This window comes from Chiloscyllium plagiosum, unplaced genomic scaffold (assembly GCF_037043375.1).
Source record: "Chiloscyllium plagiosum isolate Xiang-an unplaced genomic scaffold, Cpla_swu_hap1 HiC_scaffold_20, whole genome shotgun sequence".
NCBI lineage: Eukaryota > Metazoa > Chordata > Chondrichthyes > Orectolobiformes > Hemiscylliidae > Chiloscyllium > Chiloscyllium plagiosum.
This window is the reverse complement of record NW_028270158.1, coordinates 63,693,778-63,765,866: the sequence shown is the minus strand read 5'-3', so window position 1 is coordinate 63,765,866 and position 72,089 is coordinate 63,693,778. Positions and strand designations below refer to the sequence as shown.

At 42.7% G+C, this 72,089-nt stretch overlaps 1 protein-coding gene across 3 annotated transcripts; it reads right to left on the bottom strand.

The window, feature by feature from the left end:
- Nucleotides 1–13,611: 13,611 nt before the first annotated feature.
- On the bottom strand, nt 13,612–50,368 carry pla2g10 (phospholipase A2 group X). 3 transcript variants are annotated; one of them, XM_043711117.2, is made up of 5 exons: nt 50,298–50,368; nt 49,982–50,143; nt 33,231–33,393; nt 29,399–29,505; nt 13,612–20,484 (listed from the first exon to the last, which is right to left on the bottom strand). In XM_043711117.2, exons 2-5 carry the CDS (start codon nt 50,019–50,021, stop codon nt 20,336–20,338), a joined length of 459 nt encoding a protein of 152 aa, XP_043567052.1. In that variant the 5' UTR covers nt 50,022–50,143; nt 50,298–50,368; the 3' UTR covers nt 13,612–20,335. The 3 variants fall into 3 exon arrangements, 2 of the variants coding, with proteins under 2 accessions (XP_043567052.1, XP_087854154.1); XR_015760607.1 differs by lacking the exon at nt 50,298–50,368 and adding an exon at nt 24,495–24,667 and having other exon boundaries at nt 20,351–20,484; nt 49,982–50,280; XM_087998028.1 differs by lacking the exon at nt 50,298–50,368 and having other exon boundaries at nt 49,982–50,271.
- Nucleotides 50,369–72,089: the final 21,721 nt, after the last annotated feature.

The following is a 72,089-nucleotide window of genomic DNA, read 5'->3' as shown; positions in this document are numbered from 1 at the left end:
CCTTCATTAAATTACCCAGGATCTTGGTGAGGTATTGGTTCTCTGTTGCTTTCCCTGTTATGACAATACCTCAGCCGATTAGAGCTGACTTCCCAACCAATCAGAGCCCTTTCTCCTGTAGTAGAAATGGCTCTAACTGGCATTTGGCATTCTTGTGCTTCTCCTGAACTGTGTGAGATGAACATTTTTGGTAACATGACTCTCCTTTCGGTGATATTTACAGACCATGAAGATCCTACCTTTTCAACCTCTTCCCTCACCTGTGGCATGGTAACCCTCAGGTTAAAGCACCATCTAATGAGAGATCAGCCCTACGGTTGACCTCTATTTGTAACTCTGACTGGTGCCTCTTCAATGTCCAAAAGGGACTGAAATCTGACTGAAAATGAGACAACATGAGTTTGAGGGTATGAAGAATTTGGAGACACGATGTAGTTTGAAATGAAATGGGGAAAAGGTTTTTTTTTTAAATAGCAGGGTCATTAAAAGTGGTTATGAGAAAGCATTGCACAGTGTCCATTGGAGGCAGAACCATTTGCAATGTTGGTGAGCATGAGGGTCAGGAAATGGAGGACTTCATGTGATCTGGACACATCTGACAATATATTCTGAAACCAGATGTGCTCATATCTCTGCCCCTGTGGCTTGAAGAATTGCTTTGGCATATGGTAATGGGAAGAAACAGTCAGACTGGATAACTTCACTGACACTAACACAACTGAACCAGATTCAGAAACACTGATCCCAAGAAAGGCCTAGGCTTCTCATATTGTCGATACCAGTTTCAAGAATCAACAGGGGATTGTTAATAGTCCTCTACATCTAGTCACCAAGAGGTCAGTGAGAGCAGGTTAGAGTGATTGACCCCTTCACTGTCCTCCTGCTTCCTTATGGTGAGGTAGGTAGTTGCTGCTTAGCACGCCAGGAACTACTCTGGAAACATGTGAACTACATTCATTGTGATCTGGTGGTCCAGACTCCTGTAGTTTGGCAGCACAGTGTCCCTCTTCAGTCTTAGTCCCCTAGACGCTGACTTCACATCAGGCTTGGGCTGACAAAGTAGCAAGTAACATTCAAGCCACACAAATGTCAGTTTTTGTGACTATCTCCAATAAGAGACAATCCAACAATTTCAGGGGAGGCGATGAACTTGTGGTGTTATCATTGGATTATTAATCTAGGGACCCAGGTAATGTTCTGGGTTCGAATCCCACCATGATGGAATTTGAATTTTATAAAAACCTGGAATTAAGAGTTTAAATGATGATCATGAATTCACTGTTAATTGTTAGGAAAACCCATCTAGTTTTTAGGGAAGGAATATGCCATTCTTATCTGGTCTGGCGTACATTTGACTCCAGATCCACAGCAATGTGGCTGAACTTTTTTTGTTAGCTCTCAGAGTGAACAAAACCTGTGACACTCCTGTTTATTTTATTTTATTTTTTTCCTCCCCCACACTACCACCTGACAGCGGTGGTGCTTATGTTTTCCCCAGCACCCATGTCGAGAGAGTGCAGGTGTCAGACACAGTGAAGAACAACAAATGTGTAAGTCTTTATTTGGTGTACCACCACCAGGAAGAAAGGAAACACCCGAGTGGCCAGTGACAAGCAGTGCCCTTCTCAGAGGGCAAAGAGTGATCAAACGGTGAAGGGGAGGGCAGGGATTAAATCAAAATAGAGTTGGGGGGGGAAATAAAACACTCCACTCCCTGTGGTGCCCACCTCTCCCTGAAAACCATGAGGGTGCTGGTGGACACCGCGTGCTCCTTGTCCAGAGACACCTGGGCTCTGACATATCCGCGGAAGAGGGGCAGGCAATCGGCCCTAACAACCCCCTCCATGGCCCACTGCTTGGACCTGTTTAAGGCCAGTTTGGCCAGGCCCAAGAGCAGGCCCATGAAGAGATCCTCTGACCTACCCTCTCCACTCCGCACTGAGTGCCCAAAGTTCAGGCATGTGGGACTGAAGTGCAACCAAAAACAGAGGAGAAGGTTTTTAAGAAAATCAAAAAGGGGTGGCTGAATCTTAAGTGTCCCATGGGCAATTGCATGTTGGGAAATAAATGCTTGCCCAGCTGGTGACATCCTCATCCCATAACTGAATAAAGAAAAAGACTATCCCTTGACATTCAATCATGTTACCATCACTGAATCCCCCACTATCAACAACCTTGGGGTTACCATTGACCAGAAACTCAACTGGACTTGCCACGTAAACACAATGGCTACAAGAACAGATCAATGGCAGAGAATACTGTGGTGAATAACTCATCTCCCGTCTCCCCAAAGCCTGCCCACCATCCACAAGGCACAAGTCAGGAGTGTGATGGAATACACTCCACTGGAAGGGTGCAGCTCCAACAACACTCAAGCAGCCCACTTGATTAACACCACATCCACAAGCATCCACTCCCTCCACCACCGATGCTCAGTAGCAGCAGTGTGTACTAGCTACAAGATACACTGCAGAAATTCACCAAAGATCCTTCCAAACAAATGACCACTTACGTCTAGACGAACAAGGGCAACACATACATAGGAACATCTCCATCTGCAAGTTCCCCTCCAAGCCATGCACCATCCTGACTTGAAAATATATTGCTGTTCGTTCACTGGCACTGAATTAAAATCCTGGAATTCTCTCCCTAACAGCATTAATTCACCCCTACAGCAGGTGAACTGCAATGAATCAAGAAGGCAGCTCACCACCACCTTCTCAAGGATAATAAGGGATAGGCAATAAATGCCGGCCCAGCCAGCGATGCCCACATCCCTTGAATGAATAAAGGAAAAGTCTGTCCTGTCCAGTCTTTTGTTCCTCAATTTCTCAGCAGGGATTCAATGATTCACTTGCTACCTTTCAATTTACAGCCACCATACAAAGAGAAATGTCAATACTAATGACCAAATGGATTTCTCTTGTCCACAGTATCAGACAAGTCCAGAATTACAGATGTGTAACTTTTCTATAGACCAGAGTCAGATTTTTTTCATACACGTGACTGTGCCTAAAACAGCCTTTAAATGTGCCACTCGTGGACTTGGTATGAATAGAGTATTGATTAGAAGAACAGGCTATTCACTTAAAGGCCTTCTCGTGCTCCAATTTCTAATGTTCTTAAAATTAGATGATTTTTCTTTAGTTGTTTATCCCTGTGACCTTCCATCCCTTTGTTCTGTCAGATTCACCGTAATTATACGTTAATGATCGAAGCTTAGCAAAACCGCTTCAGAATGTGTTCATGGCTTTCATCAAAAGTACATAGAGGCTCCTGCGTCATTTTGTTTCAATAGCTTCAAATTACCTTCAATAAACTGTGTCTGTTATTGTCCTCTGATTTACATGCACCATACACGTGTGAGTGAGAGGTCTCCGAGTTCAGACCAGATCAATTCAAGCTGTGGTGTTCACTTTAAATGTAAGAATAGGTGTGTGTGGGCCAGCTGAAAGGTAAGACCTTTCAACTCTGATCCTGAAATGTCCACATCCAGTTTTAAGGTGAAATAGGTCACCATTCCACTGTCAGGACTTGTGTGGGGGTGGGAGGTGGTGGGGGGAGCAATGGTAACAATTAGTCTTTAAGAAGCCTGCAAAGCTTCTATTTTGACTTGTGCTTGCTATTGTGACAGGGTGGTACTGTTCCTACCTCTAAACCTGGAGGCTAGTGGTTCAAGTCCCACTTGCTCCTGAAATGTATACCAATACCACTGAACAGATTAATTAAAGAATATTCAACTTGGTTATGTATCTGCATGGAGATGGGCAGTCCTTCCTCCATATCTGTAATGGCTCCTGTCCCGAAAACTCATGCAAATGATGAAGTGTGGGACATATGAGAAATAGGATATGCAATTTTTTCCCACAGATATTGATTTTTATAGTTCATTATTTTTTGGTACAGATTGGTAAATTTGTCATTCATAACTTTGCAGATGCAGGAGGAGTTACTGTAGTAGGGTGGAGCCTACTTGTCACTGAATATTAATATGCCTTATTGAACATAACACATAAACATGGGATGGTAAGATGCCCAACAAAATCAGGTCACGTTATTTGATTAACTAGAATTTATTTCAAAGTGAATGGGCTAGAAATGTAGGGAGGGTTTGCGAAAACTGTGCAAGGCACCAGTCAGTCCACCATGAAAATACTGTGAACAGTTTTAGGCCTTCAGTTTCGGGGAGGTTGGTTCCCCTTATAGCAGGATCTAGGACCAGAGGGCATAGCCTCAGAATAAGCAGTTTCATATTTAAGACAGAGAAAAGGAGGAATTCCTTTTCCCTTCGGGTTGTGAATCTGGAATTCTTTATCGCAAGAGCGGGTAGAGGCTGGGTTGTTAAATACATTCAAGGCTGAGATAGATAGTTTTTCAATCAGAAAGAGAATAGTTATAGGGAAAAGGCAGGAAAGTGGAATTGAAGATGATCAGATCAGTCATGATCGCAGTGAATGGTGCAACAGACTTGATGGGATGAATGGCCTATTCTACTCCCACATCTTATGGTCTTATTACTGAGTGTAGGAGTTGGGATGTCATGCTGCTGCTGTACAGGATATTGGTGAGGCCACTCTGGAGTGCTGTGTACAGTTCTGGTGGGCCAGCTATAGGAAAGATATTATTAAATTGGAAAGAGTGCAGAAAAGATGGACAAGTATATTACCAAGACTGGATGGTTTGAGTTATATGGAGAACCTATAATTATTTTCTTTGGCGTGTCAGAGGCAAGGGGTAACCTTACAGAGATTTATAAAATCATGAGAGGAATAGATAAAGTGAATAGCCAAAGTATTTTCCCCAGGGTGGGGTAGTCCAAATGAGGGCATAGGATTAAAGCTGAGAGTGGAAAGATGTAGAAGGAACCTGAGGGTAACTTTTTCACACAGAGTGTGGTGTGTATTTGTAATGAGCTGCCAGAGGAAGTGGTAGAGGCGGGTACATTTACAACATTTAAAAAACATTTGGACAAGTACATGAATAAGAAAGGTTTAGAGGGAAGTGGGCCAGACACAGGCAAATGGGCCTAGTTTAGTTTGGGAAACCTGGTCAGTATGGATAAGTTGGGCCAAAGGGTCTGTTTCTGTACTGTTTGATTCTATCTCCATACTAGGGAGAATGGACACACACACACATCCCTTCCTGAGTTTGGCAGACAGCTTTCAGGAGTTCATTCACGAGCTTAGGGATGATTAGTCTCAAATGGATTTCTGGTGAGTCTAATTGCGTCCTGCCCCGAGTGAGTAGGTTTCCCATGTCAGCTCTCCTGCCCATCACTAAATCTGGTACAGTTTTCCCACAAGCTGGAATTACACACATGACCTCCCATGCAATTCTCCTGGCATCCGCACCATCATAGCTACTCCAGTTGTCTACCTAATGTCTTAAAGAAATAAAACACAGAATCAATTTGACTTCACCTGATAAAAGAGCAGTGCTCCGAAAGCTTGTGATTTCAAATAAACCTGTTGCACTATAACCTGGTGTGGTGTGACTTCTGACTTTGCCCCCCCCCCAGTCCAACACTTGCACCTCTCCATCAATTTGGTTAGGAATGAGAAACCATAGAGAGACCAATGCACTACTTGGGCTATTCTATATTAGGTGGCATCAGAAAACATAGAGGAACAAATTTACCAGTTAAGAGTTTTTGACTAGTTTTCAGGAAAGTGTTTTAGATCAATGTCTTTCCAACAAGTGAGGAAAGAGGCATTGCTAGATATAATTCTTGAGAATGAGGAGAACCATTTAAGGGGCAGTGACCACAACACACAGTGGCACAGTGGTTAGCACTGCTGTCTCACAGTGCCAGAGACCCGGGTTCAATTCCTGCCTCAAGCAACTGACTGCATGGAATTTGCACAGTCTCCCCGTGTCTGCATGGGTTTCCTCCGGGTGCTCCGGTTTCGTCCCACAGTCCAAAAATGTGTAGGTTAGGGGAATTGGCCATGCTAAATTGCCTGTAGTGTTGGGTGAAGGGGTAAATGTGGGGGAATGGGTCTGGGTGGGTGGCGCTTTGGCAGGTTGGTGTGGACTTGTTGGGCCAAAGGGCCTGTTTCCACACTGTAAGTAATTTAAACGTTGTAAGGCTGAATTTAGTTCTGGCAAAGAATAAGAAGCAATCTAGTGTGAGAATACTAAATTGCAGAATGGACAAATTTCAATGGGATGAGTGCAGATTTTCATATGAAACTAAAACAATCGACAGTCCATAAAGAGGAGAGGGTTTGGGAATAGTCAAGGGAAACATCCACAAGCAAAAAGGTTCAGACAGACATAGCCAATGGTCTGAGACGACAAAAGAGATGGAGTGAGTTTGAGCAGAAGGATGTGTACGCCAAAGTACAGATTGGTCATAGAAGTGACAGTGAGACTGAATCTAGAAAGTTTAAGCAGAGGAATTTAAAAAAAAAGTGAAGCAAAGAGACTGGCAGTTAACAAAAACATCTTCAATAGGCATGTAAGTAATAAAAGGATGGTCAAAGAAGGATTAGGACAATTTGGCATCAAAATAAGAGACTTCTGTGTGGAGGCAGGATGCCTTAGGAACTAAATCAGTATGTGTCGCTACCACAATGCTACTAGTCAAAGTGAAAGAAAAGGTAATTGAGATGATGGATGAACTTAAGGAGAGTTATTAGGGATGTTGGTTATAGAGTCATAGAGATGTACAGCATGGAAACAGACCCTTCGGTCCAACCCGTCAATGCTGACCAGATATCCCAACCCAATCTAGTCCCACCTGCCAGCACCCAGCCAATATCCCTCCAAACCCTTCCTATTCATATACCCATCCAAATGCCTTTTAAATGTTACAATTGTATCAGCCTCCACCACATCCTCTGGCAGCTCATTCCATACAAGTACCACCCTCAGTGTGAAAAAGTTGCTCCTTAGGTCTCTTTTGTATCTTGCCCCTCTCACCCTAAACCTATGCCCTCTAGTTCTGGACTCCCCCATTCAGGGAAAATACTTTTGTCTATTTATCTTATCCATGCCCCTCATAATTTTGTAAACTTCTGTAAGGTCACCACTCAGCCTCCGACGCTCCAGGGAAAACACCCCCAGCCTGTTCAACCTCTCCCTATAGCTCAAATCCTCCAACCCTGGCAACATCCTTGTAAATCTTTTCTGAACCCTTTCAAGTTTCACAACATCTTTCCAAAATGAAGGAGACCAGAATTGCATGCAATATTCCAACAGTGGCCTAACCAATGTCCTGTACAGCCACAACATAACCTCCCAACTCCTGTACTCAATACTCTCACCAATAAAGGAAAGCATACCAAACGCCTTCTTCACTATCCTAGCTACCTGCGATTCCACTTCCAAGGAGCTATAAACCTGCACTCCAAGGTCTCTTTGTTCAGCAACACTCCTTAGGACCTTACCATTAAGTGTATAAGTCCTGCTAAGATTTGTTTTCCCAAAATGCAGCTCCTCGCATTTATCTGAATTAAACTCCATCTACCACTTCTCAGCACATTGGCCCATCTGGTCCAGATCCTGTTGTAATCTGAGGTAACCCTCTTCGCTGTCCACTACACCTCCAATTTTGGTGTCATCTGCAAACTTACTAACTGTACCTCTTATGCTCGCATCCAAATCATTTATGTAAATGACAAAAAGTAGAGTACCCAGCACCGATCCTTGTGACATCCCACTGGTCACAGGCCTCAAATCTGAAAAACAACCCTCCACCACCACCCTCTATCTTCTACCTTTGAGCCAGTTCTGTATTCAGATGGCTTGTTCTCCCTGTATTCCGTGAGACCTAACCTTGCTAACCAGTCTCCCATGGGGAACCTTGTCTAACGGCTTACTGAAGTCTATATAGATCACATCTACCACTATGCTCTCATCAATCCTCTTTGTTACTTCTTCAAAAAACTCAATCAAGTTTGTGAGACATGATTTCCCATGCACAAAGCCATGTTGACTATCCCTAATCAGTCTTTGCCTTGTACATCCTGTCCCTCAGGATTCCCTCCAACAACTTGGCCACCACCGACGACAGACTCACTGGTCTATAGTTCCCTGGCTTGTCCTTACCACCCTTCTTAAACAGTGGCACCATGTTAGCCAACCTCCAGTCTTCCAGCACCTCACCTGTGACTATCGATGATACAAATATCTCAGCAAGAGGCCCAGCAATCACTTCTCTAGCTTCCCACAGAGTTGTAGGGTACACCTGATCAGGTCCTGGGGATTTATCCACTTTTATGCATTTCAAGACATCCAGCACTTCCTCCTCCATAATATGGACATTTTGCAAGATGTTCCTGATGAAGGGCTTTTGCGTGAAACGTCGATTGTACTGCTCCTCGGATGCTGCCTGAACTGCTGTGCTCTTCCAGTAATCCAGAATCTGGCTTCCAGCATCAGCAGTCATTGTTTTTACCCATTTTGCAAGATGTCACCAACAATTGGGTGGCACGGTGGCACAGTGGTTAGCACTGCTGCCTCATAGCGCCAGAGATCCAGGTTCAATTCCCGCCTTAGGCAACTGACTGTGTGGAGTTTGCACATTCTCCCAGTGTCTGCGTGGGTTTGCTCCAGATTCCTCCCACAGTCCCAAGATGCGTAGGTTAGGTGAATTGGCCATGCTAAATTGCCCGTAGTGTTAGGTGAAGGGGTAAATGTAGGAGAATAGGTCTGGGTGGGTGGCGGGTCAGTGTGGACTTGTTGTGCTGAAGGGCATGTTTCCACACTGTAAGTAATCTAATCTAACTTCCCTACAGTCTATAGCTTCCATATCTTTTTCCACAGTAAATACTGATGCAAAATACTCATTTAGCATCTACCCCATTTTCTGCAGCTCCACACAAAGGCCACCTTGCTGATCTTTGAGGGGCCCTATTCTCTTCCTAGTTATCCTTTTGGCCTTAATGTATTTGTAAAAAACTCTTTGGATTCTCCTTAACTATATTTGCCAAAGCTATTTCATGTCCCCTTTTTGCCCTCCTGATTTCCCTTTTAAGTATATTCCTACAGCCTTTATACTCTTCTAAGGATTCACTCGATCTATCCTGTCTATACCTTACATTTGCTTCCTTCGTTTTCTTAACCAAACCCTCAATTTCTTTAGTCATCCAGCATTCCCTATATCTACCAGCCTTACCTTTCACCCTGACAGGAATATACTTTCTCTGGATTCTCATTATCTCATTTCTGAAGGCTTCCCATTTTCCAGCCGTCTCTTTAGCTGCGAACTTCTGCCCCTAATCAGCTTTTGAAAGTTCTTGCCTAATACCGTCAAAATTGGCCTTTCTCCAATTTAGAACTTCAACTTTTAGATCTGGTCTATCCTTTTCCATCACTATTTTAAATCTAATGGAATTATGGTCGCTGGCCCCAAAGTGCTCCCCCACTGTCACCTCAGTCACCTGCCCTGCCTTATTTCCCAAGAGTAGGTCAAGTTTTGCACCTTCTCTAGTAGGCACCTCCACATACTGAATCAGAAAATTGTCTTCTACACACTTAACAAATTCCTCTCCATCTAAACCTTTATCACTATGGCAGTTCCAGTCGATGTTTGGAAAGTTAAAATCCTCTACCATAATCACCCTATTATTCTTACAGATAGCTGAGATCTCCTTACAAGTTTGTTTCTCAATTTCCCTCTATTAGGGGGTCTATAATATAATCCCAATAAGGTTATTATCCCTTTCTTATTTTGCAGTTTCATCCAAATAACTTCCCTGGATGTATTTCCAGGAATATCCTCCCTCAGCACAGCTGTAATGCTCTCCCTTATCAAAAATGCCACTTCCCCTCCTCTCTTGCCTCCATTTCTATCCTTCCGTAGCATTTGTATCCTGGAACATTAAGCTGCCAATCCTGCCCATCCCTGAGCCACGTCTTTGTAATTGCTATGATATTCCAATCCCATGTTCTTAACTATGCCCTGAGTACATCTGCCTTCCCTGTTAGGCCCCGTGCATTGAAATAAATGCAGTTTAATTTATTAGTCCTACCTAGTTCCTGCCATCCCTGACTGTTTGACTTTTTTCTGTTCTCAACTGTACCAGTCTCAGATTGATCTCTTTCCTCATTATCTCCCTCATTATTTAACCTGCATATCACTCTACTAAAGGCCATTTTTACTCCTTCACAATCTACTGACCCAGAAAATAACACCATCTTATTCCTCTACAAAACACTGCCCCAGGTTAAATTAATAGTTATGTCTTATATTTTAAGTTTAATCAAGAGACATATCTCAAAAAGCAGAAAATCAAGAAAAACCCACTCTACTCACTACTGCAGACTTTCTGTAGGTCCCACGTAAAAACAATACACTTATCTGTTTCTGTGCTGTGAACTTCACCCAAACAGTTCCTCCAAGATCAGTTGTGAATTTCACTGTTTGTTAATTTTCCCAGATGCACTACTAAGTCCAGCGATACATGAATTCAAACAGCAAAGGCAGTAACTGCAGGTTCACTGCTGCATCAGTTTCTTTCTCTCTCTCTCTCCTGCACTGACCTACCATGTGCTGCCTTTGTCTGTTCATTTCCCTGTTGTTTTAACTTTTTTTTCCAAAGTTCCAAAACAATGTAACAACATATAAAACAGTAATTGCTGCTCCTGGAATTCGAGGAAATCACCTCCAACACCTAAAATACCTCAAAAATAGGAGCAGCTGTTACAGCCAGAAATTTTTCCCGTCCTCCATCTTCACTTAAAAGTTGGTAAATCACCAAGTTTGGGTACGGCGCATCTGAGGTTGCTGTGGGAGTTAAGGGTGGAAATTGTAAAGTTAATCCTCCTTGCATAACAGATGACTGGAGAGTTGCAAATATAGTACCATTGTTAATCAAATAGTGGTGTGAAGCCAGTCAGTTTAACCTCAGTGGGTGGAAATGTTTTTCAAAATAATAATACAGGTCAAAATGAACAGTAACTTGGGAAGTGTGAAGTCATTACAGAGAGTAAAAAAAACTTGGATTTGAGTTGTTTGATAAAGTAAGCAAAGGATTGGTGAGGGTATTGTAGTTGAAGTGGAGCATCAGGACTTCCAAATGGCATTGAATAAAGTGCCAGACACCAGGCTTGTCAGCAAAGTTAAAGACCATGGAATAAATGTGATAGCAGCATGAGAGATACAACATTGGCAGAGTAATAGAAAACAGAGGATAATGGTGACCAGTTGTTCTTTGGACAAGAGGATGATATGGAGCAGGGTTCTCCAGTGATCAGTGTTTAGATCACTGTTTAGTTGACCTACATTAATTAGACCATAAGACTATAAAACATAGGAGTAGAATAAGGCCATTCAGCCCATTGAGTTCACTCTGCCATTCAATCATGGCTGATAGGCATTTCAACTCCATTTACCTGCACTCTCCCGTAGCCCTTAAGTCCTTGTGAAATCAAGAATTTATCAATCAAAGACGTTCAAAGTCCCGGGCTCCACTGCGCTCCGTGGCAATGAATTTCACAGGCCCACCACTCTCTGGTTGAAGAAATGTCTCCTCGTTTCCCTGAATTGACCCCTTATAATTCAATGGCTGTGCCCATGGGTCCTAGTATCCCCACCTAAAGGAAACAATTTCCCAGCTTCCACCCTTTCTAAGCCATGTATTATCTTATAAGTTTCTATTAGATCTCTCTTCACCCTTCTAAAATCTAATGAAGACAATCCCAGGATCCTCAGCCGTTCATCATATATTAGGCCTACCAGTATTGACCCAGACTAGAGTTTGCAGGGCTTAATTTCAAAATGACATAAGATTTGAAAGTATTGTGAACTGTGATGATAGACTTTGCAAGAACATAGGCTGGTGGAAGACCAATCAAACTTAATGTAGAGAAGTGCAAAGTAATTCACTTCAGTTGGAAGAATGAGAAGAGGTGATACAAAATGAAGGGTTCAGTAGTTCCAGGGAGAGTGCAAAGACAGAGGAACATGAGGGTACGTGTGTACGAATGAGTGGAAGTAGCAGCAGGTTCAGCATTCTGACACACAGGATTACAAATGAAAGCAGAATGCTAAAGCGATGATGGAATGGTGAGCCTGTATAAAACACTAGAGTAGCCTCAACTGCAACTTGGTGTCCAATTCCAGGCATCACACTCATGTCACATAGGAAGAGTTTGAAGGCATTATATGTACACAGTAAAGATTCATGAGACTACATTGGAGAAGGTTGGAACTGTGGTTTTTGCAGAACAGAAGTGCAGAGAAGTTAAGGTAGAGGTTTTCAACATCATGATTGGCTTGATGTGAGCAGAAAGGCAGATTCGTGATGAAAACAAAGTGACATGGGAATGCACTGCCTTTAATTGTGATGGAGGCAAATTCAACCATGGCTTTCAAAATGTAGGATTTGCAAGTATATCTGAATAATTATCCGAAGAGAAAAAATGTGAACTCTAAGTGCAAATTCAGATCTGTCTGGAGTTAGCATCATAAGGATAATTCTAAATGTAGTAAGTCAAAGAAAAGAAACACTTTTGAATAGTCAGCACAAATTTACATAGCGCAGACTTTGAGGAGTATATAGGATACAAACATGCACACGCTTGTGTTTGCTAAATTGTGACAGGGCAAAATGTCTGACTATTGTTTTAACTGCCATTGACTATGGGCCAAGTCCAGTAATGGGGGCATACAGTCATAGAGCTGTACAGCACGAAAACAGACCCTGCAGTCCAACTTGTCTGTGCTGACCTGATATCCAAAATTAATTTTGTGCTATTTGCCACATTTGGCCAATATTCCTCTCAACTCTTCCTATTCATATACCCATCCAGATGCATTTTAAATGTTGTAATTGTACCAGCCTCCACCACTTCCATACACGCACCACCCACTGCGTGAAAATGTTGCCCCTTTGGTCCCTTTTTTAGCTTTCCCCTCTCATCTTAAACCTGTGCCCTCTAGTTCTGGACTCTACTACCTGGGAAAAAAAGAAAGTGGCTATTTACCCTACCCATGCTCCTCATGATTTTATAAACCTCTATATGGTCACCACTCAGTCTCTGTCACTCGGGAATATAGCCTCAGCATATTTAGCCTCTCTCTTGAGCTCAAACCCATGTTTGTAGCTGCATATTTTACAAATACTAGAAAACTACACAGAGAACTCCTGAAAATACTGTAACTCTCAAGAGCTTATGGAAAATAAAAGAATTTTTTTTCAAAATTATTGCATGTAATGGAGTAATACCTGAATTTGAACACACTCCATTCGCAGAAGATGAGAATTACTGTGTTGAGTAGAACTAAAAATATCTCGACAAAGTGGTATTATGTGAAAGCTAACAGCACTCTCTCAAACAAAGAGCATTTCTATTTTCCAAACTCATTGCTTTTCAATTTAATCACAATGCTGCAAATTTTTTTCATTTGATGTTTGACATGGGCTCAGAAATAATCAAGGAGTACATGGGTTGATTGCCTTGTCTGTATTTCTGTGCCATTTAACTCAGAGTAAACATAGCAATCTAGGATTAACAAATTGGACAAAATATGACGCTCGTTATTTTTAAGTGGAGTTGGTAATGTGGCAATTTAACTGTACCGCAGTTCAGGGTTCCTTACAAACATGGAAACTGGTAGGGCTGCATATCTTATATAAAGAAAACCACAAGCAGAAACCCAACTCTTAATCACCAGCTGTGATCTTTTTAATTTGAATGAAATTATATTTTCATGCCGTGTAAATTGCATAATTGCATTTTTAATAATGATATACATAACATATGCAATAGGCAAGGGTGTTTAGCCTTGTGTGAAAAAGATGGCCTATTAGTGAATTGTTTTGACTGGTCACCTCCCTCAGTCACATTCAGGCTTTCAAAAATGTCCATCTTCCCCATGTTAAAGACCTGCTATTAGCAAATGTCCACAGCGTATTTCTTTTTCATCCTTTAGTATGGTAAAAACGACTTTCTACTGGCTACATATCGCATTTTCAGATTCATGGCTTGGGCTAAATATTCTGCAAACAGCAGTAATTAGCAGTAAAACACTATAATTTGCTGTAATTAAAGCAAATTACTATGGACACTGGCAATTTATAAGAAATAAAGAAAATGCTGGAAATCTTCAGGAGGTATGGCAGCATCTCTTAACAGAGTTAATGTTTCAGGTTGATGCCTTTCAGTGTTCATCAAATTTGTTGTTGTGTTAGTGGTCCCAATCTTTATTTGGGCTGAGTTTCCAAGACTGAGCAGTAGTACTGGTTGCTGTATACTGTATCTTTGTGTGGGTGCAGGGACTTTGGTAAAAGCCAGCGTGACTGCCAGGTTTGGCCTCATGTTACATGGGAAGTCTACTGAAGAGGCAACTATCGAGGAGCAGGTAGGTTTGTGCTGCTGGAGCAGAGATGGTGAGAAGTGGTTGGGCTTGGAGAAGCAGTGATGGGGGAAGGACTCAAAGGATCAGGTCATCAAGAAATGGCACAGTGGCTCAGTGGTTAGCACTGCTGCCTCACAGCGCCAGGGACCCGGGTTGGATTCCAACCTTGGGCAACTGTCCATGTAGAGTTTGTACATTCTTCCCCTGTGGGGTTCCTCCCACAGTCCAAAGATGTGCAAAGATTAACCATGAGAAATGCAGGGATACAGGAATAGGGTAGGGGGCTGAGTCTGGGCCGGATGCTCTTTGGAGGGTGAGTGTAGATTTGCTGGGGTAAGTGGTCTGCTTTCATATTATAGGGATTCTAGGAATCAGAGGCAGGGATGTGGGCTGATGATTGTTGGGGGAGCAATGATTCGTCCATCCAATCATGGGGAATGCAGCAGGTTAGCTTCAAGGCACTGGATGGAAACTTTCTCCTGCGTTCTCTTGGCTACAAACAGTACTGAAAAAGAGGTAACTCTTCCTCACAGAGGGTGTCATCTCCTTTGACCTGTTCAGATTCCTGAAGTCCATGATACTCAGCCTGGTTTAGCATAGAAAGGACATAGGACTAGATTTTCACCACCTGGAAACTAACTGATCCCTTATAAATGGCCGTGAAAGAGATTACTATTTTTGCTCTGGGGTGGTGGGATTATCGGGATTGAATCAGATCCACCAATTTCAGAAACAACTCAGATGGACAAGGAAGGCAGGTGAATGGTAAGGCGAACTGTGGGTTAGGAGACTCACCTCAGTTATCTGGGATTTTGTCCCAGTTGTATTAAAAGTTGTTAATCCCTCTAGCCCTTACTCCTCGCATACCCTCACACACCACCCACTCTCACTCACCCGGTATTTATTTATAACAATTTAGGAGTCTGCTTTCTGAAAAATGACCAGATTTTACAACCTAATAAAACAGCCACAGTTTTGAGAACAGAATCTTAATGCACTTCATACTCCTCAACCATGTTAAAATAAACATAGATGTTGAATGGAAAATCAAAGAGTTACTTATTATAACCTCATACAGCCATCAATAAACCTAGGTAAACACTCCATCTTAGCTTGTGAAAACAGACCTTGGCTAGACTCTCCATTAGTGAGCCTAGAATAGAACAAAATACAATATATTGTCACTTGCATTTTTAAAAAAAATAGTGAAAAGTGTTTAAGCCACAATAATCTGGCCCCATTTTAATAACAAAGTATGTATATGTGAGAAAAAAAAATACTAAGACAAAGTTCACCTTTAGTTCAATTCAGGGCTCCATGGGTTCTGAGGTCAAGGAAGCCTTACAATGAAACAGCTGCAATGAATCCTGGGTTGGTCTCAGCACAACGCCAAAGAAGCTCTTGGAATTCAGCCAGACATTCCCAATGATGCTATTTGTGAACTACAGAGCCAGATGTTCGATGTACTGAGGGAATGCAAAAAAAGACTTACCGGATTGATTCCTGGGATAGCAGGGCTGACACATGAAAATGGATTGGATTAGTTATGACTATAATCACTGGAATTTCAAGGAATAAGCGTTGGGGGAGGGGTGGGGGGAGTGGAACTCAAATAAACCTTTAAAATTCTAACAGAACTAGACAGGGTAAACACAGGAAGGATGCCCCAATGATCAGGGAATCCAGGACCAGGAATCACAATCTAAGAATAGGGGGTAGGTCATTAAGTACCGAGATGAGGAGAAATGTCTTCACCCAGAGTGGTGAGCCCATGGAATTCTCTGCCACAAAAAGCAGTTGAGGACAAAACATTGTATTTTTTCAAGGAGTGATATAGTACTCAGGCCTAAAAGGACTAAAGGGTATGTGGAGAAAGCCGGAACAGGAACTGAGTTGGATGATCAGCCATGATCCTATTGAACGGTGCAGCAGGCTTGAAGGGCTGAATGGGCTACTCCTGCTCCTATTTACTTTGTTTTTAAGAAACAGAAGAAGATAGGTCTGTTTTTTTCAGGTGGCTTGATTTGAGATTTCTTTAAAATTTTAGGTCATCCCTTGGTCTTCCCTTTCCTTGAGAACAGAGTTCCCACCCTGTTTGATCATATTTGATAAATAAAACCTCTCAGTTCTGTTATCATGCAGTAAATTTAGCATCTTATCCTGTGCTCTGTATCCAGCCTACGTATAGACAGTACAACCATTCACAACATTCCAAGGTTTATACAAACTGAACATAACCTCTCTGCTTTTGGATTCTACTTCGTTAGAAATGACCCCAGGCTTCTTTATTTTTTATCAACCTGTGTTGCTACTTTTGGTGATGGTGTTTCTATGTCCCCAGATTTCTCAGCTTTTCTGCCCCATTTTGACACTTATTTTCCAAACAGTGGAACAGATGTGACATCCTTCTTCTTTTGATTAAAATTAGTAACATTTGTACTTTATGCTTATCTATAGTAACATAGTATCTACTAATGCATTCTTGTATTATGCAAACGTGTCTTTCTTTCAATTCATTAACTGAATATGAGCATCGATAGCAAAGCTTTCATTTACTGCCCATCTCTAATCACTCTTGAAATGGTGTTGGTGTCTTCAGCCTTCTGCCCATTATAGATGAGTTCACCCACTCTATTATTATGATGGGATTTCCAGAATTTTGACTCAGTCATACCCAGGTACGTCATAAGGAGTAGATGGCCTGCAATTTCAATTTTCATACTTATAGATGGTGTATATATTATATAGTGACCACAATGCTTTCCATCAGTCCTGGTCGTTAATGCTAACCTTCACTCATTTACATTGATTTTAACTTCCGGTCTATGCTAATAAGATTATCAGGATTTCATAAACTGACATTGGCAAAGTGATTACATGAGTGGTCATACTTTTGAGTGGAACTGCTCAATTAAAACCCCACAGAATATTACAGACCCTAATTTTAAAGCATGCTTTGTGAGATTCCCTGGCTACTGCGAATGCTGTGCTAGTCTATCGTTGCTTAAACATCCCTACAGCGTGGAAGCAGGCCATTCGGCCCAGCAAGCCCACACCAACCATCCCACAAAGACCCACCCCGTACTCTATCACCTAACCTACACTACCCTGGACAATTTAGCATGGCCAATCCACCTAACCTGCACATCTTTGAGGAAACACAGGCAGATACTGGGAGAATGTGCTAACTCCACACTGACAGTCACCCAAGGCTAGAATCAAACCCAGGACCCTGGTGCTGTGAAGCTAACCACTGAGCCACCGTGCCACCCTCCCGTTATCTACCATTCTGTTTAATTTCTGTGTCTATAGGAAGTCAGAAATTCTGATTTTGCAGCTGAGGCCAGCAATGATTGGAATGCCCATTTAAATTAACAAATTAGTAATTCAGCAATGGAATGTTTATGAGCACAGTTCACATTTTAGTGTCAAGTGCTGTATCTAGAATTGGCTTAATGTGTAAATGCACTTATGCTGGCTATTCTGTTGAACCATAAAGATCCAAAAGAAAGAATGGGACTTTGTAAAGTATCTTTTACTATTTCAGGGATGTCTTAAAGTAGTCTGAAGCCAATATATCTTGAAGTGTGGTCACTGTCTTACTGTGGGGACACATTGCAGCTAATGTACGGCCAGCAAGTCTCCACACCATTGAGATCAATGATCAGATCATCTGATAAAGTGACACAAAGGTTTTGACAGAATTTCCCTGCTCTCTTTCGAAAAATGCTAGGAATTTTTCACGTCTCATCCAGACAGCATGCCCAACTTAGGAGGAGTCCTTCAGTAAGAAGCTCAATGGCTCTGGCAGCAGCTGTGGACAGAATTTGATTTGGGGCAGTGCAGCTGTCATATGCTAATGCAGGAGTTCAGGGGGATTTCATGTTGTCACTTGATGAAGGAGTGGCACTCCTAAAGCTAGTGCTTCCAATTAAACCTGTTAGACTATAACCCGGAATTGTGTGATTTTTAACTCTGTATGAAAGAGTCAGCCTTGTGCTCAGGTTTCTGAAGAGCAGCTTGTGACCCAGTGGGGCAAATTTCAATCTCTGGTCCATGAGGTCATACTGAAGCAGTGGGAAGGAAAGAAACTAGCCACGATTTGTTATCCTGATTATTATCACTAAATGCTGTGTGAAAATAAATGGCTGTGATTTCAGACAAAAAAAAACTGGGCTTAGCTATGGAACCCAATCTTGAGGTTACCTGGCCATCACTCTCTGTTGAAGTTCACAGATAATTAATTGCTAATTGGCTCAGTCTGGCCGACTCACATAAAGCACTTCCAAGCTGTAAACCCTACTTTAAACTGTCTCTTTAAATGGTCCTTCTTTGTCTTCTCCGCATTCACTTGCAACGATGAGTATGAGGAGCTTGTCATCTTCAATATCACCACAGACCATCTGATTATTTGCTGCTGCCCAATTCCCTTCATCCAACACATCTTCTAAGGGCCCACCCTCTGCCCCAGCCATAAATCTGTATCTTCCTCTATTTTATCTCTTATTGTTGCTCATCTTTGTCCACATCCTGGCCATTAGACAGACTTGCTGCTCCCTCAATTCTGTTCTTGCTAAATTGCTGACCATGTAACCTCTCTTTCTGGCTTTCATATCTGCTGACATTTTTCAGGCGCTGTCTGTCCATCCTTCAAATAACAGTTCCCCTAAAATTAACCCTTAACCACCCTGACCCTGAAAACTATTTCCCATCTCCAACTTCTCTTATGTCCAAAGTGCATGAACATCCTTTCATCTCCAAAATCCATTACCGCCTTTTCTGGAACTCCATCCAAAACAACTCTTATCAAAATCATGAATGAAACTGCACGTGACTGCTCTGTTGTAAATTTTCCCCCTTGTCCTCCTCAACCTGTCTGCAACCTTTGATACATTTGACTAGATCATTGTCTTGCACATCTCTCCACTGTTGTCGTGTTAGTGGGATCCATCTTCCCTGGTTTCATTCTTATCCAGCTCAAGATTCACCCACAAAGGCCTCTCTTCACATTCTTACATGGTAAGACCCAGTTTTCCCAAGGATCTATCTGTGGTTCCCACTCCTCTTTTCTCTCTATATGTTTCACCTTGGCAACATCATCTACATTCACAGAAGCAGTTTGCACATGCATGCAGGATGGGATTCAGCTCTACCTCACTGTCACTTTTCTCAATCCCTCCACTGCTTCTAATTTGTCATGTTTCTTGTCGGACAGCCTGTACTGTTCGGGAAGAAATTTTCTCCAATTAAACATTGGGAAGATTGAAGCTACCTGAGCCCTAATGTCTGGAAATCCCTCCTTACCCCTTTCCACCTCACTACCATTCCTTCCTCCTTTAATGGAGGAGTCGGTGTTGAACTGGGGAGGACAAAGTTAAAAATCACACACCACCAGGTTTACCTGGAAGTACAAGTGTTTGGAGTGCTGCTCCTTCATCAGATAGCTAGGAGCAGCGCTCCAAAGGCTTGTACATCCAAATCAACCTGTTGGACTATAACCTGGTGTTGGGTGATTTTAAACTCTTTTAAAGGCTTTCCTTAAAATGTTTCTCTTTAAGCAAGCTTTAGGCCATTTAACCTGAGCACCTTTTTATATGGTTATGTCCAATTGTGCTTGATAATTGTTCCTGGGCTATTTTACTACATTAAAGTCAAAATATCAATAGCTGTTGACTTTGTCCTCTTGTACATGAAAAGATTCATGAGCTTTATTCTGGTACTGCTGTTAAAATCCAATTTTAGTGGGATAGGTTTCCATTTCAGAATGAATCTTCAACCTGGCACTCCAGGTGGTAGTTATGCCCACAGGAAATATAACTCGGCTCTACAATCCGTGTCTTTCCAAACATTAATTTTACCGTGTGGGACATATTGAAAACAGCATGGTGATGAATTCCTACATTTCCCTCAGAAGAAAGAAAAACTGATACTTAGATAGAAATTTGTCAATCACTTATGAGTTGAGTCAACTCAAAGCTACATTCAACATTTCATCACAACCCACATTTCAGAATATACCCATGTTATTTAATATGAATAACATCGAGGCTTTGTCCTTCCGCAAAGGAAATTGGGCCACAGTGCATATTTCTTCCAGTATACATTCCTCCTCAAGCAGTTTGATAACTCCATGTCACATTCACAAATCATCCTTTCGCAATAGTCAAAGAAGTCCCCTGTAACAAAAGCAAATGTTTCTCTTTTAAAAGACTATTGATATTAAATGATTGGTATTAAACATTCAGTTGCTGGCATTCCTGCCTGAATCAGAGACTAGTATGTTCAAATCTCACTCCAGGATTTTAACACATTTTCAGAACTGATGCACTGATACAGGTTCTAGATTAGAGTGGTGCTGGAAAAGCACAGCAGTTCAGGCAGCATCCGAGGAGCAGGAAAATCAAAAGGATTCCTGATGAAGGGCTTTTGCCTGCAACGTCGATTTTTCTGCTCCTCGGATGCTGCCTGAACTGCTGCGCTTTTTCAGCACCACTCTAATCTAGAATCTGGTTTCCAGCATCTGCAGTCCTTGTTTTTACAACCCTGATGCACTGATACAGTCCACACGGAATGATGAGTTGCTGTACTTGGCACTGTTTCAGAGGAACAGTAAACTATCTGTGTGGTTCAATGAGTATAAAAAGGATTATTTCAAAGTCACAATGCTTATCGCAATGTCCTGACCAATGTCCTTCCATCTTCACTAGCAGAAATGTCAAACTGGTCATTTGTCTCAGTGCTCCAATAGAATCTTCCTAAGTACTACAAAATGTCATTATTGGCTTTGGCATCTCCTGATGATGTACAAGGAGGTCCGTAAAGGCTAATTTCTCAACAGACTAGACAACCTGTTCAGTTCTTCCTCTGTGGTTGTCTGCCACTTTGCTTTAATTCAAGCTTAGAACTTTGGGCTGCAGTTTACTGGCTAAGTTTCATTTTTGTTTGAGTTTCAGTCTGCGAGGACTTGTGTGATTTCTCATGCAATCGTTCCAAACTTGCCACAATAACTAAGCAGTACATCACTATGGTGTCCTGCTTGATGACATCAGCCTGATTCCTTCACATGCTGTGGGTGAAAGTGCTCATTGCTGTTGGACATCCAGGGATTCCAGGCACAGTGCTAGGTTCAAGGGGCTTTTGTGCACCCAGCCATGCACTGGTATTTCGGATCTGCCCCACTGGGTTTGTGACATTTGCCTCAGATATGGTAGTTAAGGAGACACTGGGGCCCTACTTTGCGGACAAGGATATGGAGGTCCTGGTAGAGAGGGGAGTACAGTGGATGGATGCCCTATTCCCCCAGTAGTGGCAGAGGAGGTCACGACACCAATCCTTGCCAGCCTCATCCTAGGTTGTCACCCAGGTTAATGGGGGTTCCAACCCGAAGGAACACCCAGCCTCAGGAAGGTCAATAGTAGAAGGTTTGCCAGGCTAAATGCCACCATCATTTTTTCTGTTACCTCAGACTCTCTCTCTCTGCTACTGCACCCACCTCCCACTATGGCTTATGCTCCAACACTCTTACTGTCGCACACAACATTTTCCTTGCTCGCTATTACCCACCAAATTCCGTCAGACCACTAACCCTGCATACCCTCTGCATCTTCTACAAGATTATGTATCTTCATTGACTGATGGTTGCTGACAACACAACAAGCTGCTTGGCGTTGTGTCTATGCTGAAAGGCAAAGCAAGACTGAAATGCTGTTAGCAACAAGGTAGGCACAAACTGAATGAGTTATAAGAGATCAAGTAAAGAACCCTGAGACGCAGGCTGGTTCAAACCATAAGCCAAGTGCCTGTCCCTGAGTGGAAAACGCCCATGTGGCATCATTTCAATGAGAGGTGCTGGTGTGCATCACTGAACTGCACAAGTGTACATTGTTTTATTATTCATTCACAGGATGTGGGCGTCCCTAGCAAGGCCAGCATTTATTGCCCATTCCTAATTGCCCAGAGGGCAGGTACGTATCAACCACATTGCTGTGGGTCTGGAGTCACAGGTAGGCCAGACCAGGTTAAGGAAAACAGTTTCTTTCCCTAACCTAGTGAACTAGATAGGGTTTTCCAACAAATGACAATGGATGTTTGGTCAATGTTAGATTGTGAATTCCAGATTTTTTTTTTAAGTGAATTTAAAATTCCACCATCTGCTGTGGCTGGAATTAATCCTGGGTCCTCAGAACATTACCTGGGTCTCTGGATTAACAGTCTAGTGATAATACCACAAGGCCATCACATCCCCAACTGTAAGTGCTGTGACTGATAATACAGATTAGATGTCATGTCCTGTGGATGTGGAGCACATGCAGTCCTTGCCCTGAGGTGTTGATGCCAAATGTCCAACAGGTATGGAAGAGCAATGTAACCCTATCTGACTTTCATGGATGGGGAATGTTTGGGGTCTAATTTGTATCCAGTGGATGGAAGTATTGGAGACTGCTTAGTAATAAGGCAAGAGTAAGTAAGAGTGAAGCTGTTAATGAGAGATAATCCATGAACGTAGACCTCTTATTGCTCACTAATGGGAACACTTAGTCAGAAAAAAGGTCGTTTTGCTCTCAAAGCTGAGAAGATCCTTGTTGGATCTCACCTGATTTTCTGAACTTTCTCGCCGTGACACATTTTGTTCGAGGGCTTGGAAGATTCCAACCTATGAAGCAAAACATTTCCTTTTATAAAGGAAGAGAAAGTGAGGACTGTAGATGCTGGAGATCAGAGTCTGGAGTGTGGTTCTGGAAAAGCACAGCAGGTCAGACAGCATCCGAGGAGCAGGAGAATCGATGTTTTGGGCATAAGCCCTTCGTCAGGACTTTTATAAAGAAAGCCAAAGGTGAAGTCCCACTCCCTCAGAGAGACAGTGAGTGTCACCACACCTCAGGTGAGTGAAGATGTTCAGTCCATTGTGGTAACGTTAGCTAGTGCAGAAACGGAACCAACACTGTCGGTGTTGCTCTACATTGCAAACAAGCTATCCAGCCGACTGAACTCACTGACTCACTAAGAAACAGATTATGAGAGAGAACAGTTCTGAATATTTAATGGATGCACTTAGATCAATACTAACATGCAGACAACAGCACAGGTCACTTCTTGGCTTTCTGTAGTGATGAGACAAATGCAAAAGCTCACTAACAACAAGTTACTGCTTCTAGCTCAAGATGACAAAATTTTGCAGTATCAGTTATTTTGATTATAACATCTTAAAATAAGATCAAAGTGAATGAATGTAAATATTAGCTTTAGATTTAAAATGCTCTGATTGAAATTTAACAGTCTTGTTAAATTTGATTTGCAGTGTGCTGTCATTTTTTTACGAGTGAACAGTTTTGAGGTATTTGATCAATGCATCAGCAGACGAACATGTAACTACACCACCCGATTGATATATCTGTCCATTCTTCAACCAACCATACTGTAATGCTGAGGCACTCTGGTCACTCAGAGATTAGGAAAGATGTAATTTAATCAGAAATTAAAAAGCATTACCATATGGAGCTGGGTCATCAGGAATATTAAAAACTCAGTGATGCTGTGGTTCACAGTTTGATTTGTTCAATTAAAGTAAAATGATGTTTCCATATTTATTTTGCAGGAAAGAAACCTAAAGGAAAAAGTGTTTGAATTCCAGTAGTCTTTTTTAAAAGCTAAATTGTTACGAATGAGGTACTGACTTTAAGGAATTGAACACTGGGTGTGATTTCCCCTCCCTAAAGTGGTGAGGCTAATTGTGAAAATAAAACAAAGAACTATGTGGATGCTGAAGATCTGGAAAAAAAAGCAGAAATTGCTGGAGAAACTCAGCAGGTCTGGTAACAAATGTGGAGAGAAAGCAGAGCTAATGTCTGGAGTCCAGTGGCCCTTCTTTACAAGTTCTGAAGAAGGGTTACTGGAATCAAAATGTTAATGCAGCTTTTCCTCCACAGGTTCTGCCAGACCTGCAGAGGATCATGGCAAATGTGATGATTTAATTGGGCGAGAGTCTAAAGTTAGATTCTTGCAGTGATGTTAAAATGTCACAATTAAGTCCTTCCTCTTTAGATGGTGAGATAATATTCTCATCATCAGGAGGGGAGAAGCTTATTTGCATGAATTTGTGATTTGTTAGTTCCATGACTTGCCCCAATAATTTTCACTTCCCAGTTAGTTTCTGCTGAATTGAGAAACTTGCATTTCAAATACTCACCGCAAACACCAGGCAGGTACCTGTCAAGTTGGGTTCGCAGCCTTGACTCTGGGTGAGTTCATGGCTGTCTGACCATCATTCTTCTCATCACTGGAGATGGACCCAATGCAACTGCAGCCATCGCCTCCATGTTCAGTGGGATCTGTGTTTCCCTGGATTCTTCATCCCCACAACTGGGTAATGATAATGTGTCAGCCTCAGAATAGTAGGGTGCTTATTGTTAGCCAGATAGCAATCTACAGCTGAGAGGGAAATCTTTAGCATCAAGAGACTCCACCTGCTTTGGGTTGAAGGGTCAATCATTGAGGAGGCTGAAGGGCCACAATCTGGTCTCCTTCCTACCGAAAAGATGTTGTGAAACTTAAAAGGGTTCAGAAAAGATTTACAAGGATGTTTGCCAGGGTTGGAGGATTTGAGTGATAGGAAGAGGCTGAATAGGCTGTGGCTGGCTTCCCTGGAGTGTCGGAGGCTGAGGGGTGACCTCATAGAGTTTTTTACAATCATGAGGGGCGTGGACAGGATAAACAGACAAGGACTTTTCCCTGGTGTGGGAGAGTCCAGAACTAGAGGGGATAGGTTTAGGGTGAGAGGGGAAAGATTTAAAAGGGGCAACTTTTTCACGCAGAGGGTGGTGCATGTATGGAATGAGCTGCCAGAGGAAGTGGTGGAGGCTGGTACAATTACAGTATTTAAAAGGCATCTAGCTGGATATATGAATAGGAAGGGTTTTGAGGGATATATGCCAAATGCTGACAAATGAGGCTAGATTAGTTCAGGATATCTGGTCAGCAGGACGAGTTAGACTGAAGGATCTATTTCCGTGCTGTACATCTCTATGACTCTCAGAGGCCACAGAGTTTACAACACAATTGCAAATCTGAAGATTGGGGGAGGGGGAGATTCTTATGTCAAAGTTGCTCATTCAAACACAAAGTTAGAAACTCGCCATATTAATCTGAAAATCAACTGTGCAATAGTCCCAATGAGGGTACCAGGACTCATAGGTGCTGCCCTCTTTCCAAGGCCTTGTGCCACACAAGGATGTTTTGCAGGCAACAAGGACAGTAAAGCTTATGCAAGCAATACATCAGGGTTGTTGCTCATCTGTAAAGCCAGCATCGTGTTTCTGGCTCTCTAAGCATGTGATTCACCAAGTAACTTGATTGGTCATGGCATACATTACACCACCCAACATATTTGCCATCATACTTTAACTTCAAAACTGAAATTTCTGCACTAACTCACAATAGTACATAATCCCCATTTGCTGAGTTCTCAATTTGAGCTGAGAGTCATGAAAGAGATATCAACATGTGCAGAGGCAGGGAAATAATAAACAATTATGTGCAGGTTAGATGGTTTGGCCATGCTAAATTGCCTATAGTGTCCACGGATGTGTAGGTTCGGTGGGTTAGCCATGGGAAATGTAGGGTTGAAGGGATAGGATAGGGGGTGAGTCTGGGTGGGATGCTCTTCAGAGATGCAGTGTGAACTTGTCGGGCTGAATGGCCTGCTTCCACACTGTAGGGATTCTATGATTCTGTGAATTAGTGTTCAATGCTCAGTGACCTTTCTGGTCAATAACTAATTGTCAGTAGTTGCAAATTCCTCTTTAAACTCCCTTCTTAAAGTTCCTGTTTCTCTGCAAAAGAGAAGTTTGGAGATAGGTAAGAATAACTTAGATGAGTTTTTTTGCTGAAACATCAGCTCTATGTTTAAAACAGGGGAACTTGGTCTTTCTTACAGTGACCCAGCTACAGGGGTGGGGCATGGACCCCACCCTTGGATGACTGTCTATATGGAGTTTGTACATTCTCTACCCGTGTCTGCATGGGCTTGCTTCGATTTCCTTCCGCAGTTCAAAGATGTGCAGATTAGTTGAATCGGCCATGCTAAATTGCCCATAGTGTTCGGTATGTGTAGGTTAAGTGGAATTCAGGGTGTTCGGGTGGGTTTGGGTGGAATGCTCTCTGGAGGGTCGGTGAGGACTTGATAGGCCAAATGGTCTGCTTCTACATTGTAGGGATTCTCTGCCCTTCTATACACTTTTAAATTCTGCAAAATATATTTTCAACTGTCAGTGTGAGGATCTAGCTGTGCAGCTGCTCTCTCAATAGTAAGTGGCTTTGCATGCTTTCTGTTAAAGAGCTACCAAAATTACATCTAGATCTTTCAACTTCCGATTCACATGAGAAATACAAGTGAGTTCTTTTGACATTATTGAGATCAGATTTAGACACTCCTTGTGCCCTGATCAATTTAATACATACAGTCAAAAGCAAAAGAACTGTGTGCTAGTCCCTGTAGCATTGCTATTAATTTCACTTTTTGACACAGTAACTTCTTAGCCAAATTCACTTGATATCATTAGCACCCGCTGTTCAACAATAATTGAAACTTCAGCAGTTGTAGATTAACAGTTGAAAAAAAAATCTTGAATTTGAAATTTTCACAATAGACAATGGTTATACCACTGCTTGGAAATTTAGCGGTTGGGAAGAACACGCCAAATTAGTGCTTTATTTTAAAATAAGTTCCAGTAGTTAAACAATGGGGAATTTTTAGCATTTACTTCCAAGTTTTATGTAATGCTCATTAGAATACAGGACCCTGGAGTACAATCTTGAACATGTTTATAGACATGATGTTTTCCCTGTGTACTGATTGCCTTTTGTAGCACTCATTTTGTTCTCCACAATAAACTCAATGAACCAAAACAAACACAAAGTATCTGCATTGTTTTATTTTGATATTCAAACTGTGCCTCTGAGCATCTCGAGATTAGCAGCTCACAAGCTGGTGAGATCACTCTCAAGGTCTGCTAAGAGAGTTGGTTACTATCTGGCTTTAGATGAAAAGGTTTTCATCATCCCATGCCTTCCCCTTCCCTTTCACATTATTGTTCCCCTTTAAGTCCAAACTCGAGTTTTCCTGACAACACTGATCTTACATCCGATAATTTTGAAACCTGGAGGAAAGTTTTAACTTGTCTCAATTTCTTAAAAGAAGATGCCAGTATTGGACTGGGAAAGTCAGAAGGCACACAACAGCAGATTATAATCTAACAGGTTTATTAAAAATCACAATCCTTCAGTGCGCTGCTCCATCCTCATCTGAGGAAGTTTGTGATTTTAAATAAATCTGTCGGACCATAGCCTGGTGTTGTGTGACTACCGAATTTGTCCACATTTCTGAGATATTAGATCTTGTTTGGATCGGTTTGATTGCAAACTATGACAATTTAGATGCTTATTACATGGGGAAAAATAAACTCTGATGTACTGTTGCATTGCAAACAATATGGCTGCAGTGTTCAGTTCATGTTTGAACATTCTGTAGGCCAGGACAGGCAATATTTCCACTTCTACCTGGAGTGAGATTTACCCAACTGATTATTTTACTTGGAGAAAAATGAGGATGACAGATGTTGGAGATCATAGTTGAAAAGTGTGGTGCTGGAAAAGCACAGTAGTTTGGGCAGCATTACAGGAGCAGGAGAATCAAAATTTTGGGCATAAGCTAGTTGGTATCCTGTCTCCCCAAAGTAGAGGAGACCACATCGAGAGCAAAGGATGTAATAGATTAGATGTTCAGATGTGCAGGTTTATTTTACTCATTAATCTAGTATCATGACGTATGACCTGCTAATGTGCTAAATCAAAATTCACTGTACAGATTTGTTCATAGTCACCTTCTGAAATTTATTTTAAAATTGAATCCAGTGAACCCATCAGAGTTTGACTGTAATATTAACAAGAGCCGGATGGTGGTGATATTATTACCAGGGCAAACCTGCTGGATTAAAGGCAGCCACAGGCTAAATCCAGTAAGCTTCTTTACAACGGGTGGCACGGTTGCCCCATTGTTCAGCACTGATGCCTCACAGCATCAGGCAGCCTCACACAACTGCACAACTGTCTGTGTGGAGTTTGCACATTCCCCCCGTGTCTGCGTGGGTTTCCTCCGGGTGCTTCAATTTCCTCCCACAATCCAAAGATGTGCAGGTCAGGTGGATTGGCCATGATTAAATTGGCCATAGTGTCCAGGGATGTATGGGTTAGGATTAGAGTGTTGCTGGAAAAGCACAGCAGGTCAAGCAGCATCCAAGGAGCTGGAAAATTGACGTTTCGGGCAAAAGTCCTTCATCAGGTTTTCCTGCTCCTCGAATGCTACCTGACCTGCTGTGCTTTTCCAGCACCACTCTAATCTTGACACTGATCTCCAGCATCTGCAGTCCTCACTTTCGCCTATGTGTAGGTTAGTTGCATGGGAAATGCATGCATAGGTTAGGGGAATGGATCTGGGTATAATGCTCTTCTGAGGGTTGGTGAAGACTTGTTGGGCCGAATGGTCTGTTTCCATACTGTTCTATGAGAACTAATTTCCTTGTGGTCTTCATCAGCCTGGCCTCTGACTCAGGTCCACCCTCTTGACCTGACCTATCTGTCCATCGTCCTTCCCACCTATCCGCTTCACCCTTCGCACCGGCCTCTCACTATCACCTCCTCCCTTCGCCCACCTATCGCCATCCCAACTACCTTTCCCCTAGCCTCAACCCGCTTCCATCTCTCAACCCCCTCCCCAGCCCTGAAGGGTCCTGCCTGAATCGTCAACTCTCTTGCTCCTTGGATGCTGCCTGACCTACTGTGCCTTTTCCAGAGCCATGCTTTATCAACTCCTTTTCTAACTCCAATCAATTTACCTTAGTATTGGGGGCCTGCTGTCTGAAATTTACTGGCCAAAGAGTGGTTTCAATTAGAAAGCTCACATGCTCTATTCAAATGAGGCCTGGGAATTTAAAAAAAGAGACCAGATCTCGCGTAGTTTCCAGTTGCTGAGTACAACTCTCATCTCAGTCTCATAAACCCATTCCAGTCTGCTTCTGAGAGTTACCTCCTACTTACCACATCTAGCAGTACCATATCTGCAATACCAGTTGTAACTCTCTGACTTGGGATGACAACCAGCTCTCTCTGCTTTCCCGTAACAGCAGTCATGAGTAAAACAGCACCTGGAGAAAGAAAGGAATAAGTGAATGAGTAAAAATAAATAACTGAGTTTTCATTCTAACTTGAGTGAGGGAAGGGGCTCAGCAAAGCTACCTCCTTCCACAGATACCAATGTTGCCCATCAGTGCCAGAAACAAATGAGAGAAGTGGCTATTTACAAAATGGGCACTGGATCTGAAATGTTAACTCTGCTTCCTCTTCACAGATGCTGCCAGATCTGCTCAGTTTTTTCCAGCAGTTTCTGCTTTTGCTACAAATGGTGCTCGGTATGGGTTCTCTTTATCGTTTTTCATTTGGAAGTTTCCACAGGGAAAACTTGAATGTAGTCAGTGGTGACAGTAATTTAAAAATACAACAGATTTCCTTACGTTGAATCTTTATGGGCTATGGAGATTAAAGTTTGTGGAAGCTTGTTCCTGTCTATTTCTCTAATGGAGAAAGGAGTCAGCAAAGGCAGAGTTTGGGTGGCACACTGTTGGAGCTGTTGGTTATTAATTATTTGAGCTCAGCCTCTTTTGGGCTTGGCGTGCTGCTTACAAATATTTAGTCATCCTTTGGAGGGGTAATTCAACCTGTGGGATGTTCTCCAGCTCTGAAGACTGTGCTAGCTTCTTGATGTGACAAACTGAGAAACACTGGCATCTCGTGATTAACTGCTTGGAATGAGCTACTACCCAGTGTTGATCCTTCTCAGAGGGCCTTTTAGTTTTAACAGCATACTGGTCCCAAGTGGCAACGCAGTCTTTTGAATGTGGTCTAACAAATTCTGATATCGCAATTCTTTCACTGTGGTTGAAGAATGACTAAAGTCCAGTTTCACAAGAACACTGTGGGCTGTGTATTTCATTTGTACATTCCTTTTTTAGGAGTATTTAGATGTGGATCCCTAACTAATGACATGTTTCAGTAACTTCAAGGAGGGAGACAGGCAGGGTGCAGTTGGGTATTGATAGATTGTTGGTGATTCATATCACGTTGCATTTCTGTATGTTGAAATTTTATTATTTCCATATCTTTCTTGATGCAAACTTTGTCTGCTATTTCACAAACAGCTTTGCATAACAGGCAGTCATCTGCAAAGAGTCTGATCTGGTTTGACATTGCATTTTGCATATCATTTCAAAACGGGAAAAACAAATGCAGGTCCAGGAAGGTACTGTCCCTTGGGACAGGCTGCTTAACTCTGATTTCCAAGTTTGAGGTCTTCCTTTCACTATGACTCATAGTCAGAGAGCCATACAGCACAGAAACAGACCCTTCAGTCCAACCAGTCCACACTGACCATGTTCCAAAATTAAGCTAGTCCCTACCTGCCTGTGTTTGACCCATATGTCTCCAAACATTTATTATTCATGCACTTATCTAAATGTCTTTTAAAGATTCTAACTTTATTTGCACCCACCACCTCCTCGGAAATCACTCTCTGTGTAAAAACATTGCACCCATTCTCCACTTACCTTAAAAATATGCCCCATGGTCTTGAAATCCTCCACCCTTGGGAAAAGACACCTACCATTCACCATATCTATGTCCCTCATGATTTTACAAACCACTGCAAGGTCACTCCCCAACCTCCTTCACGTCAATGAAGAGGTTCCAGCCCATCCAGCCTCTCCTTCTAACTCAAACCCTCCATTCCTGCAACATCCTGGTAAATCTCTTCTGAGTCCTCTCCAGCTTGGTAATATCCTTCCAATAACTGGGTGACAGAACTGCACACAGTACTCCAGAAGAGGCCTCACCAATATCCTGTACAACCTCAACATGACATCCCAACTCCTATACTCAAAAGATCTCAGCAATGAATGCAAGCGTGTTAAACACCTTCTTAACTACTCTATCTACACATGATGCAAACTTCAAAGAATTACCTATCTGAACCCCTAGGTCTCTGTTCTACAACACTACCCAAAGCTCTACAATTTATTGTATAAATCCTGTCTTTGTTTCTTTTACCAAAATGTAATACCTCGCATTTGTCCAAATTAAACTTCATCTGCCACTCATCAGTGCATGGACCCAACTGATCAAGATCTCTTTGTAATCTTAGATAACCTTCTTCACTGTCTACTATACCACCAATCTTGGTGTCATCCCCAAATTTACTAACCATGCCTTCTATATTCTCACCTAAATCATTTGTATAAATGACAAACAAAAGTGGACCCAGCACTAATCCCTATGGAACACCACTGGTCACAGGCCTCCTGTCTGAAAAATAACCCTCCTACATCATTTTCTGTCTCCTGCCATTAAACAAATTTTTTATCCAATTGGTAAGTTCACCCTGAATCCCATCTGATCTAACTTTACTAATCAGTCTACCATGGAGAACCTTGTCAAAGGTTTATTAAATTCCAAGTAAACAACTCTTGCAATGGACTCACTGAAACAGATAAAACAAGGGGCAAGACTAAATAGATATTTTTCAGGACAGCAGTAGTTTAGTGCCTTCCTGATGTCAAGCTAACTCTTTTCTTGAAATAGCAGGGTTATGTCCGCTACTTTCCAATCCACATGGATCATTCTAGAGTATGTGATTTTCTGAAAAATAAAACAAAACCAAGGCCTTCTCTGTTGATAGCTCTTTGAAAACCCATTTTGAAAACATCAGGACCATTAAAATTGTTGACTTTGACTCTCATTACTTTGTCTGACACAAATATTAATGCCTTATAGTTCCTTAAGCATTACAGAAATGGGGGAGAATTGGAGTTAACATAGAAATTCAACCCTAGTCACCATAAATGAGAGGCTCAAGGGAGCATATGACCCACTCCTGCACCTTCTTGGTAATTCAGCATTTCAGAACGCAGTTGTGATGAAAGGGAAGTTTTTAATTTTTTTATATTTAGGACACTTTGAAGGTTGGTTTTCAGTTGGGGGTAAATCCTTTTAAGTCACAGAATTAAGAAAAGTTCCGGTTCCTATGTTGAATTCTTTTTTTAAGTTATCGTCACCAGGAAGACAGATTATTCAGTCATGGTCACATAGCTGCTTGTGGATCATGCTATGCAGAAATTGGTTGTCATGTTTCCTATGTCATGGGAGTGATGATGGGTTCAAAGGTCTTTATTGGCTATAAGGTACATGATGACATCCTGTGGTCATAAATCACACTGTATACAGGTAACCAGTCTCAATTTCTTGAAGTAGATATTGATATAAGAAGGCATGGTAGATTTCAATAGTAGATTCTTTTTCTTCAAAGATCACTGCAGATCTCAGGTTAATTTTAATCCTTTCTCCCAGCAACAAAATTTAAAATGATCCCCAGATCTTTAAGGAACAACAAATCCCGGAGAACAGGAAGAAGAGGAAAATAATAAACAGGAAGATGTTAAGAAAGTTATTAAATTGCTAAATTATTACTGCTAGCTTTCAGTTATGATTCACACATGTCTTTCTAAACCAAAAAGATTTATAAGAGGAGAAACAATTTCATTCCTAGGAGTTGAAAGGTGAATAGAAGTTGAAACACTCTTGATCTTGGGGTCAGATAGCATTTGAGAGCAATTGCTGAAGCCAGGCATGTTACATGTCGAGTGGTCTAATGACTACAAGACTTATGCACCCATGTTAAATGGTATTTTTGTCAGATTGTTTCCACTGTCAGGACTTGGATTTGGGTTTGGCTTCACAATTAAATTTGATGACCATCAAAGACAAGTACTAGTAAACCAAACACCACCTGCAGGTAAGTGCAGGATACAGAAGCCTTCCTTACCAATCTGTGTCATCCCGTGGCCAGCCTTTTCCTCCAATTCCGCAGTAACAACCATACATCAGGTAAGAAATAGAATTCCCCGTGCTGCACTGAATCATTCCGATCAAGTCCAGAATACTTCTTGCTTGCCGTCTGTGGTGTTCTTTCACGGCTGTAATATGCACTGGAGTAAGACCACAAACATGATTAACACCCTGACATTAAAGTGCATAAATACACATGACAGTATGCTCAATTTCAGGAAAAATAATACAATTTTTTGAACATGTATCATATTCAATCATCCCCAATCCCTGCAGCCATTGGCAAACTAAATGGAGCTGAATTTGGATAAGGGCAATGGTGTAATAATGGAATCCCATTTGTTCCCATTTATAAAGTTATACAGATGTACAGCATGGAGACAGACCCTTCAGTCCAACTCATCCATGCCAACCAGATATCCTAAATAAGTCTAGTCCCATTTGCCAACACTTGGTCCATATCCCTCTAAACCCTTCCGATTCATATACCCACCCATTTGCCTTTTAAATGTGATTGCACCATCGTCCACCACTTCCTTTGGCAGTTCATTCCATACACGCACCACCCTCTGCGTGGAAAAGTTGCCCCTTTTAAATCTTTTCTCTCTCATCTCAAACTGAGGTACTCTAGTTTTCAACTCCCTCATCCTTGTATGTTTACCCTATCCATGCCCCTCATGATTCTATAAACATCTATAAGGTCACTCCCCCAGCCCCGACGGTCCAGGGAAAATAGCTCCAGACAATTCAGCTCTCCCTGTAGCTCAAACTCTCCAACCTTGGCAACATCCTTGGAAATCTTTTCTGAACCCTTTCAAGATTCATAACATCCTTCTTATAGCAGGGAGACCAGAACTGCATGCAGTACAATATCCTGTACAGCCGCAACATGCCATTCCAACTCCCAGACTCCATGCACTGACCAACAAAGGCAAGAACACCAAATGCCCTCCCCACCACCCCACCCACCTGCAATTCCACCCCCAATGGACCATGATCCCACACCCCAAGGCCGCCCTGCCCAGCAACACACCGCAGGACCCCACCACCAAGCGCACCTATCCCATCCTGATCCGCCCCTCCCGAAAATGCAGCACCCCACATCCATCCAAACCAGACTCCATCTGCCACCCTTGGCCCACCAGCTGAGACCCCACTGCACTCTGAGGCAATCCCCCACCCCCGCTGCTCACCATACCCCCAACCCCGGTGCCATATGCAAACCCACTAACTATACCCCCATGTTCACATCCAAATCATTTAAGGCATGGCTAGCAAACCTGCAGATGACACCAAAATAGGAGGTGACAAGCACCAGCCCAGTTACAAATTCTTAATCACAATAACATTTTTGGGAAAAGATTGCACCATGTCACCAAATAGAACCCCTTTCTCTAAGTTCCAGTCTCCAGATTCAAAACTCAGCTCCTTAGTCGACAAATTCAGCCTAAAACACACATATTTACAGTTGTGGGGAAAGCAGATGGTCCACTTTGATCTGAAGTAGCCTCCTCTGTTTCAACCTTAAGTGCAGGTACAGGTTCAATAATCGGTTTCATGCACACCTACAGTTGGCTCTCAACTAGAATGAGGTACATTTATAAATCAGAAAGTCATGTTTCCAGCACACTAATAGGATCAGGGTGAGTGGCACTGGTTAATCTTCAAACATGTATTTCTGCAGCATCAAACGAGTCAGGAACGTTAAAAGGCAAGGGGTGGCTACTATATCCAAATGAGTCTTCAGTTAAGATTTGGGAGAACAAACAGCCCAATGTAATTGTAATCGCCTGAGAAAATCTCACTCACAGGGTAAATTCACCCTCTGTAGGGGATTAATGATCTTCACTGGGGAGCTCAGTTGGTATCTCACCCAAGTAAAGGGGTGCCCAGTGCCCAATAGTCATTCATTTGTGCCATTCCCCCATGAAAGTAAACCTGGCCCCATTCAATCTACCATCACCAACAAAACATGGACAGCACAGCACAACAGAAACTGAAAAATGCACCACTGTTGGTTTCTAACAGAAGTACCCAGTTCCAGTGGGACATTAGATTTAAACAAAATGAAACAACCACAACATGAACAAAAACATAGTCTTTCACTAGGAATCAGTTCTCTTCAACATGTGGGACTTCTTCACATGATCCAACCCTGCGAGCACAATCGTCTCCGTGACTTCACTCCAAAATGCTCCAATGGGATGCCCCAGCTGAGGACAAGGCAGTTTCATGTCAGCTCAGGGTGAAGCTGTTGGAATGATTTGTTGGTCACTCTCAAACCTGGATTCCTTCCTTAAAATTGGTCCAAATGACCGAAAGCTAAACACTAGAAACACACAGCAGGAGCCCGAGATATTGGGATGGAGTTACACTGTCACCATCACATCAACACACAGCTGCTCAACTGTAATGAATGCAGGAGTGGTAATGTCCCTGAGAGACAGGGTTGATCTGAGCCCTGAGAGAATTAAAACCAGATAGCACAAAGTCTGGGTTTCTCCTTGAGTCTCACATCAGTAAGTTTACAGTGGGTAAACTTACTGATGTGAGACCCAAGGAGGAAATCAGACTTTGCACTATCTGGTTTTAATAACTCCATTCTATTTTAATAGGCACACCTTCTGCTTCTGGGCACTTTACAGAATGATATTTCAATATTCAATAAATGAGTTGCTCCCACCACATTAATGATGACAGACAGACAAAGCTCCCTCACAGAGGATCCAGTGATATACAGTAAGTTGCCACAAGGTATCTCACTCAGATACCAGCTCGAGACAGATGGCTGGGGGTAAAACTGTCTTTAATAGTTGGGCAGATCCCCCCCGCTTTTGGAATCTTTCTGTTCTAATTGTAACCACAGCTGAATTACAAGCGCAATTCCACAAAGTGGAACCAAACAGACCTGTTTGGTTCAGTTACAAAGACAGAATATGCAAGGTCAATTAATTACAGCAATGCACACATACAAAAAAATTATCCAAGTAATCAATAAACAGCAACAAAGCAAAGATTTCCCTTATTTCACTAAAGATCCTTGAAGATCATGTATATTAAGTATAATCTCAGTGCAGGCAAGAGACAGTCATTCAGTAAATGGATCATGTCAGCATCAAAATTAAATATCCCAGAGATTTAGGAATATATTGTACTCTGTACGTGTACAAACTAATAACCTCACACAGATAAGGGAACAGTCCAACAGTAAAGACTGCTACAGTAGAGATATGCCATTCACAATATTGTTCCTGAGAGCAATGATCATGTTACCACAGACTTTGATCAGGTTTTATTAAAAAATACTGGCCAAAGGGACTAGAAAATACTCATATCAACTTTCAGATAAGAAAGGACAGTGGAGACGGTTTGCAGTGATTGGACTATAATCCAGAATGTGAGATAATGAACAAATTAAGAACTAAATATCAAGTTGACCTTGATCAGTAGCATCTCCCAGTGTTAAACTCATTGTCATTCTCTATACTGAGCATGTTCTAGTCCCAGTGACACTGTGTCTCTGAACTGGATAAAAATAAAAAAAAATGTCTGTAATACTGAGATGTACTGAATCAACAGTTATCCAGAACTGAGCAATCTTGAATGAAGAGGCATAGACATATTAGAGAAATGAGCCTCAGGGAAGGGGGCACTGATGGGTTGGAAGGAAGGGAGGAGAATAGAGGGTGAAACTAGAGAAAATTCTCCCATTCCTTCCACTACCATTACCCAGCAGCCTCACAGACAGTAGAGAGATACCAGTGAAGATACAATAGGATAAGGCCAAATGGAACTCTATGCTGTCAGCTCGTGATTAGCAGTGATTTTGTTATAAATCACATGTAATACAATTATGCAAATCCACACTCAAATAAACAACAATCTGGGAGAGAATTAAATGTTTTTGGATAGTATTCATTAAAGAAATAGTTCATGAATGATCAACTTCTTTTGATTTGCATATTCTGACCACTTAAAATATTCCAAACATGTACCACTCGTGTCTTTAAGAATTCATGTTCAATTTCCTTTCTGTTCCCTTTCCATCTATCTTGTTCAAAGTGATTAGGTCAACGCAACTGAGTATTGGGTGCAGAGGAAACTGACTTCTCAACAGGGTAAGAAGTGAGTGTTTATCCCCAACTCCCTCTACAAAGTATTCTGGGTGCATTACATCATATGCATCATAAGAACAATACATCATGCAAATTATGAGTAGGCAATTCGGCCCACTGAAACTGGTCTGTGATTCATTCAGATCATGGTTGATCTGACTGTGGCCATAATGCCACTTTCCTGCCTGTCTCTGCTGACCTTTAACCTACCTGCTGATCAAAAATTGGTATAACCCAGTCTTGAATATACTCAATGACCTGCACCCCCTTCCCTGAGGCTGCCTAGGGAACAGAACTACAAAGATTAACTACCCTCAGAGAAAATAATTTACTCCTCATCTCCTCTCACATAGGAAACTTCTTATTTTTAAATTACATCCCCTAGTTCAAGGTTCACACACCAGAGGAAACATCTCAATATCTAGCCTGTCATGTCTCCTCAGAATCTTAAATGTTTCAATATGATCATCTTGCATTTTTCTAAACTCTATGTATAGGCCCAATCTTTCCACATCTTTCACCCTAGGAATCATCCCAGCGAACCTTCTCTGAACAGCTTCCAATTTAAGGCAATTTCTCCACAATAAGGAGACCAAAGCTGTACGTTGCATTCTGGGTGGATTCTCATTAATTCTCTATAGTGAGACTTCTCAACTTTTATCACAGAATCACTACAGTGTGGTAGCAGGCAATTCGGCCCATCAAGTCCACACCAACCCGCCGAAGAGCATCCCATCCAGATTCACCCCTATCCTATTCCCATAACACCACATTTCCTCACAGTATATTCCATCTGTCAATGTTTCTACCCACTAATCCTTTTTACCTTGACTTTTTGTATCCCCCTGACATCTTGCTTTTTGACTTATCTTTGTATAATCAGCAAATTTGACAATAATACAGTCCCCTCATCCATGAATGGTGAATTCATATGGCACTCTCTATTTACTCATAGTCATAGAGATGTACAGCATGGAAACAGACCCTTCAGTCCAACCCGTCCATGCCCACCAGATATCCCAATCCAATCTAGTCCCATCTGCCAGCACCCGGCCCATATCCCTCCAAACCCTTCCTATTCATATACCCATCCAAATGCCTCTTAAATGTTGCAATTGTACCAGCCTCCACCCCCACTTCTTCTGGCAGCTCATTCCATACAAGTACCACCCTCTGCGTGAAAAAGTTGCCCCTTAGGTCTCTTTTATACCTTTCCCCTCTCACCTTAAACCTATGCCCTCTACTTCTGGACTCTCTGACCCAGGGAAAAGACTTTGCCTATTTATCCTATCCATGCCCCTCATAATTTTGTAAACCTCCATAATGTCACCCTTCAGCCTCTGATACTCCAGGGAAAACAGCCCCAGCCTGTTAAGCCTCTCCCTATAACTCAAATCCTCCAAACCTTGTAAGTCTTTACTGAACCCTTTCAAGTTTCACAACATCTTTCTGATAGGAAGGAGACCAGAATTGCACGCAATATTTCAACAGTGGCCTAACCAATGTCCGCAACATGACCTCCCAACTCCTGTACTCAATACTCTCACCAATAAAGGAAAGCATATCAAACGCCTTCTTCAATATTTCATCTACCTGCGACTCCACTTTCAAGGAGCTATGAACTTGCACTCCAAGGTCTCTTTGTTCAGTAACACTCCCTAGGACCTTACCATTACGTGTATAAGTGCTGCTAAGATTTGCTTTCTCAAAATGCAGCACCTCACATTTATCTGAATTAAACTCCTCTGCCACTCCTCAGCCCATTGGCCCATCTGGTCAAGATCCTGTTGTAATCTAAGGTAACCCTCCTCGCTGTCCACTACACCTCCAATTTTGGTGTCATCTGCAAACTTACTAACTGTACCTCTTATGCTCGCATCCAAATCATTTATGTAAATGACAAAAAGTAGAGGGCCCAGCACCGAATCTTGTTGCACTCCACTGGTCACAGGCCTCCAGTCTGAAAAACAACCCTCCACCACCACCCTCTGTCTTCTACCTTTAAGCCAGTTCTGTATCCAAAATACCTCATTATCCTGGATCTTGTTGTTATCTAATCCTTTACTTTTGCTAATATATCACCATCAACATCATGAACACTTAAAAACCAAAAGAACTGCGGTTGTTGTACATGAGAAACAGAAATTGCTGGAAAAACTCAGCAGGTCTGGCAGCATCTGTACAGAGAAAGCAGAGTTAACGTTTCAGGTCCAGTGACACATCTGCAGACCTCCTGAGCTTTTCCTGCAATTTTTTTTGTGTTTCTGATCATGAACTGTTACCTCCTGCAGTGATCTCTTATGAGGCACTTTATTGAAAATTGAAATATACTCTACATCTGGTTCCCTCTTATTCACCTTGTTGGGTAGAAGAGAATGGCAGCTGATAATGTGTTGCTGGAAAAGCGCAGCAGGTCAGGCAGCATCCAAGGAGCAGGAGAATCGACGTTTCGGGCATGAGCCCTTCTTCAGGAATCCTGATGAAGGGCTCATGCCCAAAACCTCGATTCTCCTGCTCCTTGGATGCTGCCTGACCTGCTGCGCTTTTCCAGCAACACATTATCAGCTCTGATCTACAGCGTCTGCAGTCCTCACTTTCTCCTAGAAGAGAATGGCAATTTATTATCAGTTGAATTTATAAAAATTCAATGAGATATTGAAATGTGTATCAGTTGCCATAATTTGACACCATTTTGATTCAAGAAATTATAAGAAGAAATTATTTAACTAAAATAATTAAATAATGTAATTGAGGTTATTTCCTGAAAGAAGGCTAATGAACCTTGTCAAAGATAATTTCCCATTCACAAAACCATATTGATTTTTACCCAATTGTATCTTGATTTTCTAAATGATCGGGTATTGCCTCCTTAAAAATGGGTTCCAGCATTTTTGTAACGACACATCAGGTTATGATTTTCTGCTTGACTGCATCAATTGAAGAACAGGTTCACTATTGAAGGACATGTAAGGGGATGGGCAATAAAAGCTGGCCTTGCCCATGTTACTCACATCTCAAGAACCCCGAATAGGGGAGGTGATGGCCTTGTGCTATTAACCTAGGAAACTCAGCTAATGTTCCGGAGACCTGGAAAATCCTGCCAAGGCAGATAGTGAAATTTGAATTGGACAAAAGAATCTGAAATTAACAATCAAATTATGTCCACGAAACCACAGATGATTATCAGGAAAGCCCACCTAGTTCACACATGCCCGATAGGGAAGGAAATCTAGCCTACATGTGACTCCAGACCCACAGCAATGTGATTAATTCTTAACTGCCCTCTGGGCAATTGGGGATGGGCAATAAATGGTGGCCTGGCCAGACAACACCTACATTCTGTGAGTGAATTAAAAACATAAAAACAAATCGGTCCCAGCCACCCATATCTTCATCATCCACTTTTGCCAGTGACCAAATTCAGTCTCAGAATTGTTGCCTGTCTAAGCTAGCTCTTTCCATTTGTCCTGGATGGGCGGCTAGCTGCCAGGATGCATTTGAGATCCCCGAATTTAAAAATGCCAAGGTGACAAACTGATGATGGTGGATGACTTTCAACTCTATTTTTGACCAGGCCCGTGCAGCTGAAACCATCTCACAGTTAAAATTCTTCCCAAGAAGGATTCATGTTAAAGGCGAATTCTGATGAAGATTTGCAAAATGATTCAAACACATAACAAGGTGCTGGATGTCTCGTTATTTTGCCAGGTCTCCTGTCCATAGTCTTCCTCCCATGTTTACACATTGAGACTCATTCGCACTCAATCAGGCTTAGCCATTCTTTATCGTCAAATGTTTACTTTTCAACCAAATTGCAGATTTTTGAAATGAGTATCCACCCAACCCAAGGCTAGGATGCTCACTTAGCATAACATTCTGTCACGGATTCAGATTACTTTTCAGAGTTAGCAGACACAAGGGAATTAGGTTCAACAGAGTCTTTTTGTTTATAAACTTTTTTTAGCTTGAAGGATGTTATTTCTGGGAGTGGATTTTGTTTTACTTCAGTGTCTTCAACAAGAAACAAGCACTCTCAGACTAAGTTTCGCGAGCTGCCACACTGCATGGCTGGAAACCTAAAAACCAGTAGACAGAGAATACTTTCTTTTCACCAGGACTGACCAAATTTGAGCACAAGCTCAATAAGTAAATGGACAACACTCACTGCAACTTCCAGACCCATACCGCTCCTGTGGTCTCTGATCATTGAAGAATAGTATCACAACTTTATTCAGAATTTGATTAACATCTGTGCAGATCTTATATTTGAACACTTTATACTGAACGCAACGTGGGTGTGAAATCAACTTCCCTTGGAGAATGTGGAGGCAAATACTGTGGAAAAGTTGAAAACTGAGTAAATATTTGAAGAACTGTTTGCTTGCATTGGTGGGGGAGTCAATAACAAGATGCTTAATTCAGAGCCAGGCCATTCAGGAGAGAAGTTATGAAACACCCCTTCATACAAAAATTAGCAGAAGTATAGAACTGTGTCCTATCAAACGCAATAGATCGTTACGATGATGGGTTGAAATCTTGAAATACTGTAAGCTTTTTAACTTTTATTTCAAAACTATGTTCTTTTCAAAAGAGGACAGCTAGAGACAAAGTAACTACATATAAATTTAATGGCTAACTGGAATAATGTCTTCATGGCACTGATGTACTGTAACACCCAAAGAAGCTTCAAACAAAGAGAGTGTGACTTGAGATAATGAAGGGCTGACTATCACCACATCCCCTCCTTCACCTACCACCATCACCCCTTTAGCAGACAGCCACCCCTTGCAGACATTTGTGTGGTTTCCCCTTCCAGGAAAATATAAAGTAGGGGTTAAAATTGATCTTCAACACAGCTGCTGTGCTCTAGAGTGTGTCCAGTATGCTGTGGACGTTACAGATTGAGAACAGCCAATTAGCACCCTGCACTGCAGGTAAAATAAGAAGTTTGTTCTTTTCAGTCAAGTGCTGCAAATCAGTAGAAATCAGGACAGAGGAATTTCAATCAGCTTACAAAACTAAAAATCTACAAAACTGACTGCTTAACTACTGTTATCAACACTACCAGTGCAATTAAATAATGGCCAAAATGTCTCCTTCCCCGTTATTTAGGAACAATTCAGAGATTGATTCATTTAATTGCTTTTTTTTTTACATATATCTTTTAGGACTCAGCTCTTATTTCTAATCTGTGTTGGCATTTTTTCTTATGTGTCGTAATTAATAAACTCACTCTTCTCTGTTAACTCAAGAAAGCCTGGTTAAATTAGATCATAGAATCATATCATAGAATCCCTTGGCCCAACAAGTCCACACAGACCCATTCCCATATTACAGGTACTGTACACTTACACCTAAAATCTGGCTGTAAATCTCCTTGGAATGTCCTGAGACTGAAAAGCACCAAAAAAGTGCAAGTTTACCCACATCATTGAAAAAAGCAATTAAATTCAAAGGAATTTGCCCCTCAAGCCTATTCCATTGACTCCTTTTAAAACAGAAGTTTGTTTGAGTCTAGGAGAAAGGTAAAATCTCTGGCTGAAAGGCAAGGATCATTTTCACATTAACCTTGTTGCAAACAACTGAGGGTGGGGGGGGGGGGGGCGGGGTACAGAAATACAGGGAGCCAGTGCAGCCCTCCTCACCTGAGAGTTTAATGGTTTGGGATATCCCAACTGGAACTAATACAAATTGGGAAACATCACCCAGCATCTGGGAGTAACAAGATATTAATTCAATTAATAGTCTAAAACATAGGACTGATAGTATTTTGCTAGACAAGTATATAAAAAGAATAAAAGGCCGTTGGTTACAGTTATCTCAGCTTCAGGGCATTTCTGCAGGAGTTCCTCAGCACAATGTCCTAGCCCACCCACCATGTGATGCTTCATCAATGATAATGCCAGCAGGAAAGATGTTTGCCAATAACTATACAGTTTTCAGCACCATTCACAACTCTTCAGGCAATGAAGCAATCCAAGACTGCATTTCAAAAGACCCTGGACAACATTCACACTTAGGCTCATAAGTGCAAGCAACATTTGCACTCCGCAGGTAATGACCATTATCGAGACAGTCTAACCATCTCCAAATGTCACTTAATAGCATTTTCATCCTCAAATCTACCACTTCCAAATATCCTGTTGTTGGGCAGGCTACTAATGCTGGACAACATTGTGGTGCACATAAACAATGTCATCTTGCATAAGTTGAGGGATCATTTATTGAGGTTGTATTATCAAGTATAGAGTTTTGTCACAGTTCGAGATGAGAAAGGACCATTTGCAAGCAAATCAAAGATGAATAATGGGTGGGAAATGAGCATTGACAACCAATCTTTGTATTCCATGTCTCAATAATTTAAAGCTGTCATAATAGTATAAACCCAGATGAATGATCGTTCACTTTAGGGTCATTACTAATCCAAATGTAACTGAACCAGTCATTGCAATTGCTGGGTGGAATTTACTTTTCTTGAGTGGAGGCAGATCGAAAGGCAGGAGTTTCTTTGGGGCAAAGTTTCTCGAAGAATTATATTTTTTGCAGCCTATTATATGTGTACGTGTGGGTAAAATGCCAAAATTTACAGATAGGATGTTACTTACCCCACCAGGATCTCCTGGGTTCCAGTGCCAGGGTACCATATTTAATTCAGACCCTGACAGTATTTCACTCTCTGCAACTCAGAAACATTCCTCAACTAAAAGCAAAATACTGTGGATGCTATTCTTCAGATGTTTTAAGCCAGTTCCACAATTTCCAGTTGAAAAACCCGAACCAACTCCTCTTCAGCACGGATGTGCAATCCCTTCACAGGCCCACTCCCCATCAGGATGGCCTGAATGCTCTCTGCTTCTTCCTTGAAATCAGCAGACTTGCGCAGAATCCATCCACACCAGCCTCCTTCGCCCATCTCAGCTCATTCTCACTTTCAATACGTTTCGTTTAACTCATCTCATTTCCTCCATGTCAAAGATGCTGCCATGGATACCCACACAGGTTCCAGCTATGCCTGTCTTGTTTTGGGACATGTGGAACATTCCTTGTTCCAGTCCTACTTGGCTCACAGACACAACTCTTTCTCTGAAACATTGATGATGTCTTCAGTGCTGTTCCCTGTTCTTGTCTGGATTTGGAAAATTAATCCGTTTTGCTTCCAATTGCCACCCCTCTCTCACCTTCATTGCTAACTCTTCCTTTCTCTTCCTAATGGAGTCATAGAGTCAGACAGCATGGAAACAGACCCTTCAGTCCAACCAGTCCATGCTGAATATAATCCCAAACTAAACTTGTCCCACCTGCCTGCACTTGACCCATATCCCTCCAAACCTTTCCTATTCACGTACTTATCCAAATATCCTTTAAATGCTGTGATTATACCCACATACACCACTTCCTCAGGAAGTTCATTCCACATGATAACCACCCTCTGTGTAAAAGATTGGCCCCTCCTGTCTTAAAATCTCTCTCCTCTCACCTTAAAAAATGTTTACCCTAGTCTTGAAATCCCCCATCCTAAGCATAAGATCATGAACTCTACACCTCTCATTGACTTTATTCTTTTCATTTCTAAGATAGGCTGTCCACCAAGATCCATTACAAGCTCACTGGGACATTGGTTAGGCCATTTTTAGAATTCTGGTCACCCTTCTTTTGGAATGATGTTGTTAAACTTGAGAGGATGCAGAAAAGATTTACAAGGATGTTGCCAGAACTGCAGGAATTGAGTTACAGGGAGACCTCACCATCCCAGAACCACGATAGGGTTCCCCTTAATCTTAATTTCAACCATACGATTCTCCACATTCAAAGGGTCACCTTCGGCCATTTCTACCAGCTAAATAAGATCCTCCCATCCCTCTACTGTCAACACTTCACATGGACAGCTCCTTCATGATCCCTTGCTTCACTCTTCCATCACTCCTTACGGCATGTTTCCATATGATCGAAGAAGGTATGACGTTGCCCATTCACCTCCTCTCTCTTCACTATTCAAGGCTCTAAACACACCTCCCAGGTGAAGTAGCATTTTACTTGTACTTCTTTTAGTCTAGTCTACTGCTTTGGCTGCTCACTGGGGAGACCAAACATAGACTGGATGATTACCTTGCAGGACACCTCTGCTCAGTTCATAGGAATGTTCCGGTCTGCCCAGTTGCATGTCATTTTAATACCTTTCTACCCTGCAGACATGCTACCATTTTTGTCCTGAGCCACTGTAATCTTCCACAAAACAAACTGAAGAAACAAAACTCCATTTTCCACTTTGGCACTTTACAGCTTCTTGGACTCAATGCTGAATTCCATAACTTCAGAGCCTGACTGGAATGTGTCTGTTCTCCATTTTGTATACATTCACTCACACTTCCACCCCCAATAAGCCTTGTGGCCTTGTCTGGTTTGTGTTTTGTTTACTTTGCTCGTTGTTCCCAATGGAGATGATTCACACTCTCCCTTTCACATCTCTGTTCACATCTACTTTCATCTTAATGTCTCTTTCGCCACCATTAACAGCTCCTTTGGCACTGAGTCTCTATAGCATCTGAGCTCTTGCGCTTCCTCTCTCTAAAGTATAAAAGAACTCTTATCCAACCGCTATCAGTTCTGAAGAAGTTATTTTGGACTCAAAGTGTTAACCCTGTTTTTCTCCCTCCACATATGCCGTCAGATCTACTGAGTTTCTCCATCATTCCCTGTGTTCGTGAGCATCATTCACCTGTTATTCCTCAGCTGAACAGTCCCCTGGAGATGTTAGAGACTCAGGCAAAAAAGCAGCATCACCCTTTAGTGATGCCTCCCAAGAGAGGGTGTCCAAGAGAGAAGGGAAATCCTTTTCCTTGAATATGGCAGCATGATGTTAGTCCAACTGACAAAAGTCAGACTGGACAAAGGTTGCTGGGGAAGTTCCCACCCCTGGGAAGCTCAAGAGGACCTGGCACCAGTGCCACAAGAAGATAAATGATCGGTGTGTTTGGCCAAAATGCATACTTAATGCTTCATGTTCTTATGAATGTGGGTTAGCATTATAAGGCCACCACTGAAGGAGGTTGGGTGCCAAACATCTCCAACTAATACCTTGTGTACAATCAGTATCTGTCACTTCATTGCAGCCTTCAGTGTTGCACTACTGGCAGCACAGTGGTATTGCCTTTTATACATTTGTCAGGGCTGAAACATAAAAAGTGCTACAACATTTAGCAGCTCATGCTCCTTACAACTAGAACTGACCACTCCTCACAACTAGAACGTGTACAACGTATAGCTTCTTACCAAAGGCTTGCATGAAGCAAGAACACAACCACAAGATGGCCTATCTTGCAGGAGAGGCCAGCTGGAGATGTGCCTTATCAGCCTGGACGAGGAGGAGACCTTTGATAGGATATCATGCACCAACATGTGGGACACACTCTCCAAAAATGGGCTTTAGGGAGGGAATCCACAGTTGGATCTGACTGCTCTACACCAACATCAGTAGTGCAGTCTCAACCAATGGGTGGGAATCAGAAAGCTTGCCGATCAGATCTGGAGTCAGGCAGGGCTGCCCACTCTCTCCTGCCTTGCTTATGTGCTGTACAGAACCTTTTGCCAAGTCCATCAGGAAGGACCCAAGCCTGAGAGGGGTGACTGTTCTGTGCAGCGGACACCTGCAAGTCAAAACCTCCCTGTGCATGGATGATGTCACTATTTTCTGCTTGGATCCACTGTCAGTGCACAGACTCATGAGCATCTGTGACCAGTTTAAACTGGCCTTGGGAGCCAAGATAAATCAAGGCAAGAGAGAGGTCATGTTCTTTGGGAATTGGGCTGACTGATCCTTTCACTGTCAGGACAGAGTATCTGAAGGTACTGGGAATGTGGTTCAGAGGGCCTGGGACCTGCACAAAATCTTGGGAGGAGTGCATTGCCAAGGTGAGGCAGAAACTGGGCAGATGGGAATACTGCTCTCTCTTCATTACAGGTAAAAGACTGATCATCAGGTGTGAGGCACTCTTGATGTCACTGGTCCATTCCCTGAACCTGCACCATTGCAGTCACACAAGCCGTCTGCCACTTCATCTGGAGCTCAAAGATGGACTGTGTCCACAGGGACACCACATACAAAGCTCTGGATAAGGGGTGAAGAACATACTCAATACTGCCATCAGCTGATGGCTATCTTTGTGTGTAGCTGCATCAAGCTGTTTGTAGACTCTTGGTATGCAAACACCAAGTATCACTGCGTACTGAGGTTCTACCTGTCCCTGGTGTTGTGAAGGATATGACTGGTCTCGTTGTCATTGAATGCTCCAAGTAGTCAGACTGTTCTGTATTACCTGTCCTTCTTGGAGAAATTTGCAAAAAAAAACATTTTTGACAACAAGTCTATTGGTGGCAGGGCTGCCACACATGTGGAATGTATCTTTGCAAAGGAAATCTGGAGAGAAATGCAATAGTTTTTGTTGAGATTTGTTCCGAGCAGCTCAGTGATGCAAACCTCTGTGCTCTATGGTCTGTTCCCTGGGACGCACAACGAGACAAACATTGACTGCGCCGGGAGGACCATCAACTTGATGAAAGATGGTCTTTGGTGTGACCAAAACACATTGGTCTTCCAGAACAAGAAGTTGACCCCAACTGAGTGTTGCAGACTGGTGTATTCCAAGATCCGGGACTATGTGCTGAGAGATGCACTAATGCTTGGGGCAAGTGCCACCAAGGCACAGTGGGGAAAGACCACCGTCGAAGGTCATTCTGCCAAAGTATAATAGGAGTCTGTTCAGATCCCTCATTGCCTCAAAATGAATGTAAGTAGGATCCTGCATGAGTAGAAAATGTCATTGTTTGTAACACAGGGAAGCCCTGAGGAGTGTCAAATTCCAATGTTTGTTTTCCCCTCTTTGCAAAGACTATACAGAACTGCTTTAGCATCTTGTGTATTGACCTGAAGATAATTTTCATGAATAAAGTATAGTTTTGCAATTTAAAAAAATGTGTGATGGAATACTGTCCCATTTGCCAGGATCAGTGCAACTTCAACAATATAAAGAAGCTTATTAAGGAGAAAGCACCTATCCATATTTGCTCTCTCCATCACTAATGCACGGTGGCTGCCTTGTGGACCAGGCACAAAATACACCACAGGGACTTGCCAAACTTCTTCCACAGCCCCTCCCTAACACCCAGCTTCCACATCTAGAAGGACAAAGAGCAGTAGGCACATGGGACACACCACTATCATTAAGTTAACATAAGTCCAAGTTGAAAATATATAGCTGTTCCTTCATTGCTAGGTCATAATCCTGGAATTCTCTACCTAACAACAGCCACAGCATGTTTGTCATACATACTACAGCCGGCAAGCCACTACCACCTTTGCAGGAGCAAGTAGGGGTCGTCATGCCAGCAACCTACACAGTCTGTTGGAAAACATAAATGATCGATCATACAGCCAATACAGGTAAGCCCGATCTCAATAACTGGTGCAATAGACTCAAGGGCCTGACTGAGATACCCATGTTCCTATGCATTTCTTTTGGCACCAGATGAGGCATTTCTGATCTTATTGTCCTGCCTTTCACTCTGGATTTCCACAGTCTAGATTAAAAGAGTCTACCTTCAATACAATAGCATTGACTTGTTACTGTATGGTCATGTTTTGTATATTGCAATAACTAAAACCTGCTGCATTTGCAATTAATAAATAAAATCACGCTCCAGTTCACCCTGGAACCTCATTAAGGAACGATATGCAGACTAGTCAATCATTTTGTTAGCACCAACAAATCTTGGTATCGCATGGCACGCTGTCTAAGAAACAGTCGCAGCTTGGGTAACATCGAAGTCAGATTAAGATTTGCAAAAGGAGGTGAAGCAGACTTTGTATTCAGTAACCAGGTTAAATCGATCAAGGTCTACACGAAACAAATCAAAATACAAAACAATAGGGAAACAGTACTCTATTCGTCCCTTCATTCCAGGGGACAACTTTGTATTTCAAACAGAAATGTATTATCTTTATGGAAGAGTTAACCTAAACGACTAGCAGTGAGTGTGAAGAAAGAAAAAAAAAGGAGAGTGTTTCTGATAGTGAAGTGGAACCTCAAATACCTGTACTTCCATTAACCAGAGTCCTAAGCACCATTCAGAATTTTGATAGGATAAAGCCCTAATGTGACAGAAATTGTAAAGTAACATGCCGCCATTGCAAATCAATTTTGCAGACTTGAAAAACCAAGCGCAATTCTCAATTTATGTTACCCTCATTTTGTCCTTCATTCCTCCGACATTGCCACATCACAGACTTAGGAACAAAATTTAGGACTGTTCAATTTTCCACCAGTTTTATTATCTCTAATGTCTCCACCATTAGAACAGAAAGTTCTACTGTTGTTAAATTCCCTCAGTGACTTGCTGGGAGACTTGTAATCTTTAAATACAAAATATCAATTATAGAGTCATAGACTCATAGAGATACATTGACTGCAGGGTCAGCTTTAACACAATTATTCTTTTTAGCATTTCTTGTAGAACTTTATGGTGTTAGTGGAAATACGGTTCCTAGTACATATGCACATAAAAATGAAATGAAATGAGGAACTGCTTTTTAGTAAAGAGTTATGTTAAGATGGTTTACCTGATAGCAGTAAAAATAGACTGAAGAGCAGGAATTCCATTGATGAAAACGCAGGCAGATCTAGACTCGGACTCAGGAATGGAATGAGATGATGATTTTCTGGTTTTCTCAAATGGACTGGAACTAAAGCCAGCTGCTTAAACCCTCCAATGCCATCATTTCCTGAAAGCATGCATATAGTAACAGCTCGAAAAGGAATCGAAACTTAATGCCTTTTACATTCAGTCAAATGGAAATCTATACGAGATTTTGTTTGAATTATGTAAGCAGCCATTCTTTAATGAGATTGCCTAGCACCACAGTAAATCATACTCACTCTAACAGCAAACATTCTGGTACAGTGTAGCATGAAGGAAAATCTCACAAACTTTTCGAAAATTCAAATCCTGCGGTGCAAGGTTATTTAAACCTATCCTTCCTGTAGAATGAGTACAAGGGACACTTTGTTAATTTAGGGCTACATTTGGTCTTTTTCCTGGAGTTCAATGTAATGTAAGAAGATTACTTTGTAGATTCTGAGTCAGCAATTTGCTAATGTACTAACTTTGCACACTGATGCACTGGATACCTTTGGCTATTTACTGTCATTTTGATTACTTTCTTGTGTGCATTGTGGCAAAGGATGCTATACTGAGGCATCAAGCTTGCCCAGTCAAGTACTGTAAAGTAAGAATTCTGCCACCTAGTCTATCTAACATGTTCTGGCCCTGATCTTGTAAGAATACCTTCAGATGAATGAGTGCTACATGTTTTGTTCAAATCAAATATCCTTGTAGAATAAGAAATGAAAATGCTGAAAATACTCAACAGGTCTGGGCAACATATGAAAGTGGTTAGAAAAGCTGACTTAACATTTCATCTGAACATCTTAACATTCGCTCTCTATAAACACTGGCTCACCTGCTGAGTATTTCCAGCATTCTATTGATGATCTCCAGCATCAGCAAGAATTTGCTTTTGCAGAGCACCTCTGTGTGAAATTGCCAATCAGATGTGGGAGAATTGCATACATATGGCTCAACCCTGTTGGGAACAGAATCAGAACTGCTTACATTTGCTACTGTGAACTGTCCGCTCATGGGCCAGAATTTACTGCCTTCCTCCAAGATGAGTTTGATGATGAGCTCGTTTAGTATGGCAAAACGGTGGTGAGTGGGGGCATGTTCTCAACTCTGTCTAAGGGTGGACATGTTAGTGTATGACCTTCTCACCCAAAGCCAACTGAGGGTCTTGGGTGGGCAACTGCCTCAGCTCATTAGCCAACAGTAGGCTTAGAACTTGCCATATGGAATGGCCAAAGGGACTTCCAGAGGGGATATTTCAACATCAAAGAAACTAACATCAGGAGGATGGGTTCCCACTTCTTCTGCAAAACTCTTCTCTCACCATCGCTCATCTCTCGTCTGGGTTCCTTGTGTGCTTGTGCCATGCTTGGGTGCATTACTGAGCGTTGCACAGATGTTGGCCAGCAGATCCCAGGGAGGAAGTTGAAGGAATGGGACCCGCCCTGAGGTCCCTGATCCCAATAGCGGTCTCCCAGTAACCAGTTAAGTACCCGATTCGACAGCTTTTCCTGAAAGTAGGCAACACTGGGCTCTCACCAATTCTGCAGCCAGTGGCTGAGACTCCTATCACCCACATTCAATTCTGCTCTTGGCAAGGCATTCCAAGTGACATCTCTGTTGTCAATCGATGATTTCCATGATAATTTTCTGAAAAGGCCAAAGTGGAAGGAGGAGTCCTTCTTTAAATATACAAATTGGGGTCATCTAATACGTGCAGGGCTGACTGCAATTTTACTCCTCATGGATTCGGGGAGTGATTGTGACTTTCCCTCCAGTCAAAGACAGACTGAATAGAACTGATGTCCTTAATAGGGTATTTAAGATTTTTTAAATTTCTCTCCATGGGGTCAGGAGCATCAGTTGTCCTCCAAGCCCCATAAGTATCTGCTTCTGAGGCTTTCTAAGACTCTGGTCAGACCACATTTAGAGTATTGAGAGCACTTTTGGGCCCCATACATCAGGAAGGGTGTATTGGCCCTGGAGTGAGTCCAGAGGAGGTTGCCGAGAATTATCCCAGGAATGAACAGCTTAACATATGAGGAACGTTTGAGGACTCTGGGACTATATTCGATGGATTTAGAAGGATGAGGGGGTGATCTGATTGAAATGTGCAGAATACTGAATGGCCTGGACACAGTGGACGTTGGAAAGATGTTTCCATTGGCAGGAGAGACAAGGACCCGGTGGCACAGCCTAAGAGTAAAGGGAAGACCCTTTAGAATGGAGATAAAGAGTAACTTTGTTAGTCAGACAGCAGTGAATCTGTGGAATTCATTGCCACAGAAGGTTGTGGAGCCCAGGTCGTGGAGTATATTTAAGACAGAGATAGTTAAGTTCTTGATTGTCAAGGGGATCAAAGGTTATGGGGAGAAAGTGGAAAAATGGGGTTGAAAATCCTATCACAGCCATGATTGAATGGTGGAGCAGACTCGATGGGCCAAATGCCCTAAAACCTGCTCCTATGTCTTATGGTCTTAAGTAATATCTAGATATCCTCTGCCCTGGCTTCTTATCTCTTCCTCCCAAGAGCGTTTCTCAAATTCCCTTTTAATAACAAGCCCGAGTGTCATGGGGCCTTACTCAGATGACTTCCCAAAATGCTGCACCCTGTTGTTTGTACTTCCTGCCCACGCGAGTTGGTTATTGACTGAAACCACTCAGATAACCTCTGGCAGTTCTAAGTGTTTGGGTCTCACACAATTTAAATCACACTGTGCTTTTCAAAAGAAGGTTGGTCATGGGATGTGGGTGCTGCTGATAATGCAAGCACTTAGTGCCCACCACTAATTGCCTTTGAGAAGGTGATGGCGAACTTCGGTGGTAGGTAAAGTAATGGAAAGGGTACTGAGGGATAGGATTTATGAGTATCTGGAAAGGCACTGCTTGATTAGGGACAGCCAGCACGGATTTGTGAAGGGTCGGTCTTGCCTTACAAGTCTGATTGAATTCTTTGAGGAGGTGACCAAGCATGTGGATGAGGGTAGAGCAGTGGATGTAGTATACATGGATTTTAGTAAGGCATTTGATAAGGTTCCCCATGGTAGGCTTATGCGGAAAGTCAGGAGGCATGGGATAGAGGGAAATTTGGCCAAGTGGATAGAAAACTGGCTAACCGGTCGAAGTCAGAGAGTGGTGGTAGATGGTAAATATTCAGCCTGGAGCCCAGTTACAAGTGGAGTTCCGCAGGGATCAGTTCTGGGTCCTCTGCTGTTCGTAATTTTTATTAATGACTTGGATGAGGGAGTCGAAGGGTGGGTCAGTAAATTTGCAGATGATACGAAGATTGGTGGAGTTGTGGATAGTGAGGAGGGCTCTTGTCGGCTGCAAAGGGACTTGGATATGATGCAGAGCTGGGCTGAGGAGTGGCAGATGGAGTTCAACCCTGCCAAGTGTGAGGTTGTCCATTTTGGAAAGACAAATAAGAATGCGGAATACAGGGTTAACGGTAGGGTTCTTAGTGTGGTGGAGGAACAGAGGGATCTTGGGGTCTATGTTCATAGGTCTTTGAAAGTTGCCACTCAGGTGGATAGAGCTTGTAAGAAGGCCTATGGTGTATTAGCGTTCATTAGCAGAGGGATTGAATTCAAGAGTCGTGAAGTGATGTTGCAACTGTACAGGACTTTGATTAGGCCACATTTGGAGTACTGTGTGCAGTTCTGGTCGCCTCACTTCAGGAAAGATGTGGAAGCTTTGGAGAGGGTGCAGAGAAGATTTACCAGGATGTTGCCTGGAATGGAGAATAGGTCGTATGAGGATAGGTTGAGAGTGCTAGGCCTTTTCTCGTTGGAACGGCGAAGGAGGAGGGGTGACTTGATAGAGGTGTATAAGATGATCAGAGGAATAGATTGAGTAGACAGTCAGAAACTTTTTCCCCGGGTACAACAGAGTGTTACAAGGGGGCATAAATTTAAGGTGAAGGGTGGAAGGTATAGGGGAGATGTCAGGGGTGGGTTCTTTACCCAGAGAGTGGTGGGGGCATGGAATGCGCTGCCTGTGGGAGTGGTAGAGTCAGAATCTTTGGTGACCTTTAAGCGGCAATTGGATAGGTACATGGATGGGTGCTTAAGCGAGGACAAATGTTCGGCACAACATCGTGGGCCGAAGGGCCTGTTCTGTGCTGTATTGTTCTATGTTCTATGAACTGCTTTCTTGAACCACAGCAGTCCATGAGGTGTAGGGAGTGTCGGGAAGAGAGCTCCAGGATTTTGAGCCATCACTTTATAATTCCAAGTTGGGATAGTGTAAGGTTTGCCTCTATCAACACCTGTCTGAGTCTTGTACCAAGTTAAAATTAGGACAATGTTTTTTAGGTGAAGAACAACAGAGAGCTTTATCTGAGAACTGCTGAGCTGGCCACTTGATGCACTGTCATCCATCTATTCTTATCCCCCCGTTGTTTCCTAGATCGGCTGTTTAAGTTGGCTCTAATGTAAATTAATAGGACTAGAAATGTGGGATTGCACTGATATAACTTCCATATTTCTCAATTGCAGGCAGTACTGCATGACAAACCCAATGTTTTCAGGCCCTGTTACTTTGAATTGTGGTTGTGCTGACACACACGTTACAACAATGAAGTATTATCTTCTGAAAATTATATTTAGATCCTAGTGGATCTAAACATTAGTGATAATTCAATGCAAAGTGCATTCCTAATTCCTTCTTTTGCCTGAATGCACTGAACATTAGGATTAAGGTTAGGGTTTATCTCTCTAGCTTGATGCCTAAAGCTGACAGAAAGTTTATAACCTGCTCCAAATGGCAGAGAAGAGTTTCAGTTACTGGATAGACAGGACACCTTAAAATAGCCAATGATTGTACTCCCCATTTCAATTATCCATTATCGTTGTTTAGGCACGCTTCAAATCAAGAATGAAAATTGGGATTGGTCATCTTGGTCCCTCATCGAAATAGCTATTCTTGATGCACTGACAGTTGCAAGAATGAAAGAATCCTCAAGCCTGCTCTCGTGAGATTTTTTTGCACTATTCCCATATCCCTGAATTCCCTTACTGTCTAAAACTCTATCCATCCAATCAATCCTGAATATACTCATTGACTGGGGCAGAGAATTCTAAAGACTATCAAATCCCTAAGAGAAGGGGCTTTGTCATCCCACGGCTAACCCCTTTATTCTGAGGCTGTGACTTCTTGGGACAAGTGGCAGAGTCAGGAGAATTCTTGATGAGTAAACCTAACTGGGGAGAGAGTGCTCTGAGTCTCTGGACTTTCATTCTGGTAACCACAGGGGCTGGATGTGAACAGGGATCCCCAGCATGTCAACCCCAGACTTTGCTTGGAGGCAGCCACGCAAGTTGCTGGGGGGGTGGGGGGGAAGGAGGGTGGTCGCCAGCCTGGTAAACAACACGGTATCTCAGTACATGTGACAATAATAAATAACAAAAACAATAAAAGCAATAATAGAGTTTGTTAGTCCTCACCACTCAGACCGACTTGTATACCTCTCTAGACATTACCTATACTTAACAATACTCAAGCCCCCACCACCCATCCCGATGAATCTTCATGTCCCCATGCCAGTCTATGCATCCCACCTACTCCCCATGGGTCCTCATATCTTCCATACCAACTAACATCACCCACTTAGGCCCATAGTGTTTTAGTCCTATGATAACCTAGAGCCAACTCATGGCAAAACTTGGCCTCCCCACAATCTTTGCCCTAACATCCTTTATGGAGAGAGTGAGGACTGCAGATGCTGGAGACCAGAGCTGAAAATGTGTTGCTGGAACAGCGCAGCAGGTCAGGCAGCATCCAGGGAACAGGAGAATCGACGTTTCGGGCATAAGCCCTTCTTCAGGAATGAAGAAAGTGTGTCCAGCAGGCTAAGATAAAAGGTAGGGAGGAGGGACTTGGGGGAGGGGCGTTGGAAATGCGATAGGTGGAAAGAGGTCAAGGTGAGGGTGATAGGTCAGACTGGGGTGGGGGCGGAGAGGTCAGGAAGAAGATTGCAGGTTAGGAAGGCGGTGCTGTGTTCGATGGATTTACCTGAGACAAGGTGGGGGGAGAGGAAATGAGGAAAGTGGTGAAATCCGAGTTCATCCCTTGTGGTTGGAGGGTGCCTAGGCGGAAGATGAGGCGCTCTTCCTCCAGCCGTCGTGTTGTTGTGATCTGGCGATGGAGGAGTCCAAAGACCTGCATATCCTTGGTGGAGTGGGAGGGGGAGTTGAAGTGTTGAGCCACAGGGTGGTTGGGTTGGTTGGTCCGGGTGTCCCAGAGGTGTTCTCTGAAACATTCCGCAAGTAGGCGGCCTGTCTCCCCAATATAGAGGAGGCCACATCGGGTGCAGAGGATGCAATAGATGATGTGTGTGGAGGGGCAGGTAAATTTGTGGCGAATATGGAAGTTTCCTTTGGGGCCTTGGAGGGAGGTGAGGGGGGAGGTGTGGGCGCAAGTCTTGCACCTCCTGCGGTTGCAGGGGAAGGTGCCGGGAGTGGAGGTTGGGTTTGTGGGGGGTGTTTAACCCTGTTTCAACCAAGTTTTGATTCCTTTTGTTTCTTGATCAACAGGACAATGCAGTTTGCTGCTAGATATGTCAGCAACATGTCAAACATTTGAATTTCCCCTGCCTGGATTGCTTTTGGAACTGCATTTTGGTGCCATCAGGGCTCAAAATGAACATCCATAAATTTCAAAACTTACTGTCTCAAACAGAACATTTTTGCATACTTACATGTTCCCCTTAAATAGGGCTGATGGAGTATTATTTGAATTTGGCCTGACGCTGAAGACTGCGTGTGTCAACAGTTAAAACTGATTAATTATCCGCTCAGAATGTGCCTTATTTGTGCCACTTGTAGCATCTATAGATGCTACAAAGCAGGAGGGACCTGACAGGATCTCAGACTGACTTCAATCTAGATCTGATCCAGGAAGCTGTCAAGGTTAACCACTGGTTGAGGCAAACTCGGTCAATAACAATCACTGAGGAGAAAGTGAGGTCTGCAGATGCTGGAGATCAGAGCTGAAAATGTGTTGCTGGAGAAGCGCAGCAGGTCAGGCAGCATCCAGGGAACAGGAGAATCGACGTTTCGGGCATAAGTCCTTCTTCAGGAAGGGCTTATGCCCGAAATGTCGATTCTCCTGTTCCCTGGATGCTGCCTGACCTGCTGCGCTTCTCCAGCAACACATTTTCAGCAATAACAATCACTGTCAGGACAGATGAAGAGATGCAAAAACTTGGTGAGCCAGAAACTTTCCCTTCTAGGGTAAGTAGGAGCAGCAGTGATCTCCTGGATCGCAGAAGGGGGGAGTTTCTCAGTCCCCAGATCCAATCTCCCCTTCCCTCTGGAGGTCTCTAACTTGGAAGGTGGCACACAGCCAAGGGCTTCCTACCTTTTAGCAGTTGCTAGCCCTCCAGCCCGGCTCTTGGGCAGAAATGGTGCTAACCTGCATCTGATTCAGTGCAGCAGCTCAAGCAGCATCCGAAGAACAGGAAAATCGACATTTTGGGCAAAAGCCCTTCATCAGGAATGAGGCTGGAAGCCTCCAGGGTGGAGAGATAAATGGGAGGGGTGTGGGCTGGGGAGAAGGTAGCTAAGAGTACAATAGGTGGATGGAGGTGGGGATGAAGGTCGGAAAGGAGGGTGGAGCAGATAGGTGGGAAGAAAGATAGGCAGGTAGGACAGGTCATGAGGATGGTGCTAAGCTGGAAGGCTGGAACTGGGGTAAGGTGGGTCGAGGGAAATGAGGAAACTGATGAAGTCCACATTGATACCCTGGGGTTGAAATGTTCCGAGGCGGAAGATGAGGCGTTCTTCCTCCAGGCGTCGGGTGGTGAGGGAACAGTGGTGAAGGAGGCCCAGGACCTGCATGTCTTCGGCAGAGTGGGAGGGAGAGTTGAAATGTTCGGCCACAGGGCGGTGGGGTTGATGGGTGAGGGTGTCCTAGAGATGTTCCGTGAAGAGCTCTGCGAGAAGCCGTCCAGTCTCCCCAATATAAGGAGACCGCATCGGGAGCAACAGATACAATAAGTGATATTGGTGGATGTGCAGGTAATACTTTGATGGATGTGGAAGGCTCCTTTGGGGCCTTGGATGGAGGTGAGGGACGAGGTGTGGGCGCAGGTTTTGCAATTCCTGCAGTGGCAGGCGAAGATGCTAGGTCGGGAGGGTGGGTTGTTGTGGGACGTGGACCTGACCAGGTCATCTCAGAGGGAATGGTCTTTGTGGAAAGCGGATGGGGGTGAGGAGGGAAATATATCTCTGGCAGTGGGGTCCATTTCTAGGTGGTGGAAATGTTGGCGGATGATGCAGCTTCTGAGAAGATTGGTGGGGTGGATGGTGAGGACCAGGGTGTTCTGTCCTTGTTGTAGTTGGAGGGGTGGGGTTTGAGGTCAGAGGTGTGGGACGTGGACGAGATGCTTTGGAGGGCATCTTCAACCTTGGGAAGGGAAATTACGGTCTTTAAAGAAGGAGGCCATCTGGTGTGTTCTGTGGTGGAACTGGTCCTCCTGGGAGCAGATAAAGCAGAGGTGGAGGAATTGGGAATACAGGATGGCATTTTTGCAGGAAGTAGGGTGGGAAGAGGTGTAATCAAGGTAGCTGTGGGTTTGTAAAAAATGTCAGTGTTAAGTCTGTCATCATTGATGGAGATGGAGAGGTCCAGGAAAGGGAGGGAGGTGTCAGAGATGGTCGGGGTAGAATGTCTTGGTGAAGTTTCACCTGCACATCCACCAATATCATTTATTGTATCCGTCCCTCCCGATGCGGTCTCCTTTACACTGGGGAGACTGGACGGTTCAGGGAACATCTCCGGGACACCCTCACCAATCAACCCCACCACCCTGTAGCCGAACATTTCAACTCCCCCTCCCACTCTGCCGAGGACATACAGGTCCTGGGCCTCCTCATTCACCATTCCTTCACCACTCGTCGCCTGGAGGAAGAACGCCTCATCTTCAGCCTCGGAACACTTCAACCCCAGGGCATCAATGTAGACCTCACCAGTTTCCTCATTTCCCCCTCACCCCACCTTACCCCAGTTCCAATCTGCCAACTCAGCACCGCCCTCATGACCTGCCCTACCTGCCAATCTTTCTTCCCACTGATCCGCTCCACCCTCCCCTCCGACCTATCACCTCCATTCCCACCTCCATCCACCTATTGCACTCTTAGCTATCTTCTCCCCAGCCTCACCCCCCATTTATCTCTCCACCCCAGAGACTCCCAGCCTCATTCCTGATGAAGGGCTTTTGCCTGGAACGTCGATTTTCCTGCTCCTCGGATGCTGCCTGACCTGCTGTGCTCTTCCAGCACCACACTCTCATCTTGACTCTGATCTCCAGCATCTGGAGTCCTCACTTTCGCCTGCATCTGATTCAGGGATAGTGAAGAAAATTGCCAATGGACTCCTACAGTGCTAGTGGCTGAACAATTTCTCATAGGATACCAGCTCCAAGTTAAAACGGTCCCTTAGCATATTTGCAACTCTAGTCGAAAAACAAATGCAGGCTGTGTGCTTTTCCTGTTGGAATTGTTCATTCTTGGCTATCATCGCCCGTTCTGTATCAGTTTTCACAGGAGAACCAACAGAAATATCCGCCCACACATGAATGTAAATCCTGAACTGCAATCAAGTAAATAATTAATAGATACAATAATTTGGTCATATTTCACTATTAGGAACATTGGAACTGCTAGACAATAAAAACACTCTGTAGGCCGAGCAGCACCTATGGAGAGAGGAACAGTTAACCAAACCTGAGGTGCCACAGGGGCTATCGTATGCTCAAGCAAAGACCCAACTCATTCTTTAGGTACTTTGACCATGATGTGTTGTTATATATTAGGCCTCTCATCCTCTCACTCTTCACTCTCCATACCCTGTCCAAGCTATGAGGCTACCTCATTGAATGTTTTTAAAACAAGGATAGATAGATTGTTGAACAGTAAAGGAATTAAGGGTTATGGTGAGCGGGCGGGTAAGTGGAGCTGAGTCCACAAAATGATCAGCCAAGATCATATTGAATGCTGGAACGGGGTCAATGGATCAGATGGCCTCCGTTTGCTCCTATTTCTTCTGCTCTCTGCCGACACATGCCAATGCATGACCCTCTGCCCAGGCCGGCATTTCAACAGTTCAATTCTGGAAAGGTAACAGTTTCTGTTTCCACCCATGCTGCCTGATTTGTTCAGTTTCTCCAGCATTTTCTGTTTTTATTTCAGATTTCCAGCACCTACAGTATATTATTTTCACATTAGTAATAAATTTGTTTTACTCACTGCCATTGAGTATTATTATAATAGCTTCAATTTGTTATTCATCTGGATGTAGATCTCCTTCATTTACAAAGAATTATTACTTGTATAGAAGTTAGATTGGCTACAGCTCAGATGGAGGCCATTCAGCCAGTTGTGTTTATGCTAGTTCTCCACAAGGTGCTCTTGTACTACTACCTCGCTCTTTCTCTTTAGCTCCACAAATTCTTTTGAACATTGACTCTACCGCCATCATACACTTACTATGTACATGCTTACAGAAGGCTTTTGGATTTATTTTACATCATCTGCCTGTCTTTTCTCATACCTTCTCTTTGCCTCCCCTATTTCTTCTTTTACTTTGTCTATGCATTTTCTACATTCGGATTGGTTCTCACTTCTATTGTCAACCTGTCATTGGTCTTCAACATCCCTTTTCTGCTTCATCTTACCCTTTAACACTTGTCCTACCTCTCCCCCTTGTGGTAATGTACCTCAACTGTTTGTGAACCATCTCCTCAACAACAGTCTTCCATTACATAGTTGTGTTTCAGTCTTTGGTTCCATATGCCAGACCCGTTCTTAGTCCATTGAGACTAGCAATCCCCAAATTAACTATTTTTATTCTGTACTGCTCCTTGACCATTCTCACTCCTAACCTAAACCTTCTTTATCATGCTACATTCATGTTGCAGAAAATTAATTTACATCTTATTTCATTCTCTTCTGCTTTGACATCACTTTAATGTTTCTTACTCTTGTGCTATTTGTCTCTCCCAATCCTTTAATTGCCTCATTTCCTTTTTCATCTTTCAGCTCCATTCCCCTCTACATTAGTTTAAACCTCTCCAACAACACCAGCAAAAAGTCCCATAAGGATCTCTGTCCTGACTTATATGGATCTCATCTGCCCCAGAACTGGTCCCACTGTAAAGTACTCCCTTCTGTACTATTGCTCCTGCCCTGCATTCATCAATTAGATTAGATTAGATTCCCTACAGTGTGGAAACAGGCCCTTCGGCCCAACAGGTACACACCGACCCTCTGAAGAGTAACCCACCCAAACCCCTTTTCCCCGCTGACTAATGCACCTAATTGACAATTTAAGCATGGCCAATTCACTTAACCTGCACATCTTTGAACTGTGGGAGGAAACCGGAGCACCCGGACGAAACCCACGGGGAGAATGTGCAAACTCCACACAGACAGTCACCCGAGGTTGGAATCGAACCCGGGACCCTGGTGCTGTAAGGCAACAGTGCTAACCACTGAGCCACCGTGCCGCTCCCAAATTCTATCCTCCTTTTTCCATACTGTACTCGTGAGCATATGACGCCAGGAATAATGCACAGATTACTACCTAGTTGCTTCCTGGTCCCTAAATTCTGCCAGAAGGACTTTGTCCTCTTCTCTAATTATGCCAAGACCTCTGACCATTCACCTTCCTTATTCAAGGTGCTTTGCATCTAATCAGTGACATTCCTGATTCTGACATCAAAGAGACAAACATACCATTCTGGATTCACATCTGTGTCACAGAAATGCTTGCCTCTTTTCCTAACTATAGAGCTCCCAATCGCAACTTTCCTAATTGTCTTTCGCTACCTCGTGTGGGATTGGAATTCCCTCCAGCAGGACTTTATGAAACACAAAAAGACCACAAAATCCTTAGATACACTGAGTGTGAAAAAAAGCTGAGCTTTAACACAAAACACACAGAGGCAGGCTACATTGTAAGGAGTTCATCTCAAACATTCCAACATTGCAACAGCGCTGATATTAGAAGTACTGGAATCTGGGACATTATCGCTCAACAGTAGTACAAGATAACTGCCAGCATGTAACTCATTTTAAAAACTGAAGATGCCACTGTTACAAATAAATGGGCCTCAGACAACAGGCATTCTCTCCTATGAAAAAGGAGAGAAAAATTTAAGTGTGTCAGCTTTGGATAACGTGCCTTAGTGAGATTAAGTGGCTGTGGAACTACCATCAGCGCTGAGTGGGTTCACCTGAAGCAGAACATATAACAGATTAAACATGTGCTGTACATGTGTCCATCCAGCAGAATAACCTCAGGAATTATGTTTGTGGTGATCAATCAACATTGGACAAGCCAGCAGTGTTGATTATTGTAAGTGTTCCAGACAAGTTGTAATGATCTTATTGGGAAGGGGAGGTGTGAGGATTGGGATAGAAACGTGGGGTTTTCCCCTACTTTGCTTTTGGTAATGGTTTTCCTGTTACGTCGCTGTGACCTTAAATGTTTGGGTGGGAGTGAAGACTAAAACATGAGATATTTTAAAGTGAACAAACTAATTGAGGTATTCTATAGTGTCATTTAAACTAACTTAGAGGCTTTTGCATCAGAGTGTCAGGAAGTTTTAATAAACAACATGCTTGTGGTTCAAACAAAACCTGTGTCTGTGCAGTTCTGTCCTTTACAAAATCCTAAAGTCCAAGATCCATTTGTAAGGCATGGGTGGAGAGAACTGAAATTGGAACGAATTCCACAGCAGAACCACTCACGGTACAGTGTATCTTGCTCTGGCTGCACCCAGCAGATGAGCTATCACTCTCTCCAATATTCAGAACTGGAAATCAAGATGCCTTCAGAGAACTCCTTAACTACCCACCCATCCCCCATGACTGCCTGGTGGACAGCCATTCTCTTCCTGCGTTAGATTCTAGAAACATACTGTCATTTAGATCTCAGCTTCATGGATACAGCTTAGGGAACCCAGCTGTCAATCTCCAAAATCCAGAGCTTGAGCTCTCGAATGAACAAGGCAGTGGTATGGTAGTAATGTCACCGAATTCATAATCCAGAATCCTGCACTATTCTTTCTTCCCACATTTTCTTTCAAATAGACAAGATGGTTAAGGAGGCATACAGGGGATACTTGCCTTTATTGAACAAGACATTGAATATCAATGGTTATGATGAGTTGTACATAAAATTAGTTAGACCACATCTACTGTGTGCAGTTCTGGTTTCCATACTGTATGAAGGACGTGGTTGCTGTAGAGTGGGTGCAGAGGATATTCATCAGGATGTTGCCTGGGTTAGAGAGATTCAGCTCAGAAGAGGGACTAGGGAAGAGAAACACCAGGGGTTTGGACTAGGGAAGGCTTGGTGGGGGGGGATCTGATGGAGTACAAAGTTCTGAGATACATGGACTGGGCTGACAGGGAGAAACCTTCCCAGTCAATAACCAGGGGCACAGTTTTAAGGTAAGGAGCAGGAGATTTAGAGGGGATTTGAGAAAATGAAAATTCACCCAGAGGGTGATGGGTATCTATCACTCACTGCCTGAAAGGGTGGTAGAAGTGGGAACCCTCAAATCATTAAAAAACAATTTATAACAGCACTTGAAATGCCATATCATACAAGACCATGGGCCAAGAGCTGGGAAATGGGATTAGAATAGATGGAAGCTTGATGACCGGCTTGGACACAATGGGCTGAACGGTATTTTTCCATAATGTTAATAAAAGATCTATAACTCTATTCCCTGTATATGTGGTTATTCAGGACACAAGAAGCGCTCAGCGTTACCATATTGTACAGGATGCATGTTCTTTGGGACTGAGATGCCCTGCCATGTCTGTTTTCACGATGCTATCTAAATGTCATGGAAATAAACTAGGAACGTAATAAAGGCGCACACATTCAGATACTCCCCAACTAGTACCTTCCATTGTTCTCACGCCATTTAAGATTTTTGTCACCTTGGTCCTTGACACTCTCGCTCCCTCCACTGTGTTGCTGTGGTCAGACTCCTTCAAACACTTGCTTCAGCCATCCAGCCTTTCCAAACAACCAATCTCCTATATGCTGCCCTGTGGTGTCACTTATGTTGATTGGTTGGCAAAGTGCTTGCTCTCTGTGGCTGTTTCTATCTCTGTACTGCACTCTTGAGCCACCTACTGTTCTTCAGTGTGCTCTCTTCCCGTTGCTCAGGCCATGTTTGCTGTCCTGTTGGCTTCCTACCATCTTTGCACTGACCTCTTTCTTTCTCTCTTCTCTCTCCTCCCTCCTATGATTTATCCCCACATGAAAACGATTTGCATTTCTCCACAATAAACTTTTGCAGCCTTTTGTCTGCTTAATCTTTGAACGCACTTAATTTGCCTACATCTTATCCCATTCAGCTTGATGAGGTACCACTTTCAGTAGCTTCCTATCATTTGCATTTTTAGCCTCTGTGCTTGAAGTCCCAGCTCCAAGTCAGATATTAAACAAGAACATCTATTCATGCAGGACTACACATGTAATGTTCGGTCACAAACAATTTCTGATTATCAGAGAGATAACAGGCTTTTTATATTGAGGTGAGAAATATAAGGTCATTACAGGAAGACAATTTTAGTCAGGACATTTCCATAAGCACAGCCAACTGAGGAACCCCACAGGCAACATCTTCAAAGACAGGTGAAAATCTGTGAGCCACTGCCTACTAATTCTAATTGGTCAGTGACTTGCATATTCATTTTAAGTATTTCCTTTGATACTGACTTTCTTCATTTTCACTACCAACTTTTCCAGAAAAACTACATTCAAAGTTTTCCAGGAATTTCCATTTTTACTGCCCTACCCATTTCAAGTTCCTTTGTCACACTCTCAAAGAAAAACAATAAGATTAGTGGACCTTCCTTCACAAATCCAGATTAGCTCTCCACTCTGATTCAGTTTATATTCATATGCTCTTTAATTATACATTTGAGTATTGCAAAACAAAGACACATTTTGACAAAGACTTTAATCTTGCATTCATCAGGACAATTCACAAGATTAACAATTTAACGGCTAAACAAAGATTTATACTATTTGAGTCAAGTGGTGACTGGTTAGGAAATGGACAGAATTTAAAAAGTTAAATGCGTTACCATGGAGAATGCAAATGTGAATAAAAATTGACGGTTACTTGCAAGATATTATTTAAAATTTAAACCATGTAAATCAACTCTGATTGGTCAGGCACTTTATTTAAATTTAGGATTTCCATCACTTTACCGACACAGGGCATCAAAATCACTGGTTTGTAGTTTCCTGGATCATGTCGCTATCTTTTTATAAAATAGGATTGCCATCTGTCTTTTTGCAGTCGCTGTATATCCCTCCAGTATTCAGCAGTTTTTGGAATATTTGTACTATAATTCCAACAATTTCTTTCTTCTGAAGCATCTTCAGATGTATTGCATCTGGATCTAAATATTTCTTCACCTTAATTGTGAGTGCGTGTCAGCTTGCAAAAATTTCTATTTACGGGTTCCTAAATCTCTTCGCTGTACTAAAATTACTAGTTACTCAATGTGATATCTTTGCAGGATGAGAAATAATGGATAAACTCTTCATATTTAGTACATACATACGTTACAAATAGCCACAAGAGGGTGCTGCTGCATTGAACATGTAGAAAATCAGAATCCCTGCAGTGCAGAAAGAGGCCATTCAGCCAACAACTGACTCTCCAGAGAGCATCCCACCCTATCCTCGTAACCCAACATGGGGTTATCCTGACCTTTCTCAGTTCCCATATTGAGCTCCAACTATCACAGTTCTGTCCACTACCTTAATCTAGTGTCAATAACACTTTGCAAAATTCTGCTCTCATTTGCACTATTTACTGTGGTGCCTAACATAGCATTCTCAGCAAATGTAGATAAATAGCCCCTCTATGCATGAACACTAACAATTCCTAAAATTGACAATTTTGTTCCAGTTTTACAAATTAATTATTGTAATATCAAACATGGTTACATATGATAATTAGTACTTAAAACCTCACTTAATTTTGAAGTTGGAGATTCGATCAGTTCTATTACTCCAAATCAAACCTAGGATGCTTTCCCCACTTATTGGCTTGTTTACAAGTTAAATCCTGAAACAGCTTGAGAAATATTTTCTCTGTCTTAACGGTAAAATCACCCATAGCCCAAGAGAAACGTGCTCTCGTTAGAGGCAGATGACTTTACTCTGAGAGTCACCATGATTCAGGTGAGAGATGAGGTTGAGAAGACATTGCGATTTCAGACAGTGTGGGAACTGAACCCATGCTGTTGGTACCACTCACCAGCTGTCCACCCAACTGAGCTAACCAGCCATGAGTGCTTGGATCTGTTCTCCAACTGGTGAAGCTGAAAAACCCACTAAGTGTGCATGCTGATTAATTTCTATTGGCCTTTGAAGATCGTAAGTGTTCCTCCTAAAATCAGAGCCACTGCCACACTAGAATCCTATCCTCCCATCACTGACTCTCATCCCTCTACAAAATTTACATGAGCTTGGCAGCCAATGTTCAGCAAGTTCACATAAATCGCAATGACCAAATAATCAATTTTAGTGCTGTTGCTAAGTGATAAATATTGGCAAAACTCTCCTGCTCTTTAAAGCAGCACCACAAAATTTCTTTATGTCTGTCAAGAGGGTAGAGGGGACAATGTAAGATCTCATCTGAAGGACAGCCTACCCCCTCAGCAATGCACTGTGTTTTAGCCTGGATTTTGTTCTCCAAGCTCGACAGTGAAATTTGAATCAACAGGTTCAGACTCCGAGATTGTACCAGGAACATGAAGTGAAGCTTTCAGTATAACTGTGACAGCACCAGCCTCAGGGTAGCAAAACAAATTTTTATGTCTTGGCATTGTGCTTTCTAAGGGTTGCCACAACTAACAACGCTTTCAGTGCCTACATCCAGACAACAGGTTCTGTCTAAGGCTGACCCTAGGATCATGTCTGAAAGGAGCATGGCGTGAAGCTGAAGACTAAAATCAAACTCCACCAGATACTGTCATTACCACTCTGCAGTATGCTGTAGAATTATGGGTTAAAAATCACACAACATCAGGTTATGGTCCAACAGGTTAATTGGAAGCATACTAGCTTTCCTGATGAAGGAGCGATGCTCCGAAAGCTAGTGTGCTTCCAATTAAACCTGTTGGACTATAACCTGGTGTTGTGTGATTTTTAACTTTGTACACCCCAATCCAACACCGGCATCTCCAAATCGTGGAATTCTGGGTATGTTAAAAATGCCAAAGCTCTGGGTACCTTTTGCTGAATGTGCTCAAGATCTGTTATGAGAACTTGATAGCTGGAGAAGACCATAAACATTGAGGTCATTCATCATGCCCATAAGATATAGATCAGAATTAAGCCATTTGGCCCATTAAGTCTGCTCTACTATTCTATCTTGATTCTCAACCCCATTCTCCTGACTTCTTCCTGTAACCCTTGATCTCCTTACCAATCAAGAATGTATATATCTCTGTCTTAAAAACACTTGGCCTCCAAAGCCTCCTGTGGCCATCTGTTCCACAGATTCACCACCCTGTGGCTGAAGAAATTCCTCAACTCAGCTCCAAACAGTTGTCCCTTTACTCCGAGGCTGTTACCTCAAGTCCTAGGCTCTCCTTTTATTGGAAACATCCTCTCCATGTCCACTCTATTTAGGCTTCTCAGTTATTCTATAAGTTTCAATCAAATCCTTTTAAACTCTATTGAGTACAGACCCAGAGTCCTCAACCAATCCTCATAAGTCCTTCATTTCTGGGATCATTGATGTAAACCTCTTTTGGATCCTCTCCAATACTAGCACATTCTTCCTTAAATACGGCATCCAAAACTGCTCACAACATTCCAAATACGGTTTGAGCAGAGCCTATACAGCCTCAGCAATACATTTATGCTCTTGTATTCTAATCCCCTTGAAATGAATGCTAACATTATATTTGCATTCCTACCTGCATGTTAACCTTAAAAAGTACTGAATTAGGACTTTGAAATCATTTGATGCTTCAGATTTCCGAAGCCTTTCCACATTTAGAAAATAGTCTATGCCTCTATTCTTTCTTCTAAAGTGCATAGCCTCATACTTTCCCTCGTTGTATTCCATCTTCCACTTCTTTACCACTGTCCGAACCTGTCCAAGTCTTTCTGCAGCCTCCTTGCTTCCTAAACACTACCTGCCCTTCCACCTATCTTTGTGTCATCTGTGAACTTAGCATCAATGCTCTTAGTTCCTTTGTTCAGATCGTTCATGTATAACGTGAATAGTTGTGATCCCAACACTGACCCCTGTGGAATTCCACTAGTCACTGGTTATCATCCTGAAAAAGACCCATTTGTCCCTACTCTCTGCCTTGTGCCAATTAGCCAATGCTCTATCTATGCCAGTACTTTGCCCCCAATACCATGGGTTCTGGTCTTATTCAGCAGCCTTATGTGCGGAACCTTGTCAAAGGCCTTCTAGAAATCAAAATAGATCACATCCACTGACTCTTCTCTGTTTACATTGTTTGTTACCACCTCAAAGAATACTGACATGTCCAGCATGACCCCTCCTTGATGAAGCCGTGCTGACTCAGCCCTTTTTTACCATGCACTTCCAAGTATGCCACAATCTTATTCTTAATAACAAACTCTAAAATCACACCTACTCCAGAGGTCAGGCTAACCAGCCTATAATTTCCTGTCTTCTGCCTCTCTCCCTTCTTAAACGGGAATGCTACATTAGTTATTTTTCAGTCCTCTGGGATCCTCCCTGACTGCAGTGATTCCTGAAAGATCACCACCAATGCCTCCACAATCACCTCATTTATCTCCTTCAGAATTCTGGGGTGTACTTCATCTTGTCCGGGTGATTTATCCATCTTCAGACCATTTAGCTTCCCAGCATCTTCTTCTGAATGATGGCCACTACACTCATTTCTGCAACTGACTCTTTTGAAGTTCTGGTATTTTACTGGTGTCTTCCACCATGAAGACTGACACAAATATGGAGACCACCATCTAAAAACTTCAACTTAGTTGGCCAGAACAGAAGATGTTAAGATATGGGAGCAGAAGTAGACCATTCAGCCCATTGAGTCTGCTTCACCATTCAATGAGATCATGACTGGTCTGATAATGCTCAACTCCACTTCCTTGCCTTTCCCCAAAATCCTTGATTCCTCTACTGATTAAACATTTGTCTATCTCAGCCTTTTAACACATCCCAGTCTTTTACTGAGAGCTCCCATTGGCTACTAATATTTACTCAAAGTCAGCAGGAGAGTGTGGGTTAACAGGCAAGGTAGGGGAGGACATTATGATGAAATGTCTGAGTCAGGATTTCTCACATGATATTCCAAACTCCCCTTGAAAGCTAGCCCACTTGTAGGGTTATCAAGAGTAGGCAACGGAGGGCTACAGCTGTATGAAGTGTTGGATATCACAAGACGACGGTTTGTCACACATGGAGTTGGGACATTGCTAGGAGATGGAAGAGTGCCAGGGGATCGGATATCATAGTGCATTCAGTCATTGTTGGTAGGTGGGACTTTGTAGGTGATACAGTTATTACAAGGGGGCGAATCAGACATGGTAAAAGATGGTAAAGAGATACATTTGTTGATCAGGGGGTACCACTTCAGTTCCTATCCACAAGGGCGACAACAAAGCTGTCAACTTTCACCTGCTGGAACTTCCAAGGCCAAGAAAGCTCAATCTCCATGGAGCAAATCCAGACATGGGCGAACTGAAGTGAGGCTGGATTACATTGAAGAATATTAACGTTTATACATTCTATCTGTTCCAACCCAAAACCTCTGGGAGCTCCCCCAGTTTCTAATCTCCTAAATTGGGTATGAAATTTCAGAAGTTGATTGCGTGTGAATATTTGCAGGCAAAAGAATGGCTGAAAAATGGGAAGCCTTCAAAAACAAGAAAATGAGAGTCCAGAGACTGTATGTTCCTGTTAGGGTGAAAGGCAAGGCTGGTAGGTGTGGGGAATGATGGATGACAAGAGAAAGTGAGCTTTTGGTCAAGACAATGAAGGAAGCATATGTCAGGTATAGACAGGATAGATCGAGTGAATCCTTATAAGAATATAAAGGCAGTAGGAGCATACTTAAGAGGGAAATCAGGAGGGTAAAAAGGAGACATGAGATAGCTTTGGCAAATAGAGTTAAGGAGAATCCAAAAGGGATTTTATAAATACATTAAGAACAAAAGGGTAAGTAGGGAGAGAATAGGACTCCTTAAAGATCAACAAGGCAGCCTACGTGTGCAACTTCAGGAGATGGGGGAGATACCAAACGAGTATTTTGCATCTGTGTTTGCTGTGGAGAAGAACATGGAAGATATAGAATGTGGGGAAATAGATGGTGGCATCTTGAAAAATGTCCATATTACAGAGGAGGAAGTGATGGTTGGCTTAAAACAAATGAAAGAGGATAACTCCCCAGGACTTGATCAGGTGTACCCTAGAACTCTGTGGGAAGCTAGGGAAGTGATTGCTGGGTCCCTTGCTGAGATATTTGTATCATCGATAGTCACAGATGAGTTGCTGGAAAACTGAAGTTTGGCTAACATTAAGAAAGGTGGTAAAGACAAGCCAGGGAATGATAGACCGGTGAGCCTGGTGGGCAAGTTGTTGGAGGCGATTCCTGAGTGACAGGATTGACATGTATTTGGAACGGCAAGAACTGATTAGGAATAGTCAACATGGCTTTGTGCGTGGGAAATCATGTCTCACAAACTTGATTGTGTTTTTTGAAGAAGTAGCAAAGAGGATTAATGAGGGCAGAGCGGTAGACATGATCTATGTGGACTTCAGTAAGACATTCAACAAGGTTCCTCGTGGTAGACTGGTTAGCAAAGTTAGATCATGTGGAATACTGGGAGAACTAACCATTTGGATACAGAACTGGCTCGAAGGTAGAAGACAGAGAGTGGTGGTGGAGGGTTTTTTTCAGACTGAAGGCTTGTGACCAGTGGTGTGCCACAAGGATCAGTGCAGGGTCCACTGCTTTTTGTCATTTATATAAATGATTTGGATGTGAGCATAAAAGTTACAGTTAGTAAGTTTGCAGATGACACCGAACTGGAGGTGTAGTGGACAGCGAAAAAGGTTACCTCAGATTACAACGTGATATTGATCAGATGGGTCAATGGGCCGAGGAGTAGCAGATGGAGTTTAATTTAGATAAATGTGAGGTGCTGCATTTTGGAAAGGCAAATTAGAGCAGGATTCCATGGTAAGGTCCTGGGCAGTGTGGCTGAACAAAGAGACCTTGGAGTGCAGGTGCATAGTTCCTTGCAAGTGGAGTCGCAGGTAGATGCGATAGTGAAGAAGGCGTTTTATATGCTTTCCTTTATTAGTCAGAGCATCAACTATAGGAGTTCGGAGGTCGTGGTGTGGTTGTACAGGACATTGGTTTGGCCATTTTTGGAACATTGTGTGCAATTCTGTTCTCCCTCCTATCAGAAGGATGTTGTGAAACTTGAAAGGGCTCAGAAAAGATTTACATGGATGTTGGCAGGGTTGGAGGGTTTGAGCAATAGGGGGAGGCTGAATACACTGGGGCTGTTTTCCCTGGAGCATTGGAAGCTGAGGGGTGACCTTGTAGAGGTTTACAAAATCATGAGAGGCATAGATAGTGTAAATAGGCAAGGTCTTTTCCCTGAGGTGGGGGAACTGGAGGGCATAGGTTTTGGGTGAGAGGGGAAAAATCTAAAAGGGACCTAAGGGGCAACTTTTTCACACAGAGGGTGATGTGTGCATGGAATGAGCTACCAGAGGAAGTGGTGGAGGCTAGTACAATTGCAACATTTAAAAGACATCTGGATGAGTATATGGGAAGGAAGGGTTTAGAGGGATATGAGTCAAGTGCTGGCAAATGGGGCTAGATTAGTTTAGGATATGTGGTTGGGATGAACAAGTTGGACTGAAGGGTCTGTTTCCATGCTGTACACCTCTGTGACTCTCTGACTCTAAACATGTCATATGAATATTTTTATATCAAGTTATAGAACAACACATGCTTACAAATCTCCAG

Excerpts from the sequence above, each read along its gene's own strand:
- pla2g10 (XM_087998028.1), bottom strand. The coding sequence starts at position 50,153 with ATGCTTTCAGGAAATGATGGCATTGGAGGGTTTAAGCAGCTGGCTTTA. Across the intron at positions 29,506-33,230 it reads CCACGGGATGACACAGATTG|GTGCTGTTTTACTCATGACT; the intron begins GTAAGGAAGGCT and ends TTCTTTCTCCAG. Across the intron at positions 20,485-29,398 it reads ATATGGTACTGCTAGATGTG|GGGACTTCTTTGACTATTGC; the intron begins GTAAGTAGGAGG and ends CTTTTGTTACAG.